Source organism: Aegilops tauschii, chromosome 6 (assembly GCF_002575655.3).
Source record: "Aegilops tauschii subsp. strangulata cultivar AL8/78 chromosome 6, Aet v6.0, whole genome shotgun sequence".
NCBI classification, from domain to species: domain Eukaryota; kingdom Viridiplantae; phylum Streptophyta; class Magnoliopsida; order Poales; family Poaceae; genus Aegilops; species Aegilops tauschii.
The window spans coordinates 297,692,379-297,764,467 of record NC_053040.3 but is presented as its reverse complement, the minus strand read 5'-3'; the positions used below and the strand labels follow the sequence as shown (position 1 = coordinate 297,764,467).

Below are 72,089 nucleotides of genomic sequence, written 5' to 3'. Positions count from 1 at the left end.
CAAGTCTGGACCTAAGCCTGAGACTAAGTGCTTCTACTGCAAAGGGACTGGTCACTGGAAGCGGAACTGCCCCAAGTATTTGGCGGATAAGAAGGATGGCAAAGTGAACAAAGGTATATTTGATATACAGATTATTGATGTGTATTTTACTAGTGTTCATAGCAACCCCTCGGTATTTGATACTGGTTCAGTAGCTAAGAGTAGTAACTCGAAACGGGAGTTTCAGAATGAACAGAAATTAGTTAAGGGTAATGTGACGATGTGTGTAGTTCCAAGATTGATATGATCATCATCGCACACTCCCTATATTTTCGGGATTAGTGTTGAACCTAAATAAGTGTTATTTGGTGTTTGCGTTGAGCATGAATATGATTTGATCATGTTTATTGCAATATGGTTATTCATTTAAGTTAGAGAATAATTGTTGTTCTGTTTACATGAATAAAACCTTATATGGTTGCACACCCAATGAAAATGGTTCATTGGATCTCGATTGTAGTGATACACATATTCATAATATTGAAGCCAAAAGATGCAAAGTTAATAATGATGGTGCAACTTATTTGTGGCACTGCCGTTTAGGTCATATTGGAGTAAAGCGCATGAAGAAACTCCATTCCAATGGACTTTTGGAATCACTTGATTATGAATCACTTGATGCTTGCGAACCATGCCTCATGGGCAAGATGACTAAAACGCCGTTCTCCGGAACTATGGAGCGAGCAACAGATTTGTTGGAAATCATACATACAGATTTATGTGGTTCGATGAATGTTGAGGCTCCCGGCAGGTATCGTTATTTTCTCACCTGCATAGATGATTTAAGCAGATATGGATATATCTACTTAATGAAACATAAGTCTGAAACATTTGAAAAGTCCAAAGAATTTTAGAATGAAGTTGAAAATCATCGTAACAAGAAAATAAAGTTTCTACGATCTGATCGTGGAGGAGAATATTTGAGTTATGAGTTTGGCCTTCAGTTAAAACAATGTGAAATAGTTTCACAACTCACGCCACCTGGAACACCACAGTGTAATGGTGTGTCCGAACGTCATAACCGTACTTTATTAGATATGGTGCGATCTGTGATGTCTCTTACCGATCTACCACTATCGTTTTGGGGTTATGCATTAGAGACAGCTGCATTCACGTTAAATAGGGCACCGTTAAAATCCGTTGAGACCACACAGTATGAACTATGGTTTAGTAATAAACCTAAGCTGTCATTTCTTAAAGTTTGGGGTTGCGATGCTTGTGTAAAATAAGTTTCAGCATGATAAGCTCAAACCCAAATCGGAGAAGTGCGTCTTCATAGGATACCAAAAAAGAAAATATTGGGTACACCTTCTATCACAGATCCGAAGGCAAGACATTTGTTGCTAAATTTGGATCCTTCCTAGAGAATGAGTTTCTCTCAAAAGAAGTGAGTGGGAGGAAAGTAGAACTTGATGAGGTAGCTGTACCTGCTCCCTTATTGGAAAGTAGTTCATCACAGAAACCGGTTCCTGTGACACCTACACCAACTAGTAAGGAAGCTAATGACGATGATCATGAAACTTCAGATCAAGTTACTACCGAACCTCGTAGGTCAACCAGAGTAAGATCCGCACCATAGTGGTACGGTAATCCTGTTCTGGAGGTCATGTTACTTGACCATGACGAACCTACGAACTATGAGGAAGCGATGATGAGCCTAGATTCCGCAAAATGGCTTGAGGCCATGAAATCTGAGATGGGATCCATGTATGAGAACAAAGTATGGACTTTGATTGACTTGCCCAATGATCGGCGAGCCATTGAGATTAAATGGATCTTCAAGAGGAAGACGGACGCTGATAGTAGTGTTACTATCTACAAAGCTAGAATTGTCGCAAAAGGTTTTCGACAAGTTCAAGGTGTTGACTACGATGAGAGTTTCTCACTCGTATCTATGCTTAAGTCTGTTCGAATCATGTTAGCAATTGTCGCATTTTATGAAATCTGCCAAATGGATAAACAAAACTGTATTCCTTAATGGATTTATTAAAGAAGAGTTGTATATGATGCAACCAGAAGGTTTTGTCAATCCTAAAGGTGCTAACAAAATATGCAAGCTCCAGCGATCCATCTATGGACTGGTGTAAGCATCTCGGAGTTGGAATATACGCTTGATGAGTTCATGAAAGCATATAGTTTTATACAGACTTGCGGTGAAGCCTGTATTTACAAGAAAGTGAGTGGGAGCACTACAGTATTTCTGATAAGTATATGTGAATGACATATTGTTGATCGAAAATAATATAGAATTATTCTGCAAAGCATAAAAGAGTGTTTGAAAGGAGTTTTTTCAAAGAAAGACCTTACTGAAGCTGCTTACGTATTGAGCATCAAGATCTATAGAGATAGATCAAGACACTTGATAAGTTTTTTCAATGAGTACATACCTTGACAAGATTTTGAAGTAGTTCAAAATGGAACAGTCAAAGAAAGAGTTCTTGCCTGTGTTACAAGGTGTGAAATTGAGTAAGACTCAAAACCCGACCATGGCAGAAGATAGAAAGAGAATGAAAGTCATTCCCTATGCCTCAGCCATAGGTTCTATAAAGTATGCCATGCTGTGTACCAGATCTATTGTATACCCTACACTGATTTTGGCAAAGGAGTACAATAGTGATCTAGGAGTAGATCACTGGATAGCGGTCAAAATTATCCTTAGTGGAATAAGGATAAGTTTCTCGATTATGGATGTGACAAAAAGGTTCGTCGTAAAGGGTTACGTCGATGCAAGTTTTGACACTGATCCAGATGACTCTAAGTCTCAATCTGGATACATATTGAAAGTGAGAGCAATTAGCTAGAGTAGCTCCGTGCAGAGCATTGTTGACATAGAAATTTGCAAAATACATACGGATCTGAATGTGGCAGACCCGTTGACTAAACTTCTCTCACAAGCAAAACATGATCACACCTTAGTACTCTTTGGGTGTTAATCACATAGCGATGTGAACTAGATTATTGACTCTAGTAAACCCTTTGGATGTTGGTCACATGACGATGTGAACTATGGGTGTTAATCACATGGTGATGTGAACCATTGGTGTTAAATCACATGGTGATGTGAACTAGATTATTGACTCTAGTGCAAGTGGGAGACTGAAGAAAATATGCCCTAGAGGCAATAATAAAGTTATTATTTATTTCCTTATATCATGATAAATGTTTATTATTCATGCTAGAATTGTATTAACCGGAAACATAATACATGTGTGAATACATAGACAAACAGAGTGTCACTAGTATGCCTCTACTTGACTAGCTCGTTGATCAAAGATGGTTGTGTTTCCTAACCATAGACAAAGAGTTGTCATTTGATTAACGGGATCACATCATTAGGAGAATGATGTGATTGACTTGACCCATTCCATTAGCTTAGCACCTGATCGTTTAGTTTGTTGCTATTGCTTTCTTCATGACTTATACATGTTCCTATGACTATGAGATTATGCAACTCCCGTTTACCGGAGGAACACTTTGTGTGCTACCAAATGTCACAACGTAACTGGGTGATTATAAAGGTGCTCTACAGGTGTCTCCGAAGGTACTTGTTGGGTTGGCGTATTTCGAGATTAGGATTTGTCACTCCGATTGTCGGAGAGGTATCTCTAGGCCCACTCGGTAATGCTCATCACTATAAGCCTTGCAAGCATTGCCACTAATGAGTTAGTTGCGGGATGATGTATTACGGAACGAGTAAAGAGACTTGTCGGTAACGAGATTGAACTAGGTATTGAGATACCGACGATCAAATCTCGGGCAAGTAACATGCCGATGACAAAGGGAACAACGTATGTTGTTATGCGGTTTGACCGATAAAGATCTTCGTAGAATATGTGGGAGCCAATATGAGCATCCAGGTTCCGCTGTTGGTTATTGACCGGAGACGTGTCTCGATCATGTCTATATAGTTCTCGAACCCGTAGGGTCCGCACGCTTAAAGTTCGATGACAGTTATATTATGAGTTTATGTGTTTTAATGTACCGAAGGTAGTTCGGAGTCCCGGATGAGATCGGGGACATGACGAGGAGTCTCGAAATGGTTGAGACGTAAAGATCGATATATTGGACGACTATATTCGGACATCGGAAAAGTTCCGAGTGATTCGGGTATTTTTCGGAGTACCGGAGAGTTACGGGAATTCGCCGGGGAGTATATGGGCCTTATTGGGCTTTAGGGGAAAGAGAGAGAGGCAGGCCGCGCCCCCCCCCCCCCAAGGCCTAGTCCGAATCTCTATTCCTAATGTCTCAGTTGGTAGTCTCCGTTCCGGGTTTATTTTCGTCCCACCATTTTCGTCCGGTTTTTTTCGCTGGTTTTTTCGTCCCCCTCCCACCGCCCCCTCTCCCACCTACGCAGCCAAAAAAACCAACCCGCAAAAACCTATCAATCCCCTCGACGACACAAAGCCGCCGTCCTCTCGTGCGATCCGCTGCCGCCACCTCCGATCCGCTCCTCCTCTCCCGAGGATACGCAGCCGCATCCGCCAACGCCGATCCGGGCAGACGCGGCCGTCGTGGATCATGAGGATCCAGATGATGGGGCGGCAGAGATGGCCACGGATCTGTTACGGCGACGACGGTGCCGGATCCGCACCCGCAGCATGCGGATGGAGGCCGGCGACGAACCCTAGCCTAGCCGTCAGCATCGGGATCCACCCCCTGCTCTCGGTGCTGGGGCAAGGCATATGGGGGTGCTTGCTGCCGCGGTGGACCTCGACGCCGGCGACATCTGCAGCATCTCCCTTCCGTCGGGCTGCAGGACCTGTACGCCCAAGGTACGCCTCCTCCTCCTTCCTTTCCCCTCCCTACCAAGACTGCAGCTTGCTGATGTGTCGATTAGTGGTAGTGATGGATCTAGGATGAGGATAAACTGGTGAATAATCCATCATGGATACGCAGTGTGATTAAATCTCACTAGCAGTCTACACAACACTTGATGGGAGTTTGAAAATAACAGTCCATAATAAAGGGCCGTGGTGTCTACTATGCTTTTCAGAAAGGTGAGTGCATTTGTGAAGCTTCCTGCAGAGTTTCACATGATGAGTAGGTAAATGTGCTGGCATTTACCAAGTAGTTATATAGGAGAGCACACAAGCAACAGACTACATAGCTTGTGCTAATTTCCATGATAAGTTTTATCGCATATGAACAAGTTATATTGCCAGTTAAGTTATTAATAGAAATTGAGTTGCTTATCATTGAGTAAAAGACATTCCTTTAGAGTATTTACAGTTTTATACTAATACTTTATCAAGGTGATATGCTGAAGATTTGTGATTATTACAGTATGGCCTTTACATTGCTTCTGTATGATCTGAACCTGTTGAGCTCATCACAAAGACCATAAAAATTGGCTCTATCCCTGATGTCCAATAAAAAAGGGGAACTATGGCCTCAGATCGAAAAAGTTTCTTTTCCTTTGTGATTTTGCAGCGGGACTTGCTTATGGAGACATTCGCTCTGGGTCAAAGCTTAAGAGTACTGATGCTTTTGACCATTTAATTAGTGTTTAGGTATGCCCTCCTCTCCTTGCCCTTCAGCTGGAATCTCTGATAAGGTTGTAATTTGCTGGTGCAGTGTTGCTCTGCTTTTATTTGGGGATTCCTCTGGGATCTAATTTTGAATTGTCAAAGCTGGTTTGTTGGGTGCCGGTTGGTTTAACATGATGCTATAATGCCGTAGAGAGAGATATGTTTTTCCAGTAGAAGTGGCCGGTTAGTTAATTTGAGATTTGTGCCTTCTGTTCTTCAGGCCTGAAGCTTTTGGTCTCAGTCCGACAGTTAAAAGTTGCATTGGCTTGTAAAAAACTTCATGTGACTGGACCAGTAGGGGGAGGATAGCTTCATATGGAAAATAATTCTCCATGGTGGGAAAATTTGTTATTTGACATGATTATATGTAGAGATACAACTAGCAGCGTTTAAATATGGGCTCATCTCAACCTATGATTCCTATGTATATAATTTTTGGGGCTAGAACTGCGGCCACTGCCCACCACCATTACAAGTCAATGCTAGGAGCTCCTTGGATGTACTCATGCATGCTTTGTCAGATCCTTTTCTTTTGAATCGATTGATGAACCGATGGCATCTCAGGACTAACTACCCCGTACGTGTACTCCACTAAGTAAGGATAGCTCATTAATATTTCGGCCTTTTTGTCGAAACGCTAACCAAAATCACTGAAATACACTAAATTTAGGTGGTTTCGGTTGGTGATGAAAATTTTCTGAAACTGAAAGTGAAAACCATAGAATACTGAAGGTTTTGCAGCCTGTAATTAGCGCCCTACTTAGCATCAAGCATTGAGAGAGGGCATTTAGATGATTTTAAATTTTACAACTTCGTATATATTTTCTTAATCTCTAAGCATTTACACAGGCAACTCGCATTGTAGATGCTATTAGCATGTTGTTGCTATCGTCCCTTTGTACACACATGCACATTTGACTGATGAAGAAAATGCCTGAAATCATCAAACCCCTGATTATGCGTTGTGCTCTTGCAAGACTGAAACTGACACATTCTCTTCTGGATGTTAATGATGTTCGATTGCATGTGGGTGTTCTGTCGTTGAAGCTCACATGATCGAGTGTTTATGCACAATTGGAGTTGGCACATTCAGTTCTGCATATATTGAACAACTTTCAAAACTTCTGAAAGCAAAGAGCAGACGAACCATCCTCTAGGCTCTACTGTACCTCCCATAGATTTTTTTACTTCCAAAACTTATGATGAACACAACAGTTTCCAATGCAATTTCACTTGACAGATGTTGTTATTTCGGTTTTAATCATACTATATCAGCTTCAAAGTTTATTTTTACTCTCAAGTAGTCAATATCTGAGCATGAACACTCAAACTACTGCAGGGGGAGGATTTCCACAGTAACCCTGGGCTGGTTAACCTATTTGGAATAGAATTCCCTGATTTGAATATCAAGCATTCACAACTTCAGAATACATTGTCTCGAGGTACAATCCCACTTGATTCTCAAACAATCACTAATTCATGAATTGCAGCAGGGTGAACCCAAGATGTCCGGAGCCTCTCTTGTGAATCACATTGCTTACAATGATTTCATGATTGAGATCTCGGGATTTAACAGTTGTATTTTCTTGTTTCTTTTTTTTCTTGTGGAGGAGAACAAGATGCATCCTTTAAAGATGTGACTTAGAAGTTTTGCTAACTAAACAGAATATTTCTATTGCAAGTTGATGTATAGATAAGTGGATTTTTGCATAGGTTTTGTATTATATATATAGTTAACTCAGTACTTCCTTTTCTTGCTTTGGAGTGACTGTTTTGCTTGACTCAGCATCCCTATGGTTCTGAGAGGGGCTGGGTGGCTAGATACATAGGGCTTGAGTGCATGTGCTCTAATATATATTTTCTTTCGGGGAGGGTCACCTGAATGCACTATTAAGAGGTCCACTCTTAACTGCTCTTGCGGAACTAGGCCATCAGGCTACCATATATGTCCGTTGATTTAATCACCGTTATCTGTGCTAGACATTCACATATCTGGATGCCTTTGCTTGCCAAATAAAAAATGAACAATAGTTATGTTAGGAAGTTACACTAGCTTTGACGATCCAATCATTCATGGAATGTTTTATTGAGTACTTCAGTTGTAAGTCTGTAAGCAGTTCTCTTTGAAAGAGAAAAATGTGTACATGCTTCAGTGAATGTCCACCCCCTTCTATTTTAGTAACACTGCACTTCTTAGTGGTACTTGCTAATCAGTATGGTTATTGGTCTGTAATCTTATTGTTTCTACATTAATTGTTTGTACGTAGGTCGGATCAAGCGCATCGCCGATACCACGATCGCCGATCCGCAGTGCTGCTCCTCTCGTGTGCGCCCTCGATGGACGCCGTCCTATTTTCCGCAGCCACCGCCATTGGGCTCCGCGTCCACGCGCCCCTTCAAACCTACTGGATGCAATCTCGCATTGCACTATCGTCCGCACTGTCTGGCACCACCTATGGACACAGAACGACGGATCAAGGTTTAATGACTTTGATCAGGCAAGATACATTCTGCCCCGCTCATCTCCCCGTGTTGCTGTTGGTAAGTATGGTGGCATTCTCCATGCTTCTTTTAGTGCTTCTCTCTAAATTCGCTGAGAGCCAAAATCTGTACTAATAGTTTGTTAGTATGCATTTGGCTATCAAACAGCTTTTTTGCTATCCGATTTTGTTCCTGCAAAAGTTGCTTCTGTTCTGTATAGGTGTACAGTTTTCATGTTAACTGGAAAGTACCAAAGTTGTCTATCCTAGCTGCACCAAACTACAATTTTCTTGTTTTATTAATAATTTAATATGAGATATACAAGAAAGTGCAGCGGGCATGGCTTGTACTCATGCTTGAGGATATTTGGCTTAGGCTCTCGGACTGTGTCATGGCCACACTGAAGACGGGACACTTGTGGTTATCTTCATGTGTCATTGGTGGTCAGAGAAACCAAACAAAGCTGGAGTGAAAGGTCTAGGAGTTTCAATACAGAACAAAGGGTCTACGAGTTTCAATACATTGTTGAAAAATTGTGCCAAACATTAAGGTTGATTTCAGTTCCTTCATCCTTCTAGAGCATAAGAAAAATATGGTGCTTTGCTTGAAAAAATGTGGCTTAATTCTGGAAAGCATTAAGTTTCCATGCATGCTGATACTGATCAATCCATAACTCTAAAAACATGATACCCTCTTTCACATGCTTCATATAAGTTATGCACATGCCATCTCGCCAAGCACTGATAACATGTTTCGTTTAACAGATCATCTGAGATTTGCATAATTGTTTTGAGAATGAGCAGGGCAGCATCGACACCGGCCTCGATCAGTGTCGGGGCAATGGTGAACCAATGAAGAAGCTTAAGGCGGCTCAGGTAGGGTGGCACACGATATTGACATCGGCCACGACCAGCGTCGGAGGATGGGTCATTGGGACGGAAGGAGGAAGACAAAGAGGAGGAAGAAGACGATGATCACCAAATTTTACCACCGATAAAAAACATGCGACCGATGCATAGTTGCTCTTATAGTATCTGCTAAAGAAATTGATAAAAGATGATATATATTTGTAGGACTTCACTCATGTCACTTAGTCACCGGTTTGATTTATTTTCCTGTATTTTGCCCAGGCAACGCACGGGCATTGTACTAGCAACCGGCTCTGGGCCCGGCCTACATTAGTGGGTGTGTTATATATTCGCAAGGTTGTGTCCAGTATAAGACTTAATTCCTTGTAACCATAAATGTGAGCTAGGAAGAATAAAATTTGTGCTCTATTGAACTTACTGTAGAGCGGAGCAACACGATCGAAGAGACGATCGAAGAGAGGGAGGGATTACAATTATTTCAATCATGGCAGAGTTAGAAGTAGAACAAGCAATGTAGATGGACAATTATGCTTTCTTAAGAGTATATATTTTTCGTGTGAACTACATTTATTTTTCCGTGGCAACGGCAGTTGGTCTTGAGATTGACAAAGTCACAAAAACATCGCCTCTCATTGAAAGAATATTTCCCTGCCACCACAATTGTTACTATTGTCAATTGTATGTGATAGTGAGAGAATATTACCTTGAGGTGTTTTAATGCACTATCATAGGTGGATAGGAAGGGTATGAACCATGACAAAGAAGAGCAATGACTATGTGATAGCGCGGTCGGCGGCTCCGTATCTGACCCGGACGGCACGGGGGATGGCGGCGGCCCGGCGTGGCCGGCGATCTGGATGCAGTGGTGCCGGCGGCTCGCTGATCTGTCGTTTCTCCAGGGTCTGCCTGGTGGTGCTGGTGGTGACGGCGGCCCGTGCACGAGAGTTGGATCCCTTCGAACTGATTTGGGTGAAAACTTGCCTTTGGCTTATGTTAGGGCCAACGGTGGCGGCGCTATCTGCGTCGTTCCCTTCTTGAAGGCATAGCCGTGGAGAAGTTCAAGGCCACTCTCTGCTTCCTCCGGGGGAAACCCTAGATCGTATGATCGGATGACTGCGGCGCTCTGGTGTCGTTCCTCCCTTGGGGGCGTCATTCTTGGAGGTACACACGTGATTGATGGACCAGAGGAGATATTCTTTGGTGGAGCGGTGTTTCATCCTACACACTGATGGCGACGGATCTTGACGACGTGGCGCAGTGCAGATTCGGAGTTCGCTGTGGGAGGATGGACTCGCGCAGGAGGACGACGCTGTCGGGCGTCGTGGTGACATTTGATGGCAGAGAGACCTGGCACGGTACATGCAACAATACAGCTCTGAAGATGGATTGGTGGCAGGTGGCTGCGGCGGCCTCATACCCGGCAGGCGTCCTGGTTGAGGAGTGCGCCGGACTGGTAGGTGCCCCATACCCGGCATGCGTCCTGGTTGGGACCTCAGGTCTTAGATGTTTAGGTTTGGCTGCGATGTCTGTTTGGTATTAGGCCCAGACTATCTGCGCTCCTTCATCAATTGGATAGGTGTACCGACAGTTGTTGCTTAGACAGGTGGCTTCAGTCTTGCTGTTGTATGGCTTTGTAAGGTCTTGTGAGAATAATTAGTAAAGTGGCCATATGCATCGCCCAGATGCAGAGGTCGGGGGTCATCCTCCTTTTCTAAAAAAAGTGATAGCAAGGTCAGAGGTGAGGTTGAAGGGCTATCAGAAAATAGGAGGTAGGTAGGGAGAATGAAGATGATGTCATGTCTTGTTGCGGTGGTGACCCATAAATAAATACTCTTGTTGCAGTCATGTCTCGTGATGATGTCATGAGTAATTTTGTCCTACCTTGTCTATAATTGTGTGCCTTGATCACCGTGCCAAAAATAATACACCTTAGATAAAGAAACAGAGAGAGTAGAAAGGAACAAAGAGATAAAAAATATTATGTTATGTCTTCCCACAATTTTGGTATCTATCTAAAAGTATATTAGCTATGTATGTACTCCTAGAAAAGCCGAGGTACTCCATCTTGGTGGAGAAGATAAAAATGCCCACAATTTATGGTCTTGTGCTCATCTATGTTTGTATTGCGCTCGTAGCAACGCACGGGCATTATGCTAGTTGGACTAGGGGGAGGGGCTGCGCCCCCTCCTTCCTTCTCTTCTCTCTTCCCTTTCCTTGACTCCTACTCCTACTACTTGGAAGGGGGGAATCCTACTCCCGGTGGGAGTAGGACTCCTCCAGGGCGCGCCATAGGGGCCGGCCCTCTCCCCCCTCCTCCACTCCTTTATATACGTGGCCAGGGGGCACCCCATAGACACAACAATTGATCCTTTGGATCTCTTAGCCGTGTGTGGTGCCCCCTTCCACCATAATCCACCTCGGTCATATCGTAGCTGTGCTTAGGCGAAGCCCTGCGTCGGTAGAACATCATCATCGTCACCATGCCGTCGTGCTGACGGAACTCTCCCTCAAAGCTCGGCTGGATCGGAGTTCGAGGGACCTCATCGAGTTGAACGTGTGCTGAACTCGAAGGTGCCGTGCGTTCGGTACTTGATCGGTCGGATCGTGAAGACGTACGACTACATCAACCGCGTTGTACTAACACTTCCGCTTTCGGTCTACGAGGGTACGTGGACACACTCTCCCCTCTCGTTGCTATGCATCACCATGATCTTGCGTGTGCGTAGGAAATTTTTTGAAATTACTACGTTCCCCAACACTCGAGCAATGTAGCCCGCTCCTCCCCTCACAAGACCCATATCCGTGGCTCCATCCGTGTTGATCTTAATCCACTCCTCCTCCGGTGGCACCCACCTCGGGGGGGAAATGGCTGGGGTCTTCTTCCTCTCCGGGATCTCAAGTGCCCGAACAATCTCCTCGATAATCGCCATAGATTTCAGTGGTTGATAAACCAACTCACCATGAGTGTAGTTGTTCCTGGAATGCCAAACAGCCCACATCACAGTAATCATAATAGCCGCCTCTTCCTTCTTATATAATCGCTGATCTAGAAGATCTCGAGACCATGACAATGGGTGTAGATGTGGTAAATCGATACCAAAGAAACGTTGTGCTGCCTCCCAAAATCGCATTGCATGATCACATTCCATCAGCGAGTGAAACATCGTCTCATTGTCATTGCCACACATCGGGCAGTTTGTTAGTTGCTTGATGTTCGCCTCTTGTACCTACCCTGCCTGCCATGAATAAGCGCAGAAGGCACATCCATTGAACGGACAAAGCGAAGCACAACAAAGATGAATCGACCTGCTGATCGTTGCAACATTTGTTCCGTGACTCCATGAAAAATCATCCATCATTGTAATATTTATAAATACAAGTCTAAGAAAATTGTGTGAGCTGAAGTTGCCAGACAGGGAGAAGAGCTATGTCTTTTGCGGCAGCTGGCGATTCGACTTTGAAGCACGGGCTGACTTTTTAGGGGTGGCGCCCATTAGCAACATCCGTCTTGGCTTGCGATGGTGGAGCCCAGCCTTGTAGCATCTCGTCCCGGTTTGCAGTGGTGACGCCTAGACTTGCAGCATTCTCATACCGGTGGTAGTGAATCAAACATTTTGCAGCGGCGTAGGTCCCCGCTTGCGGCATTCCGTCCGAGCTTGCGGCAACCCGGACAAGGCTTCATAGTGACGTAAGTCCCCGCTAGCAATGGCAGCTATGCCAGACCACAGCTTTCCATCCTAGCTTGCAGGTTGCAACAAGGCTGACGAGGCTTTGTAGCGGGGCGTATCAGATTGCCCACTGACGAGCGGATCAGATTGGCCTCCTGACGTGCGGATAGGGATCGTCTATCTCCAGAGCAGTTGAATCCTATGTGCAACAACCGTCCAATATGGCCATGTTAGTCGATTCAACTACAACAAGTGGTTTGCAACGTGACCCATCTTGCGCTCAGCATGTTTGTAACATGATCCATGTTGACTGCGATGTGACGTTTGCAACATGGCCCATGCTGTGGTTGGTAGGTTTGCAACATGACACATTTTGCACTCGCATTGCTCAGTAACATGTCCCTTGTTGTGCTTGGTAGGTTTACAACATAACCCATGTTGCGCTCGCACTACAACACTCAATAGGTTTACAACATGGCCCATGTTGGGCTAAGTAGGTTTGTAATATGATCCATATTGCGCTCGCATTGCACACGCTCGGTAGGTTTGCAAGATGACCCATGTTGCGCGGGTAGGTTTGCAACATGACCCAAGTTTTGCAATGTTGCCAACACTTTTGCATTGTCCTCATCGCCGAGACTTGCATTTGCATCGTCGTCGCTGCACGATCCAGATGCTGACGCTCTCCCTCGACCTAGTCGGTGTGCAAAATAGCCCTTGTTACGCTCGGCTATCTTGCAACACGGCGCACATTGCAAAAGCGTGTGTGTGGTGGGGAGTTGTTGCACGCCGCATTATTACGCTCGTTAATGTTTAGTCGGTCAAGGAGAAGCCTTTCCCTAGAAAAAATATGTTCCAATGATACCTGAGAGTTCTACTTGTCATGCTAAAGGATGAACATCTTGATTTTTGTAATTTTGTATCAAAAACAACTGCTACAGGCCACGCTGCTAACACCTGATTCACAAAGCAATATGCAGTATCTTGTGACGTACATTTCCCGCAAAAAAAACTTGTGACATACACATAAAAACGCATGTTGCTTCACATGTGTGGGTGGAGCCCACCAGATTTGTTGTGATGATACTCAAGCAAAAGTGCAAAACGCGCCAGAGAAATTGGATTGCTTGATCATGCGCGATCGAATGATGTGGCACACGCGCGAGCGAGGGAAATCAACCAGTTGTTTTCAATGCTTTTCCTTTGGCTCGTTGGCATCTCATCCTTTTTGGCCTTTTCAGTTTTTTTAATTCCTTTTCAGTTACTATACAGGTTGTGTTTGCATATAATGTATTTTTTATACACAATGTATTTTAAAACCAATAGTTGTGAAAAAAGATATTATGAACTGCACGTGTAAAATACCATGGTTTAGATGAACTACACATTTTGCAATAGTGTCAACTTATAGTTTGGTGTAGGGCTGGCCCTAGCATTATGGAGGCTCCAGTGCGATTGAGGTACAATGAACCTTAACAGAATAATATATATACTTTCAACAATATATTATGTTAGGGAACGTAGTATTTCAAAATTTTCCTACGATCACGCGAGATCTATCTAGGAGAAGCATAGCAACGAGCGGGGAGAGTGTGTCCAAGTACTCTTGTAGACCGAAAGATGAAGCATTTAGTAACGCGGTTGATGTGGTCGAACGTCTTCGCGATCCAACCGATCCAAGTACTGAACGCACGACACCTCCGCGATCTGCACACATTCGGCTCGGTGACGTCCCTCGAACTCTTGATCCAGTTGAGGCCGAGGGATTCGTCAGCACGACGGCGTGGTGACGGTGATGATGAAGTTACCGACGCAGGGCTTCGCCTAAGCACTACGACAATATGACCGACGTGGAAAACTATGGAGGGGGCACCGCACACGGCTAAGAGATTGTCTGTTGTGTCTTTGGGTGCTCCCCTCCCAAGTATATAAAAGAGGGAGGGAGGAGGAGGCCGGCCAGGAGGAGGCGCGCCCAAGGGGGGAGTCCTACTCCAAGTAGGATTCGCCCCCCCCCTTCCTACTTCCACAAGGAGAAGGGGGGAAGGAGAGGGAGGAGAGAAGGAAAGGGCGGGCCGGCCCCCTAGCCCTAGTCCAATTCAGTTTGGGCTAGGGGGTGGGGGCGCGCGCCACACCTTGGCATGCCTCCTCTCTTCCACCACTAGGCCCATGAGGCCCAATAACTTCCCGGGGGGGGGGGAGGGGGTTTCGGTAACCCCCGATACTTCGAAACTTATCCGAAACGACCCGAACCATTCCAGTGTCCGAATGTAACCTTCCAATATATGAATCTTTATGTCTCGACCATTTCGAGACTTCTCGTCACGTACGTGATCTCATCCGGGACTCCGAACAACCTTCGGTCATCAAATCACATAAACTCATAATACAAATCGTCATCGAACGTTAAGTGTGCGGACCCTACGGGTTCGAGAACTATGTAGACATGACCGAGACACATCTCCGGTCAATAACCAATAGAGGAACCTGGATGCTCATATTGGCTCCTACATATTCTACGAAGATCTTTATCGGTCAAACCGCACAACAACATACGTTGTTCCCTTTGTCATCGGTATGTTACTTGCCCGAGATTCGATCGTCGGTATCATCATACCTAGTTCAATCTCGTTACCGGCAAGTCTCTTTACTCGTTCCATAATGCATCATCCCGCAACTAACTCATTAGTCACATTGCTTGCAAGGCTTATAGTGATGTGCATTACCGAGAGGGCCCGGAGATACCTCTCCGACAATCGGAGTGACAAATCCTAATCTCGATCTATGCCAACTCAACAAACACCATCGGAGACACCTGTAGAGCATCTTTATAATCACCCAATTACGGTGTGACGTTTGATAGCAAACTAAGTGTTCCTCCGGTATTCGGGAGTTGCATAATCTCATAGTCATAGGAACATGTATAAGTCATGAAGAAAGCAATAGCAATAAACTAAACGGTCATAGTGCTAAGCTAATGGATGGGTCTTGTCCATCACATCATTCTCTAATGATGTGATCCCGTTCATCAAATGACAACACATGTCTATGGCTAGGAAACTTAACCATCTTTGATTAACGAGCTAGTCTAGTAGAGGCATACTAGGGACATTTTCTTTATCTATGTATTCACACATGTACTAAGTTTCCGGTTAATACAATTTCTCCGATTTGGGTTCGAGCTTATCAGGTTGAAGCTTTTTCACATAAGCATCGCAGCCCCAAACTTTAAGAAACGACAACTTGGGTTTCTTGCCAAACCACAGTTCATATGGTGTCGTCTCAACGGATTTAGATGGTGCCCTATTTAACGTGAATGAGCCATCTCTAAAGTATAACCCCAAAACGATAGCGGTAAATCAGTAAGAGACATCATAGATCGCACCATATCTAATAGAGTGCGGTTACGACGTTCGGACACACTATTACGCTGTGGTGTTTCGGGTGGCGTGAGTTGCGAAACTATTCCGCATTGTTTCAAATGAAGACCAAACTCGTAACTCAAATATTCACCTCCACCATCAGATCGTATAAACTTTATTTTCTTGTTACGATGATTTTCCACTTCACTCTCAAATTCTTTGAACTTTTCAAATGTTTTAGACTTATGTTTCATCAAGTAGATATACCCATATCTGCTCAAAACATCTGTGAAGGTCAGAAAATAACGATACCCGCCGCGAGCATCAACACTCATCGGACCGCATACATCAGTATGTATTATTTCTAACAAGTTTGTTGCTCGCTCCATTGTTCCGGAGAACGGAGTCTTAGTATCTTGCCCATGAGGCATGGTTCGCAAGCATCAAGTGATACATAATCAAGTGATTTCAAAAGCCCGTCTGCATGGAGTTTCTTCATGCGCTTTACACCAATATGACATAAACGGCAGTGCCACAAATAAGTTGCACTATCATTATTAAACTTATATCTTTTGGCTTCAATACTATGAATATGTGTATCACTATTATCGAGATTTAATAAAAATAGACCACTCATCAAGGGTGCGTGACCATGAAAGATATTACTCATATAAATAGAACAACCATTATTTTCTGATTTAAATGAATAACCGTCTCGCATTAAATACGATCCAGATATAATGTTCATGCTTAACGCTGGCACCAAATGATAATTATTCAGGTCGAAAACTAATCTCGAAGGTAGATGTAGAGGTAGCGAGCCGACGGCGATCACATCGACTTTGGAACCATTTCCCACGCGCATCGTCACCTCGTCCTTAGCCAATCTTCGCTTAATCTGTAGCCCCTGTTTCGAGTTGCAAATGTGAGCAACAGAACCAGTATCAAATACCCAGGCGCTACTATGAGTATTAGTAAGGTACACATCAATAACATGTATATCAAATATACCTTTCACTTTGCCATCCTTCTTATCCGCCAAATACTTGGGGCAGTTCCGCTTCCAGTGACCAGTCCCTTTGCAGTAGAAGCACTCAGTCTCAGGCTTAGGTCTAGACTTGGACTTCTTCACTTGAGCAGCAACTTGCTTGCCGTTTTTCTTAAAGTTCCCCTTCTTCCCTTTGCCCTTTTTCTTGAAACTAGTGGTCTTGTTAACCATCAACACTTGATGCTCCTTCTTGATTTCTACCTTCGCAGCCTTTAGCATCGCGAAGAGCTCGGAAATTGTCTTATCCATCCCTTGCATATTATAGTTCATCACGAAGCTTTTGTAGCTTGGTGGCAGTGATTGAAGAACTGTGTCAAAGACACTATCAACTGGAAGATTAACTCCCAGCTGATTCAAGTGATTGTGGCACCCAGACATTCTGAGTATATGCTCACTGACAGAACTATTCTCCTCCATTTTGCAGCTGTGGAATTTATTGAAGACTTCATATCTCTCAATCCGGGCATTTGCTTGAAATATTAACTTCAACTCCTGGAACATCGCATATGCTCCATGACATTCAAAACGTCGTTGAAGTCCCGGTTCTAAGCCGTAAAGCATGGCACACTGAACTATCGAGTAGTCATCAGCTTTGCTCTGCGAGGCGTTCACAACGTCCAGCGTTGCTCCTGCAGCGGGTCTTGCACCTAGCGGTGCTTCCAGGACGTAATTCTTCTGTGCAGCAATGAGGATAATCCTCAAGTTACGGACCCAGTCCGTGTAGTTGCTACCATCATCTTTCCACTTAGCTTTCTCTATGAACGCATTAAAATTCAATGGAACAGTAGCACGGGCCATTTATCTACAACAACATAGACATGCAAAATACTATCAGGTACTAAGTTCATGATAAATTAAAGTTCAATTAATCATATTACTTAAGAACTCCGACTTAGATAGACATCCCTCTAATCATCTAAGTGATCATGTGATCCATATCAACTAAACCATGTCCGATCATCATGTGAGATGGAGTAGTTTTCAATGGTGAACACCACTATGTTGATCATATCTACTATATGATTCACGCTCGACCTTTCGGTCTCAGTGTTCCGAGGCCATATCTGCATATGCTAGGCTCGTCAAGTTTAACCCGAGTATTCTGCGTGTGCAAAACTGGCTTGCACCCATTGTATGTGAACGTAGAGCTTATCACACCCGATCATCATGTGGTGTCTCGGCACGACGAACTGTAGCAATGGTGCATACTCAGGGAGAACACTTGTACCTTGAAATTTAGTGAGAGATCATCTTATAATGCTACGGCCGTACTAAGAAAAATAAGATGCATAAAGGATAAACATCACATGCAATCAAATAAGTGATATGATATGGCCATTATCATCTTGTGCCTTTGATCTCCATCTCCAAAGCACCGTCATGATCACCATCGTCACCGGCTTGACTCCTTGATCTCCATCGAAGCATCATTGTCGTCTCGCCAACTATTGCTTCTAGGACTATCGCTACCGCTTAGTGTTAAAGTAAAGCAATTACATGGTGATTGCATTTCATACAATAAAGTGACAACCATATGGCTCCTACCAGTTGCCGATAACTGTTACAAAACATGATCATCTCATACAACAATTTATATATCATCATGTCTTGACCATATCACATCACAACATGCCCTGAAAAAACAAGTTAGACATCCTCTACTTTGTTGTTGTAAGTTTTACGTGACTGCTACGGGCTTAGCAAGAACCGTTCTTACCTATGCATCAAAAACCACAACGATTTTTCATCAAGTGTGTTGTTTTAACCTTCAACAAGGACCCGGCGTAGTCACACTCGATTCAACTAAAGTTGGAGAAACAGACACCCACTAGCCACCTGTGTGCGAAGCACGGCGGTAGAACCAGTCTCATGAACGCGGTCATGTAATGTCGGTCTGGGCCATTCATCCAACAATACCGCTGAATCAAAGTATGACATGCTGGTAAGCAGTATGACTATTATCGCCCACAACTCTTTGTGTTCTACTCGTGCATATAACATCTACGCATAGACCTGGCTCGGATGCCACTGTTAGGGAACGCAGTGTTTCAAAATTTTCCTACAATCACGCAAGATCTATATAGGAGAAGCATAGCAATGATCGTGGAGAGTGTGTCCACGTACCCTCGTAGACCGAAAGCGGAAGCATTTAGTAACGTGGTTTATGTGGTCGAACGTCTTCGCGATCCAACCGACCCAAGTACCGAACGCACGGCACCTCCGCGATCTGCACACGTTCAGCTCGGTGACGTCCCTCGAGCTCTTGATCCAGTTGAGGCCGAGGGAGAGTTTCGTCAGCACGACGGCGTGGTGACGGTGATGATGAAGTTACCGACGCAGGGCTTCGCTTAAGCACTACGACAATATGACCGGGGTGGAAAACTGTGGAGGGGGGCACCGCACACGGCTAAGAGATTGTCTGTTGTGCCTTTGGGTGCCCCCTCCCCACGTATATAAAGGAGGGAGGGAGGAGGAGGCCGTCCAGGAGGAGGCGCGCCCAAGGGGGGGGAGTCCTACTCCAAGTAGGATTCGCCCCCCCCCTTTCCTACTTCCACAAGGAGAAGGGGGAAGGAGAGGGAGGAGAGAAGGAAAGGGGGGCCGCCCCCCTAGCCCTAGTCCAATTCGGTTTGGGCTAGGGGGGCGCGCGCCACACCTTGGCCTACCTCCTCTCTTCCACCACTAGGCCCATGAGGCCCAATAACTTCCCAGGGGAGGGGGTTTCCGGTAACCCTCGGTACTCCGAAACTTATCCGAAACGACCCGAACCATTCTGGTGTCCGAATGTAACCTTCCAATATATGAATCTTTATGTCTCGACCATTTCGAGACTTCTCGTCATGTCTGTGATCTCAACCGAGACTCCGAACAACGTTCGGTCATCAAATCACATAAACTCATAATACAAATCGTCATTGAATGTTAAGCGTGCGGACCCTACGGGTTAGAGAACTATGTAGACATGACCGAGACACATCTCCGGTCAATAACCAATAGATGAACCTGGATGCTCATATTGGCTCCTACATATTCTACGAAGATCTTTATCGGTCAAACCGCACAACAACATACGTTGTTCCCTTTGTCATCGGTATGTTACTTGCCCGAGATTCGATCATCATACCTAGTTCAATCTCGTTACCGGCAAGTCTCTTTACTCGTTCCGTAATGCATCATCCGGCAACTAACTCATTAGTCACATTGCTTACAAGGCTTATAGTGATGTGCATTACCGAGAGGGCCTAGAGATACCTCTCCGACAATCGGAGTGACAAATCCTAATCTCGATTTATGCCAACTCAACAAACACCATCGGAGACACCTGTAGAGCATCTTTATAATTACCCAGTTACATTGCGAATTTTGATAGCACACTAAGTGTTCCTCCGGTATTCTGGAGTTGCATAATCTCATAGTCATATGAACATGTATAAGTCATGAAGAAAGCAATAGCAATAAACTAAACGATCATAGTGCTAAGCTAACGGATGGGTCTTGTCCATCACATCATTCTCTAATGATGTGATCCCGTTCATCAAATGACAACACATGTCTATGGCTAGGAAACTTAACCATCTTTGATTAACGAGCTAGTCTAGTAGAGGCATACTAGGGACATTTTGTTTGTCTATGTATTCACACATGTACTAAGTTTCCGGTTAATACAATTCTAGCATGAATAAGAAACATTTATCATGATATAAGGAAATATAAATAACAATTTTATTATTGCTTCTAGGTCATATTTCCTTCATATTATCATACCATGAAAAATATGAAGGCATGAACATTTTTTTAAACGTGATTTTAGTTAGCAAATAATGTCTCAATACACCATCTATATGTGATTATATGATGCAAATAATGATTATAAGATAAATGTGCTCAACTATAAATACTTGCTAAATAAATACAACGTGGTGAAGTGCCCGAGGGGGCGGGGGATATGCCCCATGTCCATGTTGATTTTACATTCTGTAATACAAAGTTTTCTAATTTATTTAAGTATGTAGATATAATGGTCTTTATCTAAGATGGGCCCTAAGCCGTTTCACCTTTTCCCTTGCCCTAGGGCTAGCCCTGGAGAGCCTATGCACATGTAAGGAGCTGGTGGAGCAAAGCCAGGATCCTGAATTAATGGAAAACATGTGGACGATTCTTAAACCATTCTAGTCAGAACTAATCATACACCTTGCCCAAGCAGACCATCTTAAAAGATCATGCAGAGGTCGTCACTCATGTTGGCGAGCTGATAACAATGGTGTGGACATTGCTAAAGCATGATGGAGATGGCACACCGAAGACCGTGATAGCAGCGCAAGATAATATGTAGGTGCACGTATTCCATCTCTTACCGAGACTTCTCACCGAGGTAAGCTTATGTTTTAATAGCTCGTAGTTTAGCGGATTTTCATACTTAGGTTGAGTTTCTTATCCTTCATAGAAGCATAAATTAGACAAGGTTCAACATAAACAAAGCACAAACAATCAATATGTGCAGCTTGGACTGAAGTACGAACAAGAAGGAAAACAGATAGAAGTCGGCAATAGAATATACTATATAAGATTAAACATGGCAATTAAATGGTGGAAGAAGGAATTCCTGGCTAGGTTCTGGCTGAGGAGGGAGATTTCATAGTTTCAGTGGCGCTACATTTGCAGTTCTGTGGGGATTGTGGAATCACATAAATGATGGATGATTTTAGTTAGCAAATAAAGTCTCAATACACCAAGTATATGTGATAATATGCTGCAAATAATGATTATATGCATGTACACAACTATAAATAACTATTGAATAAATACAATGTGAAGTGTGAGGGGGTGGGGCATATGCCCCTGTCCATGTTGATTTTATATTTTGTAAAACAAAAAAATTGTACTATTATTTAAGTACGTAGATATATTGTGCCTTATTTAAGATGGGCTCTAGGTTGTTGCACCTTTTGCGGTAGCCCTGGTTTGGTGACTATAGTTTTTTCTAAAGAATCTGCAAGCATCATACATGAAGTTTGACCCCTAATGGATTGTAATATCACCACTCAATCATTCAACCTAGGAATAGCTGCTAATGTGCAAAGTGGTCAACGAAGTATTTCTCCAAAAAAACATATTCCCTCCATTCCATAATGTAGTGCACCCATATTTTTCGAGATTCAACTTTGACCATAAGTTAAACCAATAATATATAAATCATTTTACTGGAAAGTTATACCTTTAAAAACTTCTTTCGAATATGAATTCAAAGGTATATGTCCCCGCCGCAGTCGCCATGTTAGTTAAATTTATGGTCAAAGTTAAATCTCGAAAAACATGAACACGCTACATTATGAAATAGAGGGAGTAGTACGTGGGATACCACAGTTTTTACATCATAGTTTATTAAACCCGAACACCAAGCATTTAACTATAGGTTTCTTCTTCTTTTTTGCGGCTTATTATAGGTTTCTTCCTTAGAAATCAAAATCGTGGTATTCTAGAAAGAAAAAACACCGAAAGATACTATGGATCCAAACGGGGCCTAAAGTGGTATTTTGTGAAACAAACTAAATTAAGGCATGCCCTACGCATCGGTTGGCTGACGCGTTGATCGGATAGGCCACATTCACAGCCGTTGGATCCTGCCTATGCTAGCTTTCGATATGGGTCACGTCATCCATTTAACTGCGACATACCGTTTGCAACATGCCCCATGTTGTGCTTGCACTGCAAACACTTGTCTGCCGTCCAAAGCATTTTTTGACTGTTGCGACGTGCCCTATGTTGTCAATGCAATAAACCCCTTAAGTAGGGTTTGCAACATGACACATATGGGGCACGTCAGCCATTCAGCTACGACATACCGTTTGCAACATGACTCATGTCGTACTTGCATTGCAAACACTTGTCTGATGTCCAAAGCATTTTTTTTTTGCCCTTACAAAGTGCCCAATGTTGTCATTGCAACAAACCCTGCGGTTTGTAACATGACCCATATGCTCACGTTGTCAACAGCCGCTCTCCTTCCACTTGGTGGTCCACAACACAACCTGTGTTGCCCTCGGTTGTGTACAACACGGGCCACATTGCAAACACGTGTGTGGTGGTGGGTGGGTGGGGGTGGGGGGGTGGATTGGGAGGTGGACGATGCACGCCAACGATCAATGATCAATCAGTCGAGGAGCGAGAAGCCTTTTCCATTAAATTTTCATATATCTCTGTCTTCTGAAGTCTATTTTTTGAACCTTGTAAGTTCCGTTTTGTTGACAAAGAATAATTGGTGGCATTATAGTAGGAATTCTTCGGTAGTATCTCTAATAATCCTGTGATGAGACCTTAACTATATCAATAATTCTGTGCCACAAATGCAGGATAGGTCATGATACACCTTCATGTAGTTTGAAAAGTAAAGCCTTACCACCGCATAATAATTACTCCCTCTATTTCCTTTTATAAGACCTTGTAGACATTTCAGACAGCATACAAAATAGGTCAATTTTAGTTGTCTGAAATGACTGACTTATAAAAGTGAACGGAGGGAGTAATAAATTGCCAGCCAAACAGAACACCCTCCCTGAACAACGATAACAAGAAATAATAGTCTTATAAGCCTTTCATTTTGATCAGCAACACGTCACGCTATAGCCAGTTGGACATCTTGCTTCCCAAAGGAAACACACAGAAAACTCTCGTCCAAACATTCACTTCTCCAGCGTAACAAAGAATGGTATTGTTATCTTCTGCACATATTACATCCTGCTTGCGGAATTTGGCACATCGTGCTCGAGTACAAATTTGAAAAGGGAGCAGGAGACGAAAAGAATGACATTTCTATAGTATATAAAAAGGGAGGAGAGAGAAAAAAGGTAAAACTATGGATCCACGCTATTGTACAGTTATGCTATTAGGGGGTTGGTTATTCACAAGCAGTGTCACAAGATGCTGCCTACCAACCATAGGTGCAGGAAGAGCCAATACGCCAAGAGTCCTAGCCTTGCTCGCGGCCGGTTCATCAGAATTTGGCTCCCTGAGACCCTGCAGAAAGATACAAGGCAGATCGACTAAAAACCAGCATGTAGTATGCACTACTGAACTTCCACACAACCATGACAGCAGTGAAAGAAATTCAATCAACAAGGACAATGTATGTATACAGCAATAAGTTCTCCATCTCCTCTCTTAGAAATAAATCTGAGCTGGCAAACGTACTGAACTCAACTATTAAGGGGCATATCTAGTGCATCTAATAGCTAGGGCCTTCGTGCAATTACACAAGTCATTTTGGTTCATGAGACGTCCAAGTAGAACTCCAGACTCAAGATTGACACAGACATTTATACTCGACTATAAATTAAAGGAAACAGACGGAGAAGAGAAAAGTTCAAATTCGGAGCAAAGATATGCCTTTTAGTTCCCCCAGTGACACCTGAGTTTGAAAATCATTACTCGTTGATTTCAAAATAGCTTACCAGATGCCATCAACTCTGTCAGCGATGTGCTTTCCTTGTGCTGGAATCAAGCCAGATGTATGCAATGACTTAATACGCCCTTCAATACAGAAAATATGGCATTGTTATAACACTTGTATTAATTGAAACACTTCAAAGTGACTAAAAATATAGGCTATGTTACCTTTGTCATCCGAATCATGTGCAGCAATTAGTCGTTCAGACTCTGAGCCCATATTAAGAACAAGATGGTCGGATGAACCCTTCCGCATTACTCTAGCATGTGCAGCAGTAGGGACAGATGAAACCGATGCCTTCCCCATTGGCCCCTACAAAGAACAAAAAAACAGTGAATTATTACAGCCCAGGATATATGCAATTTTTATTCACCTGTCAAGTGTCAAGATATGTGCTGGTATGTGAAATCTAGCTCATGCGCAGTGAACTGTTACAACTACTGACATGGGAAATACCAAGAAACCACAAGCATAAGGCCCATGGCCAGGCAAATCATGATGAAAGAACAGTGATACCGCTATATATAATAAAAGAAACATTGGGAACAACATTAACATATCTTAAAAGATCACGTAGACAAGTAACAAAGCAATGAAGGAACTATAAGACAACGAGGGCTTACCAAATCTTCAATCTCGGATATGTCTGAACCAATTGCCGAGGAAGATGTGTCAAATGCTCTGTCTTTACTAACCTCTGGCTGCACAAGCTGAGAATGATACAAGTCCTCAAGCATCTTAACTTTTGCTGATAACTCATCAACTGTCTTTTCCCTGGCCTGCAACTTTGATCCCAGCTCCTGTTTTACAGACTTGGCATTCCCAGATTCCATACTTGAGGCGATTATTAGTTTTTCCAGCTTTGGTAAGAGTGTTTGTGTGCTTGCAGGTTTATTATCTTCCAGCGCATCTTTTCCAGCAAGATATCCAAACCGCTGAATCATTCGCTCCATACTGACTGTTACCTCAAGCAGTTCACTGCTTTTTGATTCCAACTCCCTACGATTTGAATCAATGTTTCTGCAAACCTCCTTGAGCTGTTCAATTTCACGAGCATGAGATTCAAGATTTAACTGTAAATCTTCGTTTTCGTATCTTAAGGTCTCCGCTTCACGTTGGAGTGCATCAAATTCATCAATAACAAAGAAGACTTTGTCCATGGGACTAGAGAACATAGCCACTTCCCTCTGCAAATGCGACTCGCCAGATGGTATATTTAGTTTATTTACTTTTTCAACAAGTGCTTCCAGCTGATCCTTTGAAATTGCATCAGTTGTACCTGTTAAGACAAGAAAAATAATAAGTAAGTTTGAAATAAAAAGTTGACCATATGAATGTCTACTTAATAGTTTCATGGGAAATTACCTCTTTCTACTGTAGTTTGTTCAAGTGACAGCAACTCTAATTCTCTTGCCTTCAACACATCCTCTTTTTCCTGGTATTCCTGAATCCTTATTTCCATTCCATTGCGCTCATCATATACAGTTCTGAGATCTTCCTCCAGTTTGCATACTCTTTCCAAATACAACTGGTGGTCATTTGAAGCAGTTTCAGCAGCTGACTCGGCTTGTTTCAGTCTCATTTTCAATTCATCTAACAAAGTTATCACTAACCCCTTAATATCAGATAACCTCTGAGACTCTGACTTCAGTTTGTTCACGGAAGATACTAAAGTGTCCACCACCTTTATATAATCACCAGACTCCTCGTTCTTCAAAACAGACAAAGTTTGTCCTACTTTTGCTACAATGCTGGAGTTGCCTGTTGCCAAGTCTATTGCGTAACCTAAATCAAGCAAGCCATCAAAAATAATTTGAATCTGTTCAGTGCAATAAATACATTTTGATGACATTGCCCTGAGCTCTTTTTGCAGCGAAAGCAATTCATCTTCTTGAGCTCTGTTCTGAGCGTCCTTGTTCTCCAGTTCAATCTTCAAGGAGTCGTGCTCTTCTAAAGTACGAGCAAAGTTGCTGCTTGCTAATTGCAAAGCACGGAGCAACAATATAATATTGTCACTCATGTAACCTGATAGATCTTTAAAACATCCAGAGAAATTTCCAGCTTGATTGCTGCATTGTTCAACAATATTACTCAAGGATGAATCATCATCAATATTCTCTTTTCTGCTTTTTCTGTCAAGCATTCTTTCAGTAACAAAGTTATTGTAGTCTTGAAGAGAGAAAAGCTTGCCAAACTCTGAATCCTGCTTATGTGTATAATAAAAAACCAGGTTATGCTTAAATATGCTGAAGTCAAATAAGCACAATTATTTAATTCCAAAACCAAGCAGAGCAAAAACTTGAAAAAGAGGCGAATGCGGAGGAGGGAGGGAGAGGGAGATCATCGTCCAAAGTAACATAAGAAACTGTAAGTGGGCAATGTCTAACTTACCGCATAGGCCATAAAGCTAGAACAATTCCTAACATGACAAGACACGACACGTCGACAGCTCAAAATGCGAAGTCATCCAACCATCTAGCTCGTCAGTTACATACATGAAAACACATTACAAACGGGACAGGTCCAACAAAACAAAAGCTGCGCTATGAATCGGTAAGGGAAGCATTGAACTAAGTTCAGTAACACAATAACTACATTATTGTTGGAAATAGTGTCCTGACAGAACAAGTAATGCTAGAAAACCAGTAGGTTTGACAAATAGTAAATATACTGCAACACACGGAACAAATAAATCAAAGAAATACTTTTGGGAAAAATCATGCAACCATAAAAACACTTTACCTCCATAATAGGATCAATCTGGAACCCCATTGCAGCGAGATGTTCATGCATACCCTTCACTGTAAGGCTCATATCTCTCAAGGTGCTGACCTTCTTTCCAAATTCTTCAGCCATCAATGATATCATACTATCATCCATTACAAGTGTGCTAAGCTTCTCAAGGTAACCATGATGTTCGGTTGAATAACTTTGTAAGTTTCCATGACTTTTATCCAACTCTTCCAAACATTTAGCTAGCTTAGCATTAAGAGCACTGGTTTCCATTTCATATTTGGCTCCAGCTTCATTCTTTTCAGCACTAAGAATAGCAACATCTGTTCTGGCCTGTGATAATGCATGTTGCAGTGAGTTAATAGTTGCATTGGCATCTTCTAGTTTGTTGGCATTATGAGCCAGTTCCTCATTTGTTTTCTCCAACTCCTCCTCTACAGCAGCAGTACGCAATTGCATTTGGTATTTCTCTTCAGAAGTAGAAGAAATATACTCATTTAATTTACTCAACTCATCTTCTAATATCTTTATAGTAGAATAGGAATCAGAAAGCCTGCCAGCTTGCGAAGTGACTTGCTCATGTGCTCTCTGTAGCTCATTCTCCACATGATTCTTAGCAGCTTGTGACTCCATTATGTATTGGGCGATCTGGCTTATTTTTTTCACAGGGTCCTCAGAGGGGTGATCGACAGGAAGAGCGACGCTTGATACTGAATCAACTAGAATGCCCAAGGAAACTTTAGCTTCTTCCAACATGTTATCTACTTTACCCTTTTCCTCACTAAGGGAAATAATGTCCAACTGCAGCTTATCAAAATGCATAACCTGAGAAGATAAATTCTCAACTTGTTCTCTGAGATCAGTATTTGCAGATTCTCTTGACACTATCTCATATTTCATATTCTCCATTTCTGTGTTCCTTGCTTCCAGATCTCGTTTTAGCTTATCTGATATAGAGTTATTCTCATCCAGAGCTTGTTTTAGATTCTCTGTTTCAGAGTTATTCACATCCAGAGCTTGTCTGAGCTTTTCTAGCTCAGAATTCTTTTCATCCAGAGCATGTTTCAGCTTCTCTATCTCAGAGCTATTCCTATCCAAAGCATGTTTTACATTCTCTGTTTCAGAGATCTTTTCATCAATAGCATGTCTTAGCTTCTCTATCTCAGAGTTCTTCTCATCAAGGACTCGCTTGAGCCCTTCACGCTCCTGTACCAAACCTTTCCCCTTTTTCACGGCCATTGACAGCTTCTCCCTAAGCAACGATGATTTTTCATCCACCTTTTCAAACTCTTTCTGTAATGAGTCCTTTTCATTTTTCAAAACATAAATCGCCTCTGTCATTTTTTGTAGTTCACCTGATAGTCTCATTCTCTCAGATCTATCAGTCATGTCTTCTTCAAGAATTAATTTACAAAGTGTTAATTCCTGATGTAGGGTATACACTAGTGTTTGTAACTTCTCTAAATTTTCACACTCAATAGGAGAGGATTTTGCTCTTCGCTGGATGCTGCTTACGCACCGGTCCACCAATTTCGTAGTCTCCAGGGGCTCATTGTCCTCCCATTTGACATCAGAAACCTCTGCAAATGCCTTTACAAGCTCAGTATTCTGCGATGAGATAACAGATAATTTATCAACAGCACCATTGTATACAGACATTAATTCAGAAAGTTCATTTACAAGTATGTCCTTTGCCTGCTTCTCTTCCAATAGAACTATGGTTAAACGGTCAATTTCCTCATGCATCGAGACCAGTTTTGATTCATGTGCAGACAGCCTATGAAGAGCTTCAGAAGACTCATTCTGCATCCGCACCGCATCATCTTTGGCCTGGTCCAGTGAGCTGACTAGCCAAGTGATTTGTGAATCAAGTTCACCAGTTAAGACTGAGTGTGGAAAGTCAACCGAGCCTAGAATATCTTTAACTTTCCGGTGCTCCAAGAAGACCATGTCTGCAATTTTCTTTTGTTCAACCAACCATTCCAATCTGTCAATCATCTCCAAGGAAAGCAGATCCTCTGGAAATGTTGCCTCTGACATAACCTCTCCAATGCGTTGAAGGAACCCATCACTTATTGTAAGTGTAGTGTTTACATCATTTAGTTGCTCAATGCTTGCCTTAGCAGCTTCCCATGCGTTGTATGTTTCTCTAAGCTCGTCCAAACATTTCTCATGTTCCGCTGACTTTTCATCTAACAACATCTTAAGCTCCTCAAGTCTGCCCTCAGATTCTTGCAATGCATCAGACCTCTGTTCCAACTCCACCATGCACCTCTCCAGCTCACCTGATTTTTCAGCCAGTGTCTGCTTTAAGGAATCACGATGCTGCACCAACGACTTGCCCTTTGTGACAGCCAGGCTGAGCTTCTCTTTAGTAGTTGATAATTTATGCTCCATCTGCTCAATTTCTGCCTTTGTTTTGCCTGCTTCAGCATTTGCTATATCTCGAGCAGCTTTCATTTTCTCAATCTCTTCAGTAAGGATTTTGTTTTCTTCCACAAAACTGTTCAACTTTTGCATGAAATTTGCTTCATTTCTCTTGCTACTGACCAATTCCTCTGAAACATTACCTAAAATAATGGCGTGATCGCATTGACCCATGGCCACAAAACCAGGCTTAACCTCTGCCAAGACCTGTTCAAGTTGTTCAATGCCCAATAAAACCTGCCTGTACCGCTCTGTTAGCAACAAAGTTTTCCTTTCGACAACAGATATCCCGTCTTGATCAACACCCTCAAAACTGATGGCATCTTTCCCAACCACGGCATCGACCGATGCAACCATTCGCCCAATAGCTAGTTCTGACACTTGCCTCCACGAACCAAGGTATGCATCCACAACCTCTTTTGACACTTCGACCTCAGCAGCCCTGGCACGTAAGCTGTCAACCTCCTGCTCCCTGGAACGCGCCACTGAATTCAGTTCAAGCACAAGCCTCGAGCAATCATCCAGCATTGAGTGCAGTGGTGCCCTCTCATCAGGATCATCTGCATGCAACGAACTCACTTCCTGCCCCACCAGCTCCTGTAGCATTCTCCGGAGTGTCGATGCCTCCCGTGCACACACATCTCTCTCTTCCTGAACCAAGCCCAGTTCACATCATCTTATAGTCAGATCAGAGAATGGAGCTGGCACGTTGCAATTCAAGTGCAAAATAACATGAACTTAACTAGTGTGAAAAGCAAAAAGAAGCAATACCTTGTACTTGCGGCACTCGGCAGCGGCGCTAGACTCGTCCGGGAAGTCGATGACGGCGATGGATTCATCGAGCGAGCGAGCGGTTGCGAGGTCGTCAGGGGCATCCTCGAAGGTCTCTCCGCTGGTGGCATCGTCGGCGGGCATGCTGACGAAGATACCAGCGTCTGGGTCTGCCCCGGGGCTCCGCGCATCCTACACGGTGCAGAGGCAGGAGCTTCCGTAACCCATTCCATTTGTTCGTGCGGACCAGGGTATCAAAATGGAGATGGCAGAGCGGTTGGAGCCGCGGTGGCGATGATACCTGCGAGGGGAGCTCGACGAGGACGCCGTCGCTGCTGCCGCCCTCGTCGGAGTGTGCCCGGACGCGCGGGGGAGAGCGTCGGCGGGCGGAGGAGGAGGATGCAGAGGAGGAGGAAGAGGACTTGGGGGAGGAGTCGGAGTCGGAGTGGTCGGCCATGGCGGCGCCAGATCTGGGCCGGGTCGGGCAGGTGGATCCGATCAAACCATCGCCGAGGAGGAGGAGAAGGAATTGGGGGAGACGATGGCGCGTGGGCCCGATCGGGGGGGTGCGCGGAGCAGAGCTGCGAAGGTTGGGGAAGACACAAGCTGACAAGTGGGGTCCACGTGGCAGTGGAATAGGACGGTGCTTTGTCACATCCGGTGTCTCTTGGAGTGGGTGGGACCGCGACGGCCCACCTGTCGGTCAATGCTTCCGTGCGACGTTGGGGCATTGCGTGCACTTTGCATCAGGACCGAGGTTGATTCGTGAACCCTCGTTGACCACTGTATGATAGGGGTCCACGCGAATACGGGCATCATCAAAACTAATTAATCTTCACCCTCCCTAATTTTCATGAGGTGTTGATGCAAAAAAAAGATTTTCATGAGGTGGGCCCTTCCTCACTCCTAATCTCCAATGAAAACCGCCACCTAATTGCATTTCGTTGAATCCGTAAAACCTGGTCCGTGTGTGTAGCATTACTGGGTCCACACGTCTGGGTGGGACACAAAACAAGAAATCCAAAAAGCTTATTTCATGGTCTGGTCCTTCTCGTGCCTAATTGTCAGTCACCTACACCACATGTGAAGACAAAGACGTCTTTGACCGATCTCGTCCTACATTATACGAAAACAGGAGGAAAATTTGCGATATAGAGATCAAAACATTGAGAAGTGTATATAATGAATTTTTCTCTTGCGGTTCAGCTATACGGGAAGAAAACAAAGCATCCAACCAAGAAACGAAAAATTACATAAGTGAGCATTAAGCATAACTAGCACCGAATAATGCATCACAAACCTTTATATCAATATTCTTACTAAAGCATAATTACTCATCAACATGACTCACATATTACTATCATCATATCTCAAAACTATTATAAAGAATCAAATTTATTTTGTCCAATGATCTTCATGAAAGTTTTTATTATATTCCTCTTGAATATCCATCACTTTGGGACTGATTTCATATGTTACTTTTGATAGCTCAAACAAATCTAAGTGAAGAACATGAGCATAAAAATTTTCTTCTCTCAAAATAACACAAGTGAAGCATGAGAGAATTTCTTCAAAATTTTACTAGCTCTCAAATAAATCTAAGTTAAGTATGAGAGCATTTCTTCAAAAGTAATAAAGCACACCGTGCTAAAATATATATAAGTGAAGCACTAGAGCAATTCCATAGCTCAAAATTTTTAAGTGAAGCATATAAAGCAATTCTAATAAATCATAGCATAATTTTGGCTCTCCCAAATAGGTGTGTTCAGTAAGGATAGATGACACATTAAAAAGCAAAACAAGCAAAGACTCGTATAATACTAGACGCTCCAAGCAAAACTCATGATATGTGATGAATAAAATATAGCTCCAAGTAAAATACTGATAGTCGTTAGAAGAAAGAGGGGATGCCACTCGGGGCATCCCCAAGCTTAGTTGCTTGTTCCTCTTTGGATAATAACTTGGGGTGACATGGGGCATCCCCAAGCTTAGGCTCTTCTTACTCCTTATTCCTTCATCCATCGTGATCTCACCCAAAACTTGAAAACTTCAATCACACAAAACTCAACAAAACCTTTGTGAGATCCGTTAGTATAACAAAGCAAATCACTACTCTAAGTATTGTTGCAAACCTATTCATATTTTATTTTTGTATTATATCTACTGTAATCCAACTTTACCCTGGCTTATACCCTTCAATACAAACCATAGATTCATCAAAATAAGCACATAACGCAAAGAAAACAGAATCTGTCAAAAACAGAAGAGTCTATAGTAATCTGAAAACTTCAAATACTTCTGTAACTCCAACAATTCTAAAAAATTAGGAAAATGCAAGCAATTTGTATATCAATCTTGTGTACAAAAATCAGGATTTTATCGCTCTTTTGTGAATATTAAAAATTATTTTACTAGGCACAAAAGTTTCAGTTTTTCAACAAGATCAAATCAACTATCACCCAACATGATCCCAAAGGATTTGCTTGACACAAACACTAAATTAAACATAAAAACACAATCATAACAGTAGCATAATTGTGCAAACACTCGAGAATAGAAAGAAAAGGATAAAAATAAATATTCATTGGGTTGCCTCCCAACAAGCGCTATCGTTTTATGCCCCTAGCTAGGCATAATGCATAGATCTAAGTATTGTCATATTTAGTTTCCAACTCCTCAATCAAACACTTAGAATTCTTCAAAGATTTAGTATACAAATTTTCAATAACAATACTCCTAGGAACTAGTTTGAAGAATTCACTCTTGCAAATAGGGTCTTTTATCACTTCAACAAAATCTGGGTGAATACTAATCATCTTAAGATCTTCTTTGTTACTATTAGAAGTTGCACCCTTGTTTTTAGTGACTTGAGTAATCTTGCCAATTTTTACTGGAGTTTTTTCAATAGTTTTAGCGGAAGAAAAAGCCGTGCTTAGGTTACTAAAAAAATTCTTCCAACTTATCAATTCTAGCGGGGCTCTCCTCTATTCTCTCGTTGAATGCGGGTTCTTTTTCTTTTAGTACTTTAAGAGCATCTCCCGCTTTTGACCCAATTCTATTAGCAAGATTATGCATATTTTTATCTATTTTTTCAATGTTTTCTTCAGTGAGCATTTTCTTTTCAATAGCATCTAGTCTTTCCATAATATGCTCGAGAGTTAAAGTTGTTTCATTAATCATAAGAGGTGGTGAACCCACTAGATTTCCCATAGCATTAAAAGCATCTAGAGAAGGGCACATCAAGAAATTTCCACCGGTAATCGTATCAAGGACGAATCTATACCACCCCTACTCGATGGAAAACGCTTCACTAGGGCGTAGCGCCTATGGCGTCTTCTGGGCGATGCCCCCACCGCCACCACCATTGCCGGGCCTGGCCTTGGCCTCCGTCGGTGTCCTTGCCGTGTGCGCTCCCTGGGCGTACTACGGCCATGTTACGGCTACGTCCGCCCGTTCTCCACCGGGACTCTATGTCCATGACGGTACGCTGGTTCATCTGATGGGTAAACCTAGATGCATCCGATCTAAGAACTCCAAAGCAGAAACATTACGGGACTTCTACTTCGTTCCAATTAGAAATCCTAAAGCATCAAGGAGTTTGTGCGCATCTCATCTCAAGTTCAGTGACCCACCAGACCGGAGCTTGGCGCCTGACTGTACACCTCATCTGATGTTCATATTGTCCGTACTGTCCACGACGTCGCCGCTAGCGCCACCACTAGCGATCGCATCAGAGGTAACCGAGGTGAAACCAGATGTTGGTGGGGGCGACAAAGGGGCTCCCCTAGCGGATGCTACCCGCCTAAAGCCGATAGCTGGAGGATCTGAGGCCCTTGGGGCGGACAGCTCAATGGCGCGTGCGATCGTCACTATGCTGGAGATGGCACCTTCTTGGATGGTTGGTCAATCCGCAGACACAGCAAAGGAACAGTCAGCGGGTTATGGACCAGAAGTTTGTATGGAGGGTGAGGATTAGGAAGAAACAAAGGAGCTTGCTGAGATTGTTATGGTGAACCATAGGGTGTTACCGGAATCGACAAGGACATGGATAGGAATGGAAACAGGGAGCAACAGGGAGCGTGAGGTGGATATGGAGGCAACCAGCCATGGGGCCGCTAGTCAACTGGCGGGGCCAGGTGTCGTGCCCCGTCAGGAGCCATGAATTGCCTCAGTTGGAACTGTCGGGGAGTTGGAAACAAACTGACAGTTCGGGATCTGGTAGCCCTTGTTAAGGCTACCGAGGCGAGGATAGTGTTCTTATGTGAAACCAGGCAAAGTTCGGAAAAAGTTCGGCGTCTGCGTAATAGGCTGGGTCTCAAAGGTTTTGCTGGTGTTGATAGTGTGGGTCTTAGTGGTGGTCTTGCATTATTTTGGTGTGACCAGATATACGTTGATGTTAAGGATATGAATGAAAGGTTTATCGATGCATATGTCCGTGTATCTCCTACTGCACCTCTTTGGCGGCTGACTTGTGTGTATGGGGAACCTAGGGTGGAAAACCGGCATCGTATGTGGACAAGTTTACAGAATTTGCACGTAAGTTCAGATTTGCCATGGTGTGTCATCAGTGATTTTAACGAAGCCATGTGGTCCTTTGAGCACCTTGCAGCAACTCAGCGAAATGAAAACCAAATGATAGCATTCAGGTACGCCTTGGAATGTTGTAATCTAGTGGACTTGGGCTTCCAAGGGTTACCGTTCACGTACGACAACAAGCAGTGAAGAAACGGGAACGTTAAGGTTCGGCTGGACCGCGCCGTGGCTGATAATAATTAGCGGAATTTGTTCTCTGCTGCTAAGGTCATGCACCATGTCTCGCCTTGCTCGGATCACCTTCCAATCCAGCTGAAATGTGAAAGAGATGAAGAGAAAGTTTATAAGCCATGTTACAGGAGGTATGAGATACTATGGGAATGTGATGGGAGCTTGCCAGAACGGGTGGCGCAAGCGTGGGAGGAGGCTGGGTTGAAATTTAATCTTGGTGATGTGAGGGCTGGTCTGGGTAGCTTGCTGCTGAAACTCCATGATTGGGGAAAGAAAAGGTTCAAGAATGTAACAAGAGAGTTAGAAAAGTCAAGAACCAGGCTTGAAGAGCTCTTGAACATGAACGCAGATAGAGATGAGATAAACAAGGTGACCGATCATATGAATGAATTACTTTATCAGGAGGAGATGTTATGGCTGCAACGGTCGCGTGTTGATTGGCTAAAGGAAGGGGACCGGAATACAAAAAAAATTCACCGGAAAGCAGTGTGGCAGGCTCAAAAAATAGAGTGAAGAGCTTAGTGGATAATCAAGGGGTATGCAGAAGGATCATCATATGATGAGTGCAGTGGTGCAAGATTATTTTACGTCCATGTTTACACGTGATAATAATCTGAACCCAACGCCGGTCATTGAGCTTTTTAACCCTGTTGTTACTGATGTGATGAATGAAAAGCTATGTGCAGAATTTTCAGAGAAGGAGATTGCGGATGGGCTATTCCAAATCGGCCCTCTCAAGGCTTCCGGCAGTGATAGATTACCAGCGCGTTTTTTCCAGAGGAATTGGAGTGTCCTTAAAGAGGAGGTTGTCAGGGCTGTGAGGGAGTTCTTCCGTACTAGAGTTATGCCGGATGGCGTAAACGAAGCGATCAATGTACTCATACCAAAAACGGATGAACCAACAAGAGTTTCAGATTTCCGACCAATTAGCTTGTGCAACGTCCTCTACAAGATAGTGGCAAAATGTCTGGTTAATAGGCTAAGGCCCGTGCTGGACGAGATTATATCTCTGTTTCAGAGTGCATTTGTTCCTGGTAGACTCATTGCAGAATGCCCTTTTAGCATTTGAATGCATTCATGCCATACATCAGGAGAAGAGAGAAGATAATAGCTTTTGTGCTTATAAATTGGATTTGTCCAAAGCATATGACCGAGTCGATTGGGGCTTCTTGGAGAGAGTGATGGTTAAGCTGGGTTTTGCTCATCGGTGGGTGTAGTGGATCATGACGTGCGTCACCACGGTGAGATATACTATCAAATTCAATGGAACCCTCTTACAATCGTTCGCACCGGAGGGTCTTCGGCAAGGTGATCCCCTCTCACCATTTTTGTTTCTTTTCATGGCTGATGGTCTCTCTGAGTTGCTGAAACAGGGTGTGCGAACAAATGCCATAGAACCTGTGAAGGTCTGCCGAGGGGCACCAGGAGTCTCGCATCTTCTCTCTGCGGACGACACGTTACTGTTTTTCAAGGCTACACAACAGCAAGCAGAGGCGGTAAAAAGGGGATTATTCATGAGTATGAAGGGGCGACTGGACAACTAATAAATCCAGCGAAGTGATCTATTCTGTTTGGCCAATCTTGTTCGAGTAATGAGAAGGAAAATGTGAAGCGGGAACTAGGAATTTAGCAAGGAAACTTTGAGGGGAAGTACTTGGGCTTGCCAACACCAGAAGGGAGAATGCATAGAGGAAGATTCTAGAATCTTCAAGTCAAATTCCTGAAAGGGATATGTATTTGGGGAGATGGGAATATGGCCTCGGGCGGTAAGGAAATTTTGATAAAAGCGGTTGCTCAATCCATTCCCACATACATTATGGGGGTTTTCAAACTTCCATTCTCTGTCTGTGATGATCTTACTCGTATGGTCAGAAATTATTGGTGGGGCTCAGAGAAAGGGAAGAGGAAAACGTATTGGATGGAATGGGAAAATATCATAAAACCGAAGGCTATGGGAGGGCTTGGCTTCAAGGATTATCGACTCTTCAACCAGGCTTTGCTCGCTCGGCAAGCGTGGCGGTTGCTAACTAATCCAGAAAGTCTTTGTGTGCAGGTTTTTAAGGCCAAATATTATCCCAATGGCCGCCTGGAGGATACGGTGTTCACGGGCAATGCTTCATCAACATGGCAGACCATCACTTACGGCCTTGAGCTCCTCAAGAAGGGACTGGTTTGGAGGATCGGCGACGGCCAGGGGGTGCGCATTTGGCGTGACCCTTGGCTCCCACGTCCTCTGTCATACCGGCCAGTCTCACTTCCTGGAAGGTGTAGGATAAGGCGTGTTGCTGACCTTCTTAGCAATCAAGGAACATGGGACGTCAACCTACTCCAACAGTACTTCATCCAGCTGGATATCGACGAGATCCTCGGCCGGTGCCACGCATGCAAGACGTCCTCGCCTGGGGACTGGATAAGAGGGGTATCTTCTTCGTCAGGTCTGCCTACAAGCTTGGCCTCGACGAGAAATTCCGCACGTCTACGTGCGCCATGAGCAGGGCACCGGACGGCAATCGTGCCGTCTGGACGACATTGTGGGGGTGCCCTGCTCCTCTGAAGGTACGGATATTTGGGTGGTGACTATCTACAAATACTCTTGCAACCATGGAAAATAAAATGAGTAGAACTATAGAAAAAACTGACATATGTGTTGTTTGTGGCATTGAACGGGAGGACTCTTTCCACGTCGTCTGCAACAGCCCAATGGTGGGCGCTCTTTGGGATGCTATGAGGGAGTCATGGCCGATACCGGCGCGAGCGGAGATCAAGAACACCGGGACGGAGTGGTTTCTGCACCTCCTCGCCCGCTGTGACGAGACCCAGCAGATGGTCATTCTTATGACATTTTGGCGTGCATGGCACTGCCGAAATGAGGTTACTCATCACAAGCCGACGCCCCCCATCGAGGCATCGAGATGCTTCCTTAACTGCTACATCGAGTCTCTTCTCTGCATCAAACAGTACCCCAAGGAGGACACTGTTAAGGGCAAGATGGTGATCCATAGTGCATGTCAGCTACCCAAGGAGAAGAAGAAGGAGATGCTGGACACGCAGTGGATGGCGCCGCCGGCGGGATGCGTGAAACTAAATGTGGACGGGTCTTTCGTCCATGGGGAGTCTACTGGAGGGGCGGGAATGGTGCTTCGAGACGATTCCGGGGCCATCATCTTCTCCTCATGTCACTACCTTCATGCATGTTTTTCTCCATTAGAAGCCGAGCTGGCTGCATGCCTTGAAGGAGTGGCCCTGGCGTTTGCACACACTGATAAGGAATTAATAATTGAGTTGGACTGCAAGGAGGGAGTGGAGCAGCTGAACTCTGAAGGTGTTAATAGGTCCCAAGTCGCTGGCCTGATCGAGCAGTCCAATAATTTGCTGCATGGGATCAGGCCTCACAGCTTTGTGCATGTTTTGAGGCCATGCAATGCAGCTGCACACTTTATGGCCCAGATGGGACGATGCGCACAACATACTGCAATTTGGTTTGGCTCCGGGCCTGATGATCTTTGTAAGATTTGTGAAAATGAGTGTAGCTACTATCACTGATTAATATATACTCGTTTCACCCGCAAAAAAAAGGACGAATCTATACCAAGTAGTGATGCCCACATAAAAACAGCAAAGAAGAACAACGATAGATTGCTTACGAATAGATCTATTATGAGCATTACAAATCCTATACCAAGCATCTTTTAAATACTCCCCTCCCCTTTGTTTGAAGTTAAGAACCTTGTTCTCGGGGGTGCACACAATAGAGGAAGAACTATCCATAACGACAAAAAGTGACAAATAAAATTACACACGAAAACAGATCCGACAAGAAAACGGCGAACGAAAAAGAGGGCGAATAAAACAACATTTTTTTGTGAAGTGGGAGAGCTGAAAACGAGAGGCAAATGGCAAATAATATAAATTGCAAGGAGATGATATTTGTGATTAGGAACCTGATAGATGTTGATGATGTCTCCCCGGCAACGGCGCCAGAATTCCTTTCGATGCGGCTTGAACTACATCGGTATTTCCCCAAAGAGGAAGGGATGATGCAGCACAGCTACGGTAGGTATTTCCCTCAGTTATGAAACCAATGTATCAATCCAGTAGGAGAACCAAGCAACACTATATAAACGGTACCTGCACACAAAGAGCAAATACTTGCAACCCGACGCGTATAAGGGGTTGTCAATCCCTTCTTCGGGTAACGGCGCCAGAAATTGTCAAGTTGACGGGATAAAATTGCGATAGATTGGATAAATAGATCTCACAATGAAACAAAATAAAATAAAGAAAGAAAAGTGCAGAAAGGTATTTTTGGGTTTCTGGAATAATATATCTGAAAATAAAAGCGAATAAAAATTGATCTTGAAGGCAAATATGATAAAGAATAGACCCCGGGGCCGTAGATTTCACTAGTGGCTTCTCTTGAGAAACATAACATACGGTGGGTACCAAATTACTGTTGGACAATTGATAGAACTTCAAATAATTATGACGACAATGATCATTATATAGGCATCACGTCCAAGATTAGTAGACCGACTCCTGCCTGCATCTACTACTATTACTCTACACATCGACCGCTATCCACCATGCATCTAGTGTATTAAGTTCATGGAGAAACAGAGTAATGCAATAAGAACGATGACATGATGTAGATAAGATCTATTCATGTAGGAATAGACCCCATCTTGTTATCCTTAATAGCAACGATACATACGTGTCATGTCCCCTTCTGTCACTGGGATTGAGCATCGTAAGATCGAACCCATCACAAAGCACCTCTTCCCATGGCAAGAAAAATCGATCTAGTTGGCCTAACTAAACAAAAGATTCGAAGAAGAAATACGAGGCTATAAGTAATCATGCATATAAGAGATCAAAAAACTCAAAAAACTTTCATGGATAAAAACATAGATCTGATCATAAACTCAAAGTTCATCGGATCCCAACAAACACACCGCAAAAAGAGTTACATCAAATAGATCTCCAAGAGACCATTGTATTGAGAATCAAAAGAGAGAGAGAGAGAGGAAGCCATCTAGCTACTAACTACAGAACCGGAGGTCTACAATGAACTACTCACGCATCATCGGAGAGGCGCCAATGAGGATGATGAACCCCTCCGTGATGGTGTCTAGATTGGATATGGTGTTTCTGGAACTTGCGGCGGCTGGAATTGTGTTTCGTCGACTCCCCTAGGGTTTTTGGATTTTCGGGGTATTTATAGAGCAAAGAGGCGGTGCGGGAGGCGGCCGAGGTGGCACAACCCACCAGGGCGGGCCTGGGCCCCCAAGCGCGCCCAGGTGGTTTGTGCTCCCGTCGGAGCCCCCCTCTGGTACTTCTTTGGCCCATCTTGTGTCTTCTGATCCAGAAAAAATCTCCAAAAAGTTTTGCTGCGTTTGGACTCCGTTTGGTATTGATTTTCTGGGAAGTAAAAAACAAGCAAAAAACAACAACTGGCATTGGGCACTATGTCAATAGGTTAGTCCCAAAAAATGATATAAAGTTGCTATAAAATGATTGTAAAACATCAAAGAATGATAATATAACATCATGGAACAATAAAAAATTATAGATACATATGAGTGGTATCAACATCCCCGTCGATCCGTCAGACAGTCCAGTCCGGCCCAACTGAAATTACCTGACTGTAACCATGCTCCAGCCTGCATCGTATCCACCCCGCACATCTCTGTGCATTGCTTGACGTCCTGTGTATGCATGATCCTCGCACGACACACCACATGTTCCTCTGAACCTTATGTATCGTCACCATCCCCACTGTACACGTCCAAGTACTTTCCACAAACTTGACCCACTAGAGAAAACCATCCGGGCAGACTTGACCCTGATGGATACCTCCTGCAGAATTTTTCCTTGTCTCCTTTTGCTAGTACTTAAATGTACACAGAGAACCTTTTATTAGAACTTGTCCCAAGCATCTTAGCAGCTGCATTGCTCCACGTATCATGCATATGCACCCGGTGTAGCCTTTCTTGTGTACACATCAAAGCACTCACCATACCCGTACAAACTTGCATCTTACGAAGCCTTGCTGCATGCACTACATGCCTTCTCCGGACTTGCTCCGAACCCCTTTTTTCACAACAAATCTCTTTCTTTGCCTTTTCCACATGCCTTTGCCTCCCTCGATTCCTTCGGAACCAACAACACAACGCAGCAACACGCATGCCACATCTCGGCCGGCTTGCACAACTCCTTGCCACGATGCGACAACCTGCACAACCGCCCCCAGCGCATGGCCCTGACCCGTCATGCCTGGCTGCAGCGCCGCCAGCCCACTAGCCGGCCTTGCTCGGCCTGCTAGTTAGGCCGAAGCATCTAGCTGCCTCATCCGTGCATTGCATGCCTTGGTGTACGCCTTGCCTTCGAATCAATCTGCGTCGATTGAGACGCCGTCGCCCCTGCACGCTTGCACAATTTCGAGACACGCCTTGCTCCGCCTGCTACCAGGGTTGCGCACGCACCTGCATCGCTGCCCTAGCATGTCACGCCACCGCATCTCGATCCAATCTGTTGCACGCCTTGTTGTCTTGCCCCGCACGCCCGATGTAGCAGCTTGCTGCCGCCGCTGTACGTGGACTCCTGTTGCTCCCATCTGCATGCCTTGGCCACCGCCTGCTTCTGGTTGCTTCCAATACTTGCCGACTTCTCTGACCGCTTTCCTACTGCACGTATAGACTATATATCGATCCATGTCAAACTTTCCTCCTCCTCTAGATCAACACCATGGCCTCAAATCAAACCATGCTTGGATACCACTTGTTAGAATAGATCCAAGGCGTTCCGTCGATCTACCGAGGACCAAGCAATCACACAAGCATGACACCGAGATTTGTTAACGAGGTTCACCATCATGGCTCACTGGTACGCGTCGGTGCTATACAAACGGTTTTTAACCCCTTTCCGCAACGGCATTTGGAACCGTCGCCAAGTGTGTGTGGGTGATAGGGGGGTCCTTCCCACACGACCCAGAAATCATCGGGGATAGGCCCTCCTGGGACACAGGCTGGGGCAAAATGAGCTCGTGTGCGATCGGGCGAGGCATTGAAACCCAATCATTTTCGTCCGTATGTACATCCCACATGGTGAATCCCAGAAAAACATTTCTGTTCGTATGTATCACACACAGTCAATCCAAGGAATACGTTTCCGTTCTTATGTACATCCCACATAGTCAATCCAGGGAAAACGTTTCCGTTCGTATGTATATCACACACAGTCAATCCAAGGAATACGTTTCCGTTCTTATGTACATCCCACACAGTCAATCCAGGGAAAACGTTTCTGTTCGTATGTACATCCCACACAGTTTTATGTGTAGGCTCGTGTGTGAAAGGTGTAACTACCACACACGCTCTGCCTTGGTTAACTGTTTGCTTTTATCAACTACATCACACACGATTTGATGAAGAAAACTATGTGGCATTAGGCTATCCATCACAAGCGCTTTTACTGCTAGAACCGTTTGCAAAGTTCCATCACACATTTAGCAGGTTTATTAGTTTACAATTAATAATTCCAGTATTACGCAAATTCACATTTTATATCGAACAACTGTTTGCCAATTTCATATCAGGCACATACATATGTTATAACATCACAATACGATAGCTACATGAAAACAGCACAATACAACATATAGCTAGTTCAACTTCATAAGAACAATATATTCATTTCCCTAATCGAGATCATCTAGACTCGTCTTATCCACCTCTGCTTTCAGTTCAGTAAGAACCTGTTTTGCACTGGCCAACTGGGAAAGTGCCTCCTCCTTCGCCAACACCATCTTAGCAAAGTCTGATTTAAAAAATCTAAGCTCATTCTCCACCTTCCTCTTTTTATCCCGCATCTTCAAATATTCTTCAGTGTTGACAACACTTTCTCTAAGCCTACGTCTGTTCTCTTCCTCGTACATGCTCCAGAGCTTCGCTAGGCACATCTTCAAAGACTGTGGCCACTCTTGATCAACCCACTCCAAGTAAGAACACTTTCGTTCATCCTATTATATTTAAAACTAGATCAGTAACAATTGTAGGGGAAATGGGTTTATAGCAACATAGAAAATCACCAATGCTTATTTTGAAAAACTGAACAAACATGTTAATTATGACATATCTTCTCAAAAAGATCAATGTGCAAATGAATTAATTGCTACTGAGACAACAGCCAATTTCTGGAACATCAGAAGCTATAATTAACTACAACAACACTACAAGTTCTTACTCATGTACAATAAATAGAAAATTGAACATTTTATGAGGAAGGTAAATATAACTGCAACAGCATAACGACAGTGTTTGGATGACAGCAAATTGATACTAACATGTGTGTACATGCACAAATTTAGTAACATAGAACTAATAGCACTAAGGCCGTCCACTATGTATGCCAAAACTGGTGTAAAGACAACTGTTGCTACATCTCGCACCGGTGCCCCGCACTGGTGAGCCGATGCAGCGGAAAAAAATCAAGGACCCGGACTCCGGAGCACCTAGTTGCTCCGATGCCCAGTTCCTTCATGCCATAAAGATTTAGTATTTTACTGCTTGGGTGCTCGGATGTGTGGACCAAAGTTGGCTGCACAAACTACTGAAGCGGTGCCAAATAATTTTCTAATGGCACCGCCGATGACATGGCAACAATTTTAGATACTAGGTACAAACTATGACATTGTCTTAGGATGCGTTTGGTTGAAGGTGTGGTATGAATGGGTTGGGACCGTGATAGTGTCTAAATCACATCTAACAAATGATTTGTAACAACGAAAGAGGGTCTAACCTTCTTTGCACATGCTAGAAACTTCCTCCCACTGTCCACAGATTCAAACGCAACTAGCTTCACGCATGGAGATTGATGGCGACAACGAGTAGATAGATCTTCAGCCACCCCACTCCATTCGTTGCCACTGATGGTCCTAGGGAGCTACAAGAGGAAGAAATGACTCAAATCGACCACCGGGTAAAAATCCTTCATTCCAAGTCATAGCACGAGAGAGAGAAGAGAGGCATACCCGCGTGGTGAAGGAGTCGTCGCCGGAGGATGAACCGCTGGAGAGGTCTTTGAAGAAGACCATGGCGACCCCAAAAGTAGGATGCGAGACGGCGAGAGCGAGGAAGCGGCTATAGCTTAGGAAGGAAGGAAGGAGGAAACAGGGGAAATGTGACTTGTGGTCGGGGAGAAAAGGGGGTGGGGAAGGGGGGAGGGGGCGGGGGTAGATATTTTTTGGCGGTAGGCCAAAATTTTGGAAATGTGGAGGGAAACTTTGCGCGCGGTGCCGCCGGACCATTCACTTTGAATGATTGTGTGCATCGTAAACGATTCTTCTGCTTTACGTGCATGGGTTGAGTTTGATAATTCAAATTTTGGTGGAAATTTCCCCGGGTATGTCATTGCATAATTTAACATTGCTTGCTAATTTGGGCACACAAAAGAGCGTACAGCAAACAGACCACACTTGGTGAATCGAGCAATTTTAGTAATTAAACAGATCCAGTTGACCTAAACATTGTTCTAACAAAAGACCAGCATTAAAAACAAAGCCTAAGTACGCATAATTTTAACAAATCCGCCGCTGCGCCGGCCTATGCACGCCGGTGTGAGATGAGACGTCGATGACTTGTCCTGGCGACATGCCGCCGTTGGTGGACTCCGCGTCCCCCTGCTGAAGTCGACCACGTCCTCGTCCTCGTCCTCGACGTCGCCCTCAAGGTTGTAGTACTCGTAGTAGTGGCTGCGCCAGAGCTCACGTTGGTACTCCACCGCTGATTCCTTGACGGACAGACTCTTCTCTACCTCGACCTCGGCCACGCGCAACTCCTCCTCTCGGCGCTCCTCGATCTCTGCCGCCTCCTGCATCTCCAGCTCCCGCTCGGCGACCTCATGAGGAAGCAGGTGCTCCATGGCCACCGCCGCCTTTTCGGACGTGGATTGCATGCTGGAGTCCGAGGTGGCCTGGAATGTCTTGGCATGTGCATCCTCGATCTTGGTGTGGATGGCCTTGACCCGGGCCAGGGCGACATCGGCGGCACAGACGGCAGCTCGAGCGCTCTCGGCGTTTGCAGCCGCCGTCGCAGCAGTAGCTGTAGCCGTCTCGGCTGCCGCAGACGCCCTCTCGGCGGAAGCATCCGCGCTCAATGCGGATGCGGCGGCACTCTCGGCGTAGGCGGCCGCGCTCTTGCCGCAGGCGGCGGCGCTCGGGGGGACGTGACCATCGTACGGGTCTTCACAAAGCGTTTCCACGATGTCATCTTTGCAAGAAGGGGGTGCGGGAATGGGGATCGGGATTCATTGATTCGGGGATTGCTGGCACTGGAGCAGACGAGCCGGCTAAGCTTAAGGTGGGAGACTTAAATAGACCCAGATATTTTCATCGCAAACGGTCCCTACAAAACAACTGTTTGTGATGTTGTAGATATTTTTTATGAGCTGTGAAAGACGAATTTGGAGTAAAGTGGCAACGGATGGTGTTCTAAATGTACGAGAAAATTTGTAGTACTAATACAACTGTCATGTCAAATTTAGGAAAATTTCAGGGGCCATTTGACCTTTTAAGACATTTAAGTGATTTTCTAGCCATTTAATGACCGTAATTGAAATTTGAACTACATCTACATGCAACAGCTAACCATAACGGTTTGAAAAGTCATATTTTGTGTACTTGTGTGCGACTTAATTCCATGTGCAGTAAATTGGAAGGAATTTTCAAACATATTGGTCTAACGGCTATGACACATGGCATTTAAATTCCAAAAAATTAAAAAATATCAGAAACACATGAAACCTTGGTTGATGTAATGTCATGCCAGCAAGATGATGTGGTAAAAAAATTGGCATGTGTGACGAAAGTTTGGACACACACCCCTGACAAACCGGAGCAACTCACTAGAAGGCTCGTGGCTCCTAGAGGGAACAATGCATGTTTGATGACGAACCGGAGATAGCTTCCTCTTACAGCCTTCAAAATTTTCCTACGTGTAATGTGCACTAATACAACTGTCATGTGAAAATTTGGAAAATTTCAGGGGTCATTTGACCTTTTGAAGACATTTAAGTGATTTTCTAGCCATTTAATGACAGTAATTCAAATTTGAACTACATCTACATGCAACAGCTAATTATAACGGTTTGAAAAATCATATTTGTGTACTTCTGTGTGAGTTAATTCCATGTGCGGTAAATTAGAAGGAATTTTCAAACATATTGGTCTCATGACATGGACACATGCATATGTATGCATGGAGTGCCATGGCATTTTAATTCCAAAAAATTAAAAAATGATCAGAAAAACATGAAACCTTGGTTGGTGTAATGTCATGCCACCAAGATGATGTGGTAAAAAATTGGCATGTTTGACGAAAGTTTGGACACACACCCCTCACAAACTGGAGCAACTCACTAGAAGGCTCGTGGTTCCGAGAGGGAACAATGCATGTTTGATGACGAACAGGAGATAGCTTCCTCTTACGGCCTTTAATTTTTTCTACGTTTAACGCACACTACTACAACTGTAATGTGAAAATTTGGAAAATTCTAGGGGTCATTTGACCTTTTAAAGACATTTAAGTGATTTTCTAGCCATTTAGTGACCGTAATTCAAATTTGAACTACATCTACATGCAATGCCTAACCATAACGGTTTGAAAAATTATATTTGTGTACTTGTGTGCGAGTTAATTCCATGTGCAGTAAATTAAAAAGAATTTTCAAACATATTGGTCTCACAACATGGACACATGCATATGTATGCATGGAGTGCCATGGAATTTAATTCCAAAAAATTAAAAAATGATCAGAAAAACATGAAACCTTGCTTGATGTAATGTCATCCACCAAAATGATGTGGTAAAAAATTGGCATGTTTGACGTAAGTTTGGACACACACCCCTCACAAACCGGAGCAACTCACTAGAAGGCTCGTGGTTCCGAGAGGGAACAATGCATGTTTGATGACGAACAGAAGATAGCTTCCTCTTACGGCCTTCAATTTTTTCTATGTTTAACGTGCACTACTACAACTGTAATGTGAAAATTTGGAAAATTCTAGGGGTCATTTGACCTTTTAAAGACATTTAAGTGATTTTCTAGCCATTTAATGACCGTAATTCAAGTTTGAACTACATCTACATGTAGCGCCTAACCATAATGGTTTGAAAAATCATATTTGTATACTTGTGTGCGAGTTAATTCCATGTGCAGTAAATTAGAAGGAATTTTCAAACATATTGGTCTCACGACATGGACACATGCATATGTATGCATGGAGTGCCATGGCATTTTAATTCCAAAAAATTAAAAAATTATCAAAAAAACATGAAACCTTGCTTGATGTAATGTCATGCCACCAAGATGACGTGGTAAAAAAATTGGCCTGTTTGATGAAAGTTTGGACACCCCCATCACAAACCGGAGCAACTCACTAGAAGGCTCGTGGTTTCGAGAGGGAACAATGCATGTTTGATGACGAACGGGAGATAGCTTCCTCTTACGGACTTGAATTTTTTTCTACGTTTAACATGCACTAATACAACTATCATGTGAAAATTTGGAAAATTTCAGTGGTCATTGGACCTTTTAAAGACATTTAAGTGATTTTCTAGCCATTTAATGACCGTAATTAAAATTTGAACTACATCTACATGCAACGACTAACCATAATGGTTTAAAAAATCATATTTGTGTACTTGTGTGCGAGTTAATTCCATGTGCAGTAAATTAGAAGGAATTTTCAAACATATTGGTCTCAGGACATGGACACATGCATATGTATGCATGGAGTGCCATGGCATTTTAATTCCAAAAAATAAAAAAATGATCAGAAAAACATGAAACCTTGCTTGATGTAATGTCATGCCACCAAGATTATGTGGTAAAAAATTGGCCTGTTTGACGAAAGTTTGGACCCCCCTCACAAACCGGAGCAACTCACTAGAATGTTCGTGGTTCCGAGAGGGAACAATGCATGTTTGATGACAAACGGGAGATAGCTTCCTCTTATGGACTTCAAATTTTTTTCTACGTTTAACGTGCACTAATACAACTGTCATGTGAAAATTTGGAAAATTTCAGGGGTCATTTGACCTTTTAAAGACATTTAAGTGATTTTCTAGCCATTTAATGACCATAATTCAAATTTGAACTACATCTACATGCAACGGCTAACCATAACTATTTGAAAAATCATATTTGTGTACTTGTGTGCGAGTTAATTCCATGTGAAGTAAAATAGAAGGAATTTTCAAACATATTGGTCTCACGGCATGGGCACATGCATGGAGTGCCATGGCATTTTAATTCCAAAAAATTAAAAAAAAAACATGAAACCTTGCTTGATGTAATGTCATGCCACCAAGATGACGTGGTAAAAAAATTGGCTTGTTTGACGAAATCTTGGACACACCCCTCTCACAAACCGGAGCAACTCACTAGAAGGTTCGTGGTTCTGAGAAGGAACAATGCATGTTTGATGACAAACGGGAGATAGCTTCCTTTTACGGCCTTCAAATTTTTTTCTATGTTTGACGTGCACTAATACAATTGTCATGTGAAAATTTGGAAAATTTTAGGGGTCATTTGACCTTTTAAAGATATTTAAGTGATTTTCTAGCCATTTAATGACCGTAATTCAAATTTGAACTACATCTACATGCAACGGCTAGCCATAATGGTTTGAAAAATCATATTTTTGTGTACTTGTGTGCGAGTTAAAAAATCATCAGACGATGCAAATATCTGGTGCTCAAAAAAGAAAATGTAAAGATCTGGCAAGACAACCGACCCCCACACGATTGGCACTCTATCTCATGGTTTGAGGTTTGGTAGGTGAGTGGCGGGATCATGAATCAGACACGGTTCTGTATTGGAAACCATCAGCTATTATGTTCACACACGGATTTTGCTGCGGGAATCGTGTGTAATTCAAACTACAGTACTCGTAAATTCCGGCGACCGGCGTGTGTACTGTTCCCGTCAATCTAGATTCTGCCGCCAATAAATACTACCTTGCTCACGTCGTCCCGCCTGCATTCTCATCTACATCCTCCCCTCGCTCGCCCTCTCTCTCTCAAATCTCTACCATGGCACCGCCGGTCTGCCCACGCGCCAAAGAGGAGTCGCCTCGACCCCCGAGGACGCTCACTCGAATAGTAGCGATGAGGACCCCTACGCGCCGCCGGACGAGGTTATGCCAGACCCCCCAACTTTGGATTGGTTTTGGGGCCAGTACAATCTTTGTTTGTGGAAGTCGCTGCCGCCGGCTGAGAAAGCCAAGCAAGTGGCGTTCAAGAAGGAGATGGCGAAGGAGGAAGCCAGGTACCAGGCGGCCTGTGAAGCCCGTGATGCCACCTGGAAAAAGGAGGCAGCAGAGCTTTGGGGACGGGCACGTCATCGTGCGGAGGAAGTGTACAAAGACGGGTACTTCGCGAGGAAGGTCAAAGGTGCCGGGCGCCTCATCGCTGCATGGAGGTGGGCCGATAAGCTCCAGCGTGCCACCAACGAGGAGCTCCGGTGGGCGCCCAACGAAATGGCAAGATTGTTCGCGCTCGTCCGCCAGCAAAAGGCAGGTCGGTACGTCAAAAGCTGCGAGGCGGTGGAGGCGGAGTACTGCCTCCGCACTGGGAAGATGCCGCACACCAGGGAGCTGCTGGCGAGGGGCTGCCAGAATACTGGCCACAAGAGGGATTATTAGTTTTAGTATTGTTCGTTTTCAATTTTATGCATTGTACCTAGTAGTTAAGTATCATCACGTATATGTGATGATATTATATATATATTGTGATGAACTAATGAATAATTAATATATATATATTATGAATTCCATTTTCTATTTGTTTTTGTATACTAATTTGAATCTAGATGTTATCATCCACATATACAGAATGGAAAGCGTATACACACACATTGAAACAAAACATATAAGAACGGAAAACAGAGTACACACATTGAAACAGAGCAATACTATGATTGTTGTGAATACATAGCTATCCACGTCGAAACGACTCAACAAAATAAAACGCGTCCATGAGACCATGACCAGCAGCCCTTGCCTACGGTAGCTCTTGGCTCTGCCTGAACTCGTGCAGGCATTCGTCCAAGCGGTCGACACGCTCGTGGTACATCTGGAGCGCGATCTCGAGCTCCAAGTTGGCTATTTCATCGGAGATCACCAGCTCGAGGATGCGACAGCCATGTTCCTCTACTGCGCCCAGGTGGACACCTGGGCCAAGGAGGTGGTCGAGCCTACCGACCAGCGCGTTGGCATCGAGCGGGCCGCGGACAAGGCGAACGACGCGACCCATGCGAACGGCACGGCGGGCGCCCGGTGCAAGTACGGCGCGGCCGGCCTCTGGTGCAAGTACGGCGCAGAGGGCCTCTGCCCACTCCTGGCAAGAAATGGGAGTACTGACAGGACGTGTACCCAGCTGCGACACTGTATCGACAGCAGGCAAGCACCGATGGATCCGCTCTTGCTCTGCGGCGCGCCGCGCCTCTTGCTCTGCGGCGCTCCAACGGTCTCGTTGTGCGACGAGCCGTGATACGTCTCCGTCGTATCTATAATTTTTTATTGTTCCATGCCATTATTATACAACTTTCATATACTTTTGGCAACTTTTTATACTATTTTTGGGACTAACATATTGATCCAGTGCCCAGTGCCAGTTCCTGTTTGTTGCATATTTTTGTTTCGCAGAAACCCCATATCAAACGGAGTCCAAACGGGATAAAAACGGACGGAGAATATTTTTGGAATATTTGTAAAATATGGGAAGAAGAATCAACGCGAGACGGTGCCCGAGGGGGCCACGAGGCAGGGGGGCGCGCCCCTGACCCTCGTGGGCCCCCCGTAAGGCAGTTGCTGCTCCTCTTTGGCTGCAAGAAAGCTAATTTTCGGAGAAAAATTTGGGCGAAGGTTTCAATCCAATAGGAGTTACGGATCTCCGGATATATAAGAAACGGTGAAAGGGCAGAATCCCAGAGCGCAAAAACAGAGAGAGACAGAGAGACAGATCCAATCTCGGAGGGGCTCTCGCCCCTCCCATGCCATGGAGACCAAGGACCATAGGGGAAACCCTTCTCCCGTCTAGGGAGGAGGTCAAGGAAGAAGAAGAAGGGAGGGGGGCTCTCTCCCCCTCACTTCCGGTGGCGCCGGAGTGCCACCGGGGGCCATCATCATCACCGCAATCTTCACCAACAACTTCACCGCCATCATCACCAACTCTTTCCCCCTCTATGCAGCTGTGTAACCCCTCTTTTACCCGCTGTAATCTCCACTTAAACATGGTGCTCAACGCTATATATTATTTCCCAATGATGTATGGCTATCCTATGATGTTTGAGTAGATCCGTTTTGTCCTACGGGTTTTGATGATCGTGATTGGTTTGAGTTGCATGTTTTATTATTGGTGCTTTCCTATGGTGCTCTCCGTGTCCCGCAAGCGTGAGGGATCCCCGCTGTAGGGTTTGCAATATGTTCATGATTGGCTTATGGTGGGTGGCGTGAGTGACAGAAACATATACCCGAGTAAGTAGGTTGTTTGCGTATGGGATAAAGAGGACTTGATACTTTAATGCTATGGTTGGGTTTTACCTTAGTGATATTTAGTAGTTGCGGATGCTTGCTAGAGTTCCAATCATAAGTGCATATGATCCAAGTACAGAAAGTATGTTAGCTTATGCCTCTCCCTCAAATAAAATTGCAATAGTGATTACTGGTCTAGTTGTCGATTGCCTAGGGACAAATAACTTTCTCGTGACAAAAAGCTCTCTACTAAAACTAATTTAGTTGTGTCTTTATCTAAACAGCCCCTACTTTTTATTTACACACTCTTTATTATCTTGCAAACCTATCCAACAACACCTACAAAGTACTTCTAGTTTCATACTTGTTCTAGGTAAAGCGAACGTTAAGCGTGCGTAGAGTTGTATCGGTGGTCGATAGAACTTGAGGGAATATTTGTTCTACCTTTAGCTCCTCGTTGGGTTCGACACTCTTACTTATCGAAAGAGTCTACAATTGATCCCCTATACTTGTGGGTTATCAACACCTTTTTCTGGCGCCGTTGCCGGGGAGCCATAGCGTGGGGTGAATATTCTCGTGTGTGCTTGTTTGATTTATCACTAAGTAACTTTATTTGCTGTTCTAAGTTGTTCTCTGTCTTTAGTTATGGATATGGAACACGAAATACCAAAAAAATTAGGTGTACTTGCTACTCATGGAGATGGGGAACCTCCTAAAACCCTCGATGCTCGTTATGTGACAGATATTATGTACTACTTTGATAATCCCGAGAAAACCCCATTCAATCTGGTAATTGGATTCACGTTGGATCAACGTGAATACTTTAGGGATTATCGCTTGACTAAAAAAGGGAAACTATTATGGTATCAAATTTATATGTTAAAGTGGTATGCTCGGCAAGTATGCTTGAGTTATGATTATACTTGTTGCTCTAGGATGAAGGCTCCACACCTTCCCTTTTTATGCAAATTTAATGGTAATAAAACCTTGGATTCTTATGCTAATGGTATATATGATTACTATGATGTGGAACAAATAGAAGAATTTGTTGCTTTTATGGGTGCTTATGAAATTGAATCTTTGTTCAAAGAGTGTGAAAATCTTTATGATGCTGTTTATAGACCTGAAAATTTAGCTATCCTTAAATATTGCTATGAGAATTATGAATTCAATTCCAATATTGATGAATTTATTGAGAAAGTCTCCGCTGTCCAAGAAGAGACTAATATTTTACAGGAATCTATGGAAGAAGAAATTGATGAAACTGTGAGCTCATTAGATGAAAAAGATGAGGAGGAGAGCGAAGAACAAAAGGAGGAAGAGTGGATTGATCACCCGTGCCCACCTTCTAATGAGAGTAACTCTTCAACTCATACATTGTTTAATTTCCCTTCGTGCTTACCGAAGGATGAATGCTATGATGATTATTATGATCCCGTTGATTCTCTTGAAATATCCCTTTTTGACAATGCTTGCTATGCTTGTGGCCAAGATGCCAATATGAATTATTATTATGGAGATGAACTTGCTATAGTTCCTTATGTTAAACATGAAATTGTTACTATTGCACCCACGCATGATAGTCCTATTATCTTTTTGAATTCTCCAAACTACACTATATCGGAGAAGTTTGTGCTTATTAAGGATTATATTGATGGGTTGCCTTTTACCGTTGCACATGATGATTTTGATAGATATAATATGCATGTGCTTGCTGCTCCTACTTGCAATTATTACGAGATAGGGACTACATCTCCGCCTCTTTATGTTTCCAACACGAAAAAATTGCAAGAAACTGTTTATACTATGCATTGGCCTTTACTTTGTGTGCATGAATTGTTCTTTTATGACATGACGATGCATTGGAAGAGAGTTAGACTTCTTCATTACATGATATATGTTACTTTGTGCTCACTACTAAATGCCAAATCATTGCTAATTAAAATTGGCTTTGATATACCTTGGGATCCGGGTGGATCCATTACTTGAGCACTATATGCCTAGCTTAATGGCTTTAAAGAAAGCGCTGCCAGGGAGACAACCCGGAAGTTTTAGAGAGTCATTTATTTCTGTTGAGTGCTTTCATATAGTTTAAAAACAAAAAAAATAAAGAGGGGAACCTAAAACTTTTCAAAAATGAAAGTGAAAGTGAGAAAGACAAGCATTGTTGAAGTGGGAGAGCCCCTTGAACTTTGTTCATGCTCACGGAAACTTTGTGAATCTTAATTACAGAAACTTTTAAATAAAAATAATTATCCCCTTGTACAATTCCATTGTATTATAAAAATAATGTGCCAAGGTTTGCCTTTAGGATGTTTACAATGCTTGTTAGTTTGTGCGGTGCAGGACAGAAACTTTGGCTGTAGTGCGCGATTTTACCTTTTTTACTGGAATGTCAAATGGTTCTGAAACTCTTTTCACTGTCTTTCTGTACAAATTGTTTATTTTTCCTAATTTTGGTAGAATTTTTGGGGTACCAGAAGTATGGTGAATGTTCAGATTGCTACAGACGATTCTGTTTTAGACAGATTCTGTTTCTGATGCATAGTTTGCTTGTTTTGATGAAACCATCAATTTCTATCAGTGGATTAAGCCATGGAGAAGTTATTTTACAGTAGCTACAATGCAAAAACAAAATATGAATTGGTTTGCAACAGTACTTAGAGTAGTGATTTGCTTTATTATACTAATAGATCTTACCGAGATTTCTGTTGAAGTTTTGTGTGGATGAAGTGTTCGAAGATCGAGGATGTTTCGATATGAGGATAAGGAGGAGAGGCAAGAGCTCAAGCTTGGGGATGCCCAAGGCACCCCAAGTAAATATTCAAGGAGACTCAAGCGTCTAAGCTTGGGGATGCTCCGGAAGGCATCCCATCTTTCTTCAACAAATATCGGTACGTTTTCGGATTCATTTCGTTGTGCAAATCTTGGAGCGTCTTTTGCAATTAGTTTTCACTTTTCTTTTATGCACCATGCTGGTATGAGATAGTACATGGTTGATTTATAGAATGCTCTTTGCACTTCACTTATATCTTTTGAGTATGGCTTTATAGAATGCTTCTTGTGCTTCACTTATATCATTTGAAGTTTGGATTGCCTGTTTCTCTTCACATAGAAAACCGCCATTTGTAGAATGCTCTTTTGCTTCACTTATATTTGTTAGAGCATGGGCATATCTTTTGTAGAAATAATTAAACTCTCTTGCTTCACTTATATCTATTTAGAGAGATGACAGGAATTGGTCATTTACATGGTTAGTCATAAAATCCTACATAAACTTGTAGATCGCTGAATATGATATGTTTGATTCCTTGCAATAGTTTCGCGATATAAAGATGGTGATATTAGAGTCATGCTAGTGGGTAGTTGTGGATTGTAGAAATACTTGTGTTGGAGTTTGTGATTCCCGTAGCATGCACGTATGGTGAACCGTTATGTGATGAAGTCGGAGCATGATTTATTTATTGATTGTCTTCCTTATGAGTGGCGGTCGGGGACGAGCGATGGTCTTTTCCTACCAATCTATCCCCCTAGGAGCATGCGCGTAGTACTTTGTTTCGATGACTAATAGATTTTTACAATAAGTATGTGAGTTCTTTATGACTAATGTTGAGTCCATGGATTATACGCACTCTCACCCTTCCATCATTGCTAGCCTCTTCGGTACCGTGCATTGCCCTTTCTCACCTCGAGAGTTGGTGCAAACTTCGCCGGTGCATCCAAACCCCGTGATACGATACGCTCTATCACACATAAACCTCCTTATATCTTCCTCAAAACAGCCACTATATCTACCTATCATGGCATTTCCATAGCCATTCCGAGATATATTGCCATGCAACTTCCATCATCATCATATACATGACTTGAGCATTTATTGTCATATTGCTTTGCATGATCGTAAGATAGCTAGCATGATGTTTTCATGGCTTGTCCGTTATTTGATGTCATTGCTACGCTAGATCATTGCACATCCCGGTACACCGCCGGAGGCATTCATATAGAGTCATATCTTTGTTCTAGACATCGAGTTGTAATATTGAGTTGTAAGTAAATAAAAGTGTGATGATCATCATTATTAGAACATTGTCCCATGTGAGGTTATCAAAATAAAAGAGGCCAAAGAAGCCCAAATAAAAAAGAGAGGCCAAAGAAGCCCACCAAAAAAAAGAGAAAATAAAAAAATGAGAGAAAAGAGAGAAGGGGCAATGTTACTATCCTTTTACCACACTTGTGCTTCAGTGTAGCACCATGTTCTTCATATAGAGAGTCTCTTGAGTTATCACTTTCATATACTAGTGGGAATTTTCATTATAGAACTTGGCTTGTATATTCCGATGATGGGCTTCCTCAAATGCCCTAGGTCTTCATGAGCAAGCAAGTTGGATGCACACCCACTTAGTTTCAGTTTGAGCTTTCATACACTTATAGCTCTAGTGCATCCGTTGCATGGCAATCCCTACTCCTCACATTGACATCAATTGATGGGCATCTCCATATCCCGTTGATTAGCCGCGTCGATGTGAGACTTTCTCCTTTTTTGTCTTCTCCACACAACCTCCACCATCATATTCTATTCCACCTATAGTGCTATATCCATGGCTCACGCTCATGTATTGCGTGAAAGTTGAAAAGGTTTGAGAACATCAAAAGTATGAAACAATTGCTTGGCTTGTCATCGGGGTTGTGCATGATTTGAATATTTTGTGTGGTGAAGATGGAGCATAGCCAGACCATATGATTTTGTAGGGATAACTTTCTTTGGCCATGTTATTTTGAAAAGACATGATTGCTTTATTAGTATGCTTGAAGTATTATTGTCTTAATGTCAAATGATAGACTATTGCTTTGAATCACTCGTGTCTTAATATTCATGCCATGATTAGATTACATGATCAAGATTATGCTAGGTAGCATTCCACATCAAAAATTATCTTTTTTATCATTTACCTACTCGAGGACGAGCAGGAATTAAGCTTGGGGATGCTGATACGTCTCCGTCGTATCTATAATTTTTGATTGTTCCATGCCAATATTATACAACTTTCATATACTTTTGGCAACTTTTTATACTATTTTTGGGACTAACATATTGATCAAGTGCCCAGTGCGAGTTCCTGTTTGTTGCATATTTTTGTTTCGCAGAAACCCCATATCAAACGTAGTCCAAATGGGATAAAAATGAACGGAGAATATTTTTGGAATATTTGTGAAATATGGGAAGAAGAATCAACGCGAGACGGTGCCCGAGGGGGCAACGTGGCAGGGGGGCGCGCCCCTAACCCTCGTGGGCCCCCCGTAAGGCGGTTGCTGCTCTTCTTTGGCCGCAAGAAAGCTAATTTTTGGAGAAAAATCTGGGCGAAGGTTTCAATCCAATCGGACTTACGGATCTCTGGATATATAAGAAACGGTGAAAGGGCAGAATCCCAGAGCGCAAAAACAGAGAGAGACAGAGAGACAGATCCAATCTCGGAAGGGCTCTCGCCCCTCCCATGCCATGGAGACCAAGGACCAGAGGGGAAACCCTTCTCCCATCTAGGGAGGAGGTCAAGGAAGAAGAAGAAGGAGGGAGGCTCTCTCCCCCTTGCTTCCGGTGGCGCCGGAGTGCCACCGGGGGCCATCATCATCACCGCAATCTTCACCAACAACTTCACCGCCATCATCACCAACTCTTCCCCCCTCTATGCAGCGGTGTAACCCCTCTTTTACCCGCTGTAATCTCCACTTAAACATGGTGGTCAACGCTATATATTATTTCCAAATGATGTATGGCTATCCTATGATGTTTGAGTAGATCCGTTTTGTCCTACGGGTTAATTGATGATCGTGATTGGTTTGAGTTGCATGTTTTATTATTGGTGCTATCTTATGGTGCTCTCCGTGTCGCGCAAGCGTGAGGGATCCCCGCTGTAGTGTTTGCAATATGTTCATGATTTTATTATGGTGGGTGGCGTGAGTGACAGAAACATATACCCGAGTAAGTAGGTTGTTTGCGTATGGGATAAAGAGGACTTGATACTTTAATGCTATGGTTGGGTTTTACCTTAATGATCTTTAGTAGTTGCGGATGCTTGCTAGAGTTCCAAAAGTGCATATGATCCAAGTAGAGAAAGTATGTTAGCTTATGCCTCTCCCTCAAATAAAATTGCAACCGTGATTACCGGTCTAGTTATCGATTGCCTAGGGACAAATAACTTTCTCGTGACAAAAAGCTCTCTACTAAAACTAATTTAGTTGTGTCTTTATCTAAACAACCCCTACTTTTTATTTACGCGCTCTTTATTATCTTGCAAACCTATCCAACAACACCTACAAAGTACTTCTAGTTTCATACTTGTTCTAGGTAAAGCGAACGTTAAGCGTGCGTAGAGTTGTATCGGTGGTCGATAGAACTTGAGGGAATATTTGTTCTACCTTTAGCTCCTCATTGGGCTTGACACTCTTACTTATCGAAAGAGGCTACAATTGATCCCTATACTTGTGGGTTATCAAGCCGCAGCCTATCAGCGCGGACACGCCTATCTTGTTCTGCGGCACGCCATCGATCATGTTGTGCGGCAAGCTGCAGCCTGTCGACGCTGACATGCCTATCTTGATCCGCGGCGCTCAAGCGCCATGCGCCAAAGGTCTGCTCAACCCTGGCGATGACGCGCATCACGGTGTCGTCCATCATGTTGCCGGGGAGCGCCTCAGCCTCGATGGGCCGTGGCGCCTGCTCATTTTCCTCGCCGACGAGGTTGATGGCAGAGGCGGCGCTTTGGTGGGTTGGCATGCTTGGAAAAGGTGGATGTGCTACAGGCTGCACTTGTCGCCTCCGTGTGTCGCGTGATACGTATCTATAATTTTTGATTGTTCCATGCTATTATATTATCTGTTTTGGATGTTCAATGGGCTTCATTATACACTTTTATATTATTTTTGGGACTAACCTATTAACCGGAGGCCCAACCCAAATTACTGTTTTTTTGCCTATTTCAGTGTTTCGCAGAAAAAGAATATCAAACGGAGTCCAAACGGAATGAAACCTTCGGGAGAGTTATTTTTGGAACAAACGTGATCCAGAGGACTTGGAGTGGACGTCAAGCAATCAACGAGGAGGCCACGAGGCAGGGGGGCGCGCCCTCCACCCTCGTGGGCCCCTCGTGGCTCCACCGACCTACTTCTTCCTCCTATATATACCCATATACCCCGAAACCATCAAGGAGCACCACGAAAACCTAATTCCACCGCCGCAACCTTCTGTACCCGTGAGATCCCATCTTGGGGCCTTTTCCGGCGCTCTGCCGGAGGGGTCATTGATCACGGAGGGCTTCTACATCAACACCATAGCCTCTCCGATGATGTGTGAGTAGTTTACCTCAGACCTTCGGGTCCAAAGTTATTAGCTAGATGGCTTCTTCTCTCTCTTTGGATCTCAATACAAAGTTCTCCTCGATTCTCTTGGAGATCTATTCGATGTAATCTTGTTTTGCGGTGTGTTTGTCGAGATCCGATGAATTGTGGGTTTATGATCAAGATTATCTATGAACAATATTTGAATCTTCTCTGAATTCTTTTATGTATGATTGGTTATCTTTGCAAGTCTCTTTGAATTATCAGTTTGGTTTAGCCTACTAGATTGATGTTTCTTGCAATGGGAGAAGTGCTTAGCATTGGGTTCAATCTTGCGGTTCTCGATCCTAGTGACAATAGGGGAAACGACACGTATTGTATTGTTGCCATTGAGGATAAAAAGATGGGGTTTATATCATATTGCATGAGTTTATCCCTCTACATCATGTCATCTTGCTTAAAGTGTTACTCCGTTCTTATGAACTTAATACTCAAGATGCATGCTGGATAGCGGTCGATGTGTGGAGTAATAGTAGTAGATGCAGGCAGGAGTCGGTCTACTTGTCACGGACGTGATGCCTATATACATGATCATACCTAGATATTCTCATAACTATGCTCAATTCTATCAATTGCTCGACAGTAATTTGTTCACCCACCGTAATACTTATGCTATCTTGAGAGAAGCCACTAGTGAAACCTATGGCCCCCGGGTCTATTTTCCATCATATTAATCTCCCGTCAACAAGCTATTTCTGGCGTCGTTTATTTTGCAATCTTTACTTTTAATCTTTATCATAAAAATACCAAAAATATTATCTTATCATCTCTATCAGATCTCACTTTTGCAAGTGGTCGTGAAGGGATTGACAACCCCTTTATCGCGTTGGTTCAAGGTTCTTATTTGTTTGTGTAGGTACAAGGGACTTGAGCGTGGCCTCCTACTGGATTGATACCTTGGTTCTCAAAAACTGAGGGAAATACTTACGCTACTTTGCTGCATCACCCTTTCCTCTTCAAGGGAAAACCAACGCAGTGCTCAAGAGGTAGCATCGCGCGCCGCCTAGGTTTATGCGCAATATGGCTGGGTGGCGGGAAACAGGTGAGGAAATGGCGGAAAACGGTGGCGTGTTCATAAAACACCATAAATTAATGGAAACTTAGCATAGAAGGAACATTGAGCTAGCACAAGATGATCAGATGAACACGGACCACACTAGGGAACCCGTTGGTGATGAATTCATCAATCGCAAACGGTTGAATACTAGCAAGTGTTTGCCCACAACACAAATGCCTTATTCCATCACAAACAGGTCGGATGGATCAACTATATGCCCCGTATCACATATTGTCAAAGAGTAATGCGGTAGACCTTCTTTAACATGTGTTAAAAAAAAAGGACCTCGAGGTTAAATTAACTCATGGGGAGGGTCATATCAGTCATTTAAGTTGACAGATATGACCCATCCTATCAGTTAATTTAACATCAACATAACTTCCCATCCAGTCACCCATCTGATGGTTGCTCCAGCCTGAGCACACTTAACTTGAGAGTTCTCTTACATGAACTACTGGTGGTGGTGGAACAGCGAGTCCTTGCTAATATAGGATGCCTCTTCGCATCCTTATGGTGTATCCGGATGACCGCCCGTCCCCCCAGTGGCCAATAGATGTTGTGTTGACAGAGCATATCATATACGTCTTACTAGAAGCAATCGTCTGTGTTATTATCGGTCTTCGCACACATTTCTGATTAAAGACCCATTTGCCACGTATCACACACATCATGTTATATTGAATCGTTTCTGTTCTCTTGTCTCAATGCAAACATTTCATCCGAGTGAATCGCATGCGTATATCTCACACACCTTGATCTGGCTGACCGTTTCTTTTGTGTTGCCTAATCACAAACAGTTCATCTGAGTGAAGCGTATGCTGCATATCGCACACACATTCATCTGACAGCCCGTTTCTTTTGTTCCTCCTTATCGCAAACAGTTAATGTAACTGAACCCTATGCCCTGAATCGCACACGCAACCAAAATCTAAACCGTGTTTGATGCATCCGTCATCGCAAACGTTTTGCACCTTTTTTGACGGTTTTTTGACGGCGCGGCATGGTCAATGTGGTCAAAGAACGACTTCCATCGGAAGAGTACTGTACGTTGAGAGGCTGACAGTTGGGTGAATAATGATTCCTCCACCTGACTGCAGGGGCCCACCGGACGGGCCACCGTATTTCACAAAAAAAACGTTTCCACACTGACTGCTGGGACCCACCAGCTACATCTTTGCACGCAAGGAAGTGCCTGACAATCGGGACCCACACGGTCGAAGCGTACGTAGCGTTGTCATTCTGGTCGCGAACGTGTACGTACATACGATCGGTCTGTCTGCAGGCTGCAACGATGAACCGGCCGTGTAAGGAAGGGCACGTGTCGTAGTAGAGGCGCGCACGTAGCATGTACACATACATACATCGGCCAGGGTGCAAGAAAGTAAATACGGCCATGTACATACATACGGGCGGGGCCTCGAATGCCTACTCGCGCATACATACGGCCAGGGCTCCTGTACATGGCTGGGTCGGACCGGAGAAACTGCGTCGTCGTCGTGTTCATGGGGAGGCAACGGAATGCTTCGTGTTCATCGGGAGGCAACAAAACGCGTGCTGTTCATTGGGAGCCAACCGGCTTGGACAGAACAGCCGATGGAAACGAGGCCTGGCGTACCATAGAACGGAGGAAATGGCCTTGTGTTCGACTGGCCACGGTCGAAACAGGATCCTGTTCATCGGGAGGGGTCTGGCGTACCGCAAAATGGAGGAAACAGACTTCTCTTGGACCTACTACGGTCGAAACGGGGTCCTGTTGATTGGGAGGGGTGTGGCGCACCGTAAAACGGAGGAAACGGACTTGTGTTGGAGCGCTACGGTCGAAACGGGGGTCCTGTTCATCAGGAGGGGTGTGGCGTACCGCAAAACGGGACTCCACGGGATACTGTTCATCTCGACCGTCGACTGCCTCCACAGGCTACTGTTCATCCACCATCGACTGCCTCCACGGGCTCCTGTTCATCCACCGTCGACCTCCTCCAGCCTCCACGGGCTCCTGTTCATCCACCGTCGACCTCCTCCAGCCTCCACCTGCGATTGTTCATCCACGGGCTCCTATTCATCCAGCCTCCACCGCGCGCTCCTCCACCGGCTACTGTTCAACCAGCCCTCTCCATGGGGTCCTGTTCAACCACCCCTCCACGTGCTACTATTCATCCACCCCTCCACTGGCTACTGTTCAACCAGCCCTCCACGGGGTCGTCCTGTTCATCCAGCCCTCCACGGGGTCCTGTTCATCCAGCCCTCCACCGACTCGATCGATCGGGGTACTGTTCATCCAGCGGCAACGACCTCTACTACCACGAGTTCCTGTTCATCCAACCCCCCACCGGGAACTGTTCATCCAAACCCCCCAACATCGCTCATTATTCATCAAGAGGTAGCATCGATCGGCTTCAGTTAGCAGCAGTAGCGAAGGAATCACTCAGGTTCAGTTAATAGCAAGGGACCGATCGGGGTTCACTAATGTAGCTAGTGCAATCGCTCGGGTTCAGTTAGAGCCCAACACCTCGCTCTGGTTCAGTTAGAGCGCAACGCCTCGCACACACGCGCGTACGTGTGTGAGAGAAAACGCGCAAACCTCCATGCATCGCTCGGCCCCGACCACCCACCGTAACCGGGAACTCCCCGATATTTTCCTCGCCCTCGCTTCTACCACGGTTTTTTCCGTCATGGACGGCCCAAAGAAATGCAGCTGCGTCTCCGGCCCGCCCAGGACGAAAAGCCCATTTTCTGTCATGATTTTTTGTCATAGAAGTAGGAGCCCACCACATCTATGATGATACCGGGTTTTGTCACAATTATTGTCATAGAAGTGTCATAAGCATGACAGAGAAAAAATTCGTTCGGCCCAAAATGTCACGGATGTGTCTTTTTTTTGTAGTGATAGAAAGTCCACTTCGGGTACTTGTCAATTTCTTGGTAGATCTCTTGTGTCTTGGTCCTCCAAGAAACAAAACTCGGTATCCTTATCCACCGCCGAAGCGGAACACATTACCCACGGTTCATGTTGTGCTCAGTTACTTTGGATGACCCAAACTCTTATGTATTATGGGATCAATGTGAAACATGTTCCTTTACTTTGTGACAATGAGAGTGCTATTAAGATTGCTCACAATCTCGTGCAACATTCTCGAACTAAGCACATTGAAGTTCGTCATCATTTCATTCGAGATCATGTTGCTAAAGGAGACATTGATCTCAAGCATGTTCGTATCGATAAGCAATTGGCGGATATATTCACCAAACCGCTTGATGAGAAAGTATTTTGCCGTTTGAGAGGTGAATTGAACATCATTAATGCTTCAAACTTGGAGTAGAGACTCCATTTGGATACATGCAAGGCATGAGCCTATGACTAATCCTTGATATTTCTCTTATGATGATGATCATATGTCTTGGATATATGTGTACCCTTGCATGCTATCTAACCCTTATAGGAACTTGGATGAATCTAAATCTATGAGATTGCAGATCCCTCACATCCTGAGCAATCTCTACATCACCAAGTCTCTACACCATGGTGGTTGAAGACAAGGAAGCATGAAACCCTTCAACATATCCTTTGACAAATTCTATATATCAAATTTCATTTGGTATCAAATTTCATGATAGTAATTTTGGATACACAAGTGCTCTTCCTTGCAAGACTAACCCATGTAGGTAGATGAACTCAAATCCAAGTGGTGCTCGCAATCCTTGATGAGCTACATCAACCTTGAGCATCCTACACAAGTTCAACTACATGACCAAGATCAACTCCACCACCAAAGGTATGATATTCCATCTTAGAGAGGCTTTACCCCAAGTTATGGGTCAAAGCAGCTCAACAAGATGCGAATACATCAAAATGCTTAAATGAAAAATGGTAACCCCATTTCGAGCTTAAACGATGAGTATGACTTACGATCAAGTGCTCTCACTTGACTCCTCAGTCAATATACTCTAACATAGGTGACTTTGTCGCCGCCCAATTCTAGATGAAGTTCTCTAGTGTCTTTCTGTGCTCTTGCATTTGTTCCTAGCATATTTGCTCCCCTTCTTTTTCAATCTAGATTTCTTTTCTTTTCTCTGTTTTGTTCTTCATTCCCTGCATTCAATTCATTACAAATCCTTCCATTAATTCCTTGCAAATCTTTGTGAGATCTTATTTGCCTAGTGAGCTGAGGTGACAAATGTTCTCTCTGTGTTGAACTCGGACACACCGGTCTATTGTTTTCGGTCAAATCGAACCATTTCGGTGCCACCGAAGAAAACAACTTGGTGTGACCGATTTCACTGCAGAGAAGACAATTTGCCATTTGCACTCTGCATATTTGTTCCAGCTCCACTCAATGATTATTTTCTTCTACCCGCATCACATTCTATATGCTGCTTTGCTTTGTGACTCAAGGACCAAACCTATTTTGACTCACACTCCAGAAGATCCCTTCTTGGAAATTGATGTCAAAGGGGGAGAGAGAGCTCACATCAAAGCTTAATCACATCAAAAAGGGGAGAGAGATAATCACATCAAAGACCCCAGATGCTTGGTATTCAAGAGGAGAGAAGTCACATGTCTTTAAGAGGGGAAAGACATGTTAGTTTGTGTTATGATTTCTGTGCTCTGATTTTCTTTTCCCTATATTCTCCCATTATCCAACATAAGATTCAGGGGGAGAAAGACATCTAAGGGAAGGAAATCTTCGAATTCATTGCATACCTTTTACCTTTGGGGACATGTCTATATCAAATAGAGTACCTAGTACTCACTCTCTACATGTCATCCCAATCTTGGTACTTGTGTGGTTTGTAGCTTGCTCTGTTTAGTAGATATTCTTGTGTTATCTAACCTTGTTTACTCAGGTTCATCTCTTCCTAAGCAAGCTCAAGACCACAAGGTAAGTATATGCATCACACTCATGTCCATGAAGATATCTTGCTAATGTACATATTGTTCGCAAGAAGGACTCATTGAACATGAAGGTACAATTCCTATATTCACATCTTTTGCTCTGATGCATATAGCCAAGATACATGTAACTCATTGCTTGCTCTGTCATGCTTATGCATTCACATGCTCTTATATTCCATATTTACATGATTGCATACATGTAGGGGGAGCCTATGCATGTTACATGTCTTTCCAAAGCTTTACTCGCTATTCTCTATATCTTTATCTAAATCTTTGATGTATGTTGTCATCAATTACCAAAAAGGGGGAGATTGAAAGCACAAGTGCTCCCTGGATGGTTTTGGTAATTAATGTCAACATATCTCTTGTTGGACTAATACTTTTATCTAGTATATTTCAGATGAGTTCAACAGCGAAGTGGCGTGGACAAGAGGATGTGGAACCCCTTCAAGATGCTAGGGACAAAGGATTGGCTCAAGCTCTAAAGCTCAAGACTCTACATTTTAATTTTAGTGATCCAAGATCACATTGAGTCCATAGGAAAAGCCAATACTATTAAAATGGGATGAGGTGTTGCTTAATGGCTTGCCTGCTCAAAGTGCTTAGTGATATGCTCCAAAGCCCTCAACCACTTTCTCATATCCACATATGTCCCAAACCAAAAGTCAAACTCATCCCCACCGATTTGATCTATCCGGCGCCACTGAGTCATTTGACATGGCCACTGCCAGAAACCCTAATCATCGGTCTCACCGATGGGATCTCGGTCTCACCGAGATGAGCTTGCAAACTCTCTGTTTCCTATTGCACTTATTTTGGTCTCACCGAGATATGCAATCAGTCCCATCGAGTTTGCTTGACCAACTCTCTAGTTAGCTTATTACCAAAATAGGTCCCACCGAGTTTGTGTAATCGGTCAAACCGATATGAGGTTTTACCCTAACCCTAGCACATCGGTCCCACCGAGTTGATCATATCGGTCCCACCGAAAAGCCTAACGTTCACATTTTGAACTAAATCGGTCTGACCGAGTTTTATGATTCGGTCCCACCGAGTTTGGTAAATTGTGTGTAACGGCTAGATTTTGTGTGGAGGCTATATATACCCCTCCACCCACTCTTCATTCGTGGAGAGAGCCATCAGAACGTGCCTACACTTCCAGCATACGTTTTCTGAGAGAGAACCACCTACTCATGTGTTGAGACCAAGATATTCCATTCCAACCACATGAATCTTGATCTCTAGCCTTCCCCAAGTTGCTTTCCACTCAAATCTTCTTTCCACCAAATCCAAATCCATGAGAGAGAGAATTGAGTGTTGGAGAAACTATCATTTTGAAGCACAAGAGCAAGGAGTTCATCTGTCGGTGGGAACGACACCTATGGGATCACTGGAATCCCTTCTACGGTTGGCGGGCGCGGGGTTGTGAGAAGAGCAGGTCTAACAGAAAGCACACGGATCGTTTACCCAGGTTTGGGCCGCGAGGATGCGTAATACCCTAGTCCTGCTTTGGTGGATGTATTGAGTGTTCTTGTGTTCTTGAGCTAGCTACGGGGTGTAACTTGCCCAAAAGAGCCGAATCCCCCTCCTGGTCGCCTCGAGCCTCCTTTTATAGGCAAAAGGGGTCGCCACAGTGGCACACAGGAGGTGGAAAGGTGTACAGCGCGCGAGCTTATCGCCCGACGTTACGGGACAAAGTGCATTAAATGCGCTACTTAGGTGTCCATTTGCTTTATCGAGGACGGGAACGAGGCCCGTCCCGTCCATCGCCGCTCCGCCTTGCTTCGACACGCCCCCAGGCCAGAGATGCGTGCGATGCAGGCTGCTGAGGTGGCGCGGTGGTGGAGCCTTCACGAAGATCTGCATGCCACCATGCAGGTGCTTGCTGAGTTGGCATAGAGGCCGCCCGTCGCCATGCAGGTGCCTGCCCAGCTGGTTGAGCTAGCAGCTGCTTGGGGACGGCGATGGAGTCTTGGCTGGCGCGGGCCTGGCAGTGGCCCCGCTGATGCCCTTGGCAAGGGTCTTGCCGGTGGCCCGGCAAGGGTCTTGCCGTGGCGTTGTAGTCGTCCCCGGCAAGGCGCTTGTCGGGGGCCTTGTGGATCCCTCTGGCTACGATCCCGCCGAGGGTCGTCGTCTTCTGGTCCTCATCTGATCGTGTGTTTATGATCTTGACAAAGATCTGCATGCCACCACGGAGGTGCCTCCCGAGCCTTGGTTCCAATGTAGTTGTTGATGGCGTTTGGAACCCTTGGTCTCAAGGGTGGCTCGCTCTGCTGGCGTTGGGCAAGTTGCCCTGGCAAGGCCCTTGCCGGGGCCGCAGAGGCCGCCCCGGCAAGAGGCCTTGTTGGGGGAGTCCACCTCGCCCTCTTGCTCTTTGGTGTTTCTGGTCTTAGCGTTGCCTCGGTTGTCTTGCGCCTCGGCTTCTCTCCGGCTTCCCCCTTCTGCCCTGCTAGGTGTGGCCGCGGCGCGTGGCTCTGACTGCTCGTGCACAAGTAAAGGGGTCAAAAGGAGAGCCCCTACTTTTGTACACCGACAGGAGCCCCCGGGCCTAGGCCACGCATAAGCGCGATGCGTTGTTGGGCCAGACCCAGAATGGTGCGCGGGCAGGTGGGGCGGATTTTACCGCAGTAACTGTTTCATCCGCCGTGCTTCCCCACGACCCGCATTGAACGTGCGACGTGGAGGGGCGTGCATGACATGGGGTTCATGCGTGGGGCAGTTTCCGCATGCATGCATCACATCGTGGTAAAGAGGTGGCTCGCGCCTTCCCCATAAAAAGAGGGAGGCGTGGAGGCGCGGCTCATTTACTGGGTGGACTCGGGTCGCAGTCTTCAAGGCGCCCACGCCCCATGATCACGGGGCGGGGAGCGGTCGCCTCACCCGTCCTTTCGATCCTACTCGCCCGCCACGCGTCCTCCATGCAAGGGGCAGGCGGTGGAGGCGGGAAACTGGGCCGTCGCTGATTGGGGCAGCGGGTCGGTCCTCATTCCCTGCGCCTCCGATGGCTGGATTGGCTGAGTGGGGCGGCCAAGCCTCGACCCCGCCCCTTTATAAGGAGGGGGAGGGGGGCGTCATCGCACATTCCTTCAATATCCATCCTCCTTCACCTTCGCTCCTTTCTTCCACCTGCCATGGCGAGAGGAGGTGCTGGGCCTTCGACAGTGGCGGCGAGGGTTGCTGCTCGTCAACGCGTCCCTCCTTCCCACGAGCCCGCGGTGGCGGAGCCGGCCACGAGAGGAAGGGGGAGGGGGCATGGCCGAGGTCGCCGCGGCGGTCGGGGGAGAGGGGGACGAGGCGGCGCGATGGCCGTGCCTCCGCCAGCAGTGCCTCCCGCGTCGGAGGGTCACGTCGGGGACCAGCCCCGCGAGTTCTTCATCAGGCTGCGCCGGCCATCGCGTCGTCGTCTCCGTCTCCCCACCCCCTTCGCTCAGGAGATGGAGCTTGATCCGCCCCAGACCCTCGGATTGCACCAGAGGGGCTGCGGGACCGGCGGCACGCGGGTTGACGTCGACTTCCCCGCTCCTCATGTTATGTATCTCCGTCGCGGATGGAAGACATTTGCTCGCATCCATAGCCTGACGGTGGGGCTCGTCCTCTACTTCAAGTTAATGGAGGGCGGCCTGCTCTCCGTCAAGGTCTTTGGAGATCTTGGAACTCGCCTGAAGTGCTGCGTGGAGAGCTCCTCTGACGATGAAGATTCCTCCTCAAGCGGGAGTGACGAGGAGGACAACGACAGCGACGATGAGGGAGTCGAGCGGCAGGATGCCGACTCCGACTTTGACTGACCGCTCCGCCCTCCCTCGGCCACGCGCCCTGCCGAGGGCCATCCTCGCCAAGCTCTCCATCGGGGTGCTCCCCGTCGTCTCTTGGGCGGCTGGCGTAGGAGGGCCGGAGAAGGCGAAGAAGGCGGGTGGCGGTCATCAAATCGGAGTACGTGGGCACCGACGCCTTCGTCGCGTATTGCCGGCCCGCTGCCTCGTTTTCCAGCTCCTTTCCCGGCACCAAGATGTTCTCTTGGTGCCTTCTACTCCTCGCACCTCGCCTAGGCGCCCCTTTTGCCCTCCTATTGTCTTGTTCCACCTTCTGAGGAGAGGGACAAGAAAGGGATTACGGGCACCTTATCTCTTTTTAGTTTGTAAGCCTGCGGGCACTTGTTAATTTTAAGACTTGTAACCCCCCTTGCTCATGTTTTTAATTCCGTATGAACTGTACTTGTATGGGATGTTTTTAATGAAAAAGGGTGTTTGCCGGGTTCTTTGTGCGTGAGCGAGGCCCATGCCAAGGACGAATCCTTGTTATTTTTAAGATAAACATTGTTGCCTGGCAAAGGCCTTGCCGTCTCCCCACTTCAGTCGACCACTCTTGCGCTCTCGGCGGAGGCAGGGGCGAAGTAGAGTTAGGCCCCTCGTTCATTCCCTTGCCACTGCGACTACGACCAAATTACGACCCAGGAGGTAGCTCTTGGGTACAGGAAAGGGGGAGCACAGTGGTTTTAAGAATATAAACGAGGTTTCACATGCCCCAGTTCTATACGGAAACGCATAACAAAGGGGATAAAAGACTTATCTGAATCCGTAGCCTCTGACAATCTTGGCTTGCCGTGGTTGGATCCTTGTGTCTTCAGCCCCCGGCAGTCTTGGCTTGCCGGGGCCGGAGCGCCGGTCCATTCCATTTTTCCCAAGCGGCTCAGCAGAAGTGTCCACGTGCCCTGCGAACCAAAGAGGACAGAAAGACGCACACTCGACCTCTAGGCTAGGGGTTAGTCGCCGCCAAGCACTATGAACCCTAACCGAGGGAGAGACTTAACCTAGCATGCATGCTAAAACTTAGGGCACCAGCGCTTCGTTTATTTGTGCTCAGGGTCTGCGCCTGGCTTTGTACAGAGGGTTACATGCCTTGTCGGCAAAGCTTGTACAAAAGGTGGCTTGCCGGGAGGCCCGGCAAGCCGCGCCTTATGGGTAAAATTTGCGAAGATGCTCGATGTTCCAGGAGTTGCTCACTGGGATAGCATCTTTGGTCTCCAGGCGGACTGCGCCGGCCCTGGTGACTCGTATTACCCGATAAGGGCCTTCCCACTTCGGCGTCAACTTATTGGAATTCTTGGCCGACTGAACGTGCCGAAGAACAAGGTCGCCTTCCTCAAAGCTTCGGGCATGAACCTTGCGGCTATGGTAGCGGCACAAGGCTTGCTAGTACTGGTAGTAGGGATGGCAATGGGTAGGGTATGGGTGGGTACGACCTTCTTCTTCCCAAACCCATACCCATAGAAACCTTCTATAGCCACCCACTTCAATACCCATGGGTATATATTTATACCCATGCCCATACCCATCGGGTATCCTATACCCAATGGGTATCCAATGGGTACAATGTATAGCATTTTTTTAAAGGTAGATAGATAAGTCTAAAATTCAAGTGATGACGGGCAAGCAGTATAGCACTGATGTGTCCTCCTTCGGCGGGAAGCCTCTTGGAGGAATCAAGCGAGTATGAGCAATAGCTAGTGGAAACCCGGTGCAATGGGAGCCGATGGTGGGAATCGGGATCGCTAGATCAAGAGATTAATAGGAGTCTGGTGAGGAGAAGTCGAGATTTACCGTTTTGAGGAGACGCGTAGGACGTAGGAGGAGTGCCGAGCATGTGCCTATGGGCCTATGGGCTATCGCCAGTTTAGGGAGTATGGGATTTAGGGTTGGGCCATAGGAGTTGGGTGTTGACCCCACATGTCATAGGAGTTATTTTCATTTATTAACTATCTGTGGGTATCCATTGGGTTACCCATGGGAGTATTTTCATACCCATGCCCTACCAATATATTTTGCGGTTATGAATACCCATTACCCATGTGTACAAAATCTCTCAAACTCTAACCCATGCCCACTGTTTTCGGGTCGGGCACCCGTGGGTACCCATACCCATGGGAAAAACTACCATCCCTAGCTGGTAGCGTGCTGCTCTCACAGCCGCCCGAAGACGATCTTCCTCAAGGAGCGTTGCATCATCTTGCCGTAACTGCTCTTGCTCAAGCTCGTCATAAGCGAGCACTCGAGGTGACCCGTATATGAGTTCCATGGGGAGAAATGCTTCTGCCCCATATACTAGGGCAAAGGGTGTCTGGCCAGTGGCTCGATTCGGTGTCGTCCTGATCGACCAAAGAACCGCCGACAACTCATCAATCCAGCGCCTTCCGCTCTTGTGTAGCCTGTCAAAAGTCTTCGTTCCCAGGCCTCGCAACACTTTAGCGTTTGCCCTCTCCGCCTGGCCGTTGCTCCGAGGGTGTGCCACGGAAGCAAAACAGACATTGCTGCCAAGGTCTTGGATGTATTGCATGAAGGTGTGGCTTGTGAACTGCGTGCCGTTGTCGGTGACGACTCTGTTTGGCACACCAAAACGACAGACTAGCCCTTTGAAGAACTTGACGGCTGACTGTGCTGTAACCTTCCTCACTGCCTCCACCTCCGGCCACTTTGTGAACTTGTCGATTGCAACGTACAAGTACTCAAAGCCCCCGACAGTGCGGGGGAAAGGGCCCAGTATGTCGAGCCCCCAGACCAAAAATGGCCAGGAGAGAGGAATTGTCCGAAGGGCTTGAGCTGGTTGATGAAGCTTCTTCGAATGGAACTGACATGCTTCGCACTTGGTTACTAGCGCCGTTGCATCCTGGAGGGCAGTGGGCCAGAAGAAACCTTGCCGGAACGCCTTGCCGGCAAGGGCCCTCGGCCCTATGTGGGAGCCACATATGCCTCTGTGTATCTCCGCCAATAGCTCCAGTCCTTCCTCCCGGGGAATGCACTTCAATCTCACACTGTTCGGTCTCCTCCTGTACAGGACGTCATCGACGAACTGATACATAGCAGACCGATGGGCTACCTTCTCCGCTTCTTCCTGCTCCTCAGGAAGCTCCCCTGTTTGGAGGAATCGGACGGTATGCTATGCCCATGCCGGAGCCTGGGGCTCGACGGCAAGGACCAAAGGCATTTCTTCTGCCATGGGAGCGGCCGTCTCTATGGCCAGGGCTTGACGGCCTGCCAGAGTCGGTCGCTCCTTGGCAGGCTCAGAGTCCATGGCAACACCCTTGCAGGCGGCCCCT

At 44.8% G+C, this 72,089-nt stretch overlaps 2 protein-coding genes across 2 annotated transcripts; one reads left to right on the top strand and one right to left on the bottom strand.

The window, feature by feature from the left end:
- Positions 1-23,673: 23,673 nt before the first annotated feature.
- Positions 23,674-30,980, bottom strand: LOC109773909 (trans-Golgi network-localized SYP41-interacting protein 1). Its single transcript, XM_020332636.4, has 8 exons — positions 30,666-30,980; positions 30,365-30,556; positions 27,176-30,244; positions 25,799-26,636; positions 25,057-25,712; positions 24,601-24,745; positions 24,438-24,516; positions 23,674-24,003 (listed from the first exon to the last, which is right to left on the bottom strand). The coding sequence occupies exons 1-8, from the start codon at positions 30,819-30,821 to the stop codon at positions 23,901-23,903; spliced, it is 5,238 nt and encodes a 1,745-aa protein (XP_020188225.1). The 5' UTR covers positions 30,822-30,980; the 3' UTR covers positions 23,674-23,900.
- A 6,749-nt stretch (positions 30,981-37,729) lies between these two features.
- LOC141026038 (uncharacterized) lies at positions 37,730-38,671 on the top strand. The gene has a single exon (XM_073501987.1). The coding sequence runs from the start codon at positions 37,730-37,732 to the stop codon at positions 38,669-38,671; it is 942 nt and encodes a 313-aa protein (XP_073358088.1).
- Positions 38,672-72,089: the final 33,418 nt, after the last annotated feature.

What these genes read in the sequence shown, in the direction of transcription:
- LOC109773909 (XM_020332636.4), bottom strand. Translation starts at nt 30,821, where the DNA reads ATGGCCGACCACTCCGACTCCGACTCCTCCCCCAAGTCCTCTTCCTCC. An exon ending in TATCCGAGATTGAAGATTTG is followed by an intron (nt 24,746 to 25,056) that starts GTAAGCCCTCGT and finishes TGTTCTTTGTAG; the next exon opens with GGGCCAATGGGGAAGGCATC. An exon ending in GACAGAGTTGATGGCATCTG is followed by an intron (nt 24,004 to 24,437) that starts GTAAGCTATTTT and finishes ATCTTTCTGCAG; the next exon opens with GGTCTCAGGGAGCCAAATTC.
- LOC141026038 (XM_073501987.1), top strand. Translation starts at nt 37,730, where the DNA reads ATGGAAAATAAAATGAGTAGAACTATAGAAAAAACTGACATATGTGTT.